This window comes from Carcharodon carcharias, chromosome 2 (assembly GCF_017639515.1).
Source record: "Carcharodon carcharias isolate sCarCar2 chromosome 2, sCarCar2.pri, whole genome shotgun sequence".
In the NCBI taxonomy this organism is placed as follows: Eukaryota; Metazoa; Chordata; class Chondrichthyes; order Lamniformes; family Lamnidae; genus Carcharodon; species Carcharodon carcharias.
Genome location: NC_054468.1, coordinates 4,158,743 through 4,230,444, shown reverse-complemented (window position 1 = coordinate 4,230,444; position 71,702 = coordinate 4,158,743). Strand labels below are relative to the sequence as shown.

The 71,702-nt window shown below is 50.4% G+C and overlaps 1 protein-coding gene across 4 annotated transcripts; it reads right to left on the bottom strand.

Moving 5' to 3' along the window:
- Positions 1 to 43,061: 43,061 nt before the first annotated feature.
- Positions 43,062 to 71,013, bottom strand: bcl6aa (BCL6A transcription repressor a). Of its 4 annotated transcripts, none has more exons than XM_041182794.1 (10): positions 70,755 to 70,988; positions 61,749 to 61,794; positions 61,100 to 61,268; positions 58,149 to 58,370; positions 55,985 to 56,986; positions 55,457 to 55,638; positions 52,127 to 52,294; positions 51,894 to 52,024; positions 45,227 to 45,364; positions 43,062 to 44,041 (listed from the first exon to the last, which is right to left on the bottom strand). In XM_041182794.1, the coding sequence occupies exons 3-10, from the start codon at positions 61,261 to 61,263 to the stop codon at positions 43,901 to 43,903; spliced, it is 2,148 nt and encodes a 715-aa protein (XP_041038728.1). In that variant the 5' UTR covers positions 61,264 to 61,268; positions 61,749 to 61,794; positions 70,755 to 70,988; the 3' UTR covers positions 43,062 to 43,900. The 4 variants fall into 4 exon arrangements, 3 of the variants coding, with proteins under 3 accessions (XP_041038728.1, XP_041038729.1, XP_041038730.1); XM_041182795.1 differs by lacking the exon at positions 70,755 to 70,988 and adding an exon at positions 66,779 to 66,803; XR_005942383.1 differs by having other exon boundaries at positions 43,902 to 44,041; positions 45,227 to 45,360; positions 70,755 to 71,013.
- Positions 71,014 to 71,702: the final 689 nt, after the last annotated feature.

Below are 71,702 nucleotides of genomic sequence, written 5' to 3'. Positions count from 1 at the left end.
AACATTGGGCCGCTGGAAAATGACGCTGGAGAAGTAGTAGTGGGGAACAAAGAAATGACAAAGGAACTGAATAGGTACTTTGCATCAGTCTTCACGGTGGAAGACACGAGTGACATCCCCAAAGTTCAAGAGAGTCAGGGGTCAGAGGTGAATATGGTGGCCATTACCAAGGAGAAGGTGTTAGGAAAACTGAAAGGTCTGAAGGTGGATAAATCACCTGGACCAGATGGATTACACTCCAGAGTTCTGAAGGAGATAGCTGAAGAGATAGTGGAGGCGTTAATGGTGATCTTTCAGGAATCACTGGAGTCAGGGAGGGTCTCAGAGGACTGGAAAATCGCTAATGTAACCCCCCCCTGTTTAAAAAGGGAGTGAGGCAAAAGAGGGAAATTACAGGCCGATTAGCCTGACCTCGGTCGTTGGTAAGATTTTAGAGTCCATTATTAAGGATGAGATTTCAGAATACTTGGAAGTGCATGGTAAAATCAGGCAAAGTCAGCATGGTTTCATCAAGGGCAGGTCATGCCTGACAATTCTGTTAGAATTCTTTGAGGAGGTAACGAGTAGTTTAGACAAAGGAGAACCAATGGATGTTATCTACTTGGACTTCCAGAAGGCCTTTGACAAGGTGCCGCACAGGAGGCTGCTCAGTAAGATAAGAGCCCATGGTGTTAGAGGCAAGGTACTAGCATGGATGGAAGATTGGCTGTCTGGCAGGAGGCAGAGAGTGGGGATAAGGGGATCATTCTCAGGATGGCAGCCGGTGACTAGTGGAGTTCCGCAAGGGTCAGTGTTGGGACCACAACTTTTCACTTTGTACATTAATGATCTAGATGAAGGAACTGAGGGCATCCTGGCTAAGTTTGCAGATGATACACAGATAGTTGGAGGGACAGGTAGTATTGAGGAGGCGGGGAGGCTGCAGAAGGATTTGGACAGATTAGGAGAATGGGCAAAGAAGTGGCAGATGGAATACAACGTGGGGAAGTGTGAGGTCATGCACTTTGGTAGGAAGAATAAAGGCATAGGCTATTTTCTAAATGGGGAGAGAATTCAGAAATCTGGAGTGCAAAGGGACTTGGGAGTCCTAGTCCAGGATTCTCTTAGGTTAACTTGCAGGTTGAGTCGGTATTTAGGAAGGCAAATGCAATGTTGGCATTTATTTTGAGAGGGCTAGAATATAAAAGCAGGGATGTGCTGCTGAGGCTTTATAAGGCTCTGGTCAGACCACATTTAGAATATTGTGAGCAATTTTGGGCCCCGTATCTCAGGAAGGATGTGCTGGCTCTGGAGAGGGTCCAGAAGAGGTTCATGAGAATGATCCCAGGAATGAAAGGCTTAACATATGAGGAACGTTTGAGGACTCTGGGTCTATACTCGATGGAGTTTAGAAGGATGAGGGGGGATCTGATTGAAACTTACAGAATACTGAAAGGCCTGGATAGAGTGGACATGGGAAAGATGTTTCCATTAGTAGGAGAGACTAGGACCCGAGGGCACAGCCTCAGAGTAAAGGGAAGACCTTTTAGAACAGAGATGAGGAGAAACTTCTTTATCCAGAGAGTGGTGAATCTATGAAATTCATTGCCACAGAAGGCTGTGGAGGCCAGGTCATTGAGTGTATTTAAGACCGAGATAGATAGGTTCTTGATTGGTGAGGGGATCAAAGGTTATGGGGAGAAGGTGGGAGAATGGGGTTGAGAAACTTATCAGCCATGATTGAATGGCGGAGCAGACTCGATGGGCCGAATGGCCTAATTTCTGCTCCTATGTCTTATGGTCTTATGGTCTTATGCAGCTCTGAATTCAGAAATAAAACCACCAAGCCTCCAAAGGTTTTTTATATAAAATAAATTAAACATTTATTAATTTTACAAGGTATTAAACACATACACATCTACAAATTGCTACAATAATAACTTTTAATCAAATCCCCAAATGAATCACTCCTAAAATCTTCCCCAAGGTGACAATAACCCATAGACTTAAACAGACACCAGGCAAAGCACATTTTATCTTACAAATTCAAAATGAGGTTCCTTTCAATTTAGTTCCTTGGTAGACTGTTATAGGCTTACAGGCAGCTTAGATCTCATATACCTCGGAATCTCACACTTTGAATGGTTTATTCAACAAAATGCAAATGTCTCCTTTACCTTACTGTTTAACATCTCAAAACTACTATTCACCTAAGCAAAACAAAAACAGAATTACCTGGACAAACTCAGCAGGTCTGGCAGCATCGGCGGAGAAGAAAAGAGTTGACGTTTCGAGTCCTCATGACCCTTTGACAGAACTGAGTGAATAACAAGACAAAAGAGAGATACGGAAATCTTGTCGCAAAGACGCCAAAGCACCCAGACCATCTGGCTTTAATCTAATTAAAACACACGCACACCCACACCCGCAGACACAGACCCTACTACAAGTCCAATTTAAAATAATTTCCAATAATATTATATGTATTAATATCTCTTCAAGACATCAGGTCTCAGAGATGTATCTAGTTTAAGTCTCAGCAATTTCTCTAGGACTATTCCTTCACTAATATTAATATCTTGCAGTTCCTCGTTTACTCTCGTCCCTTGATTCTCCATTATTTCTGGGCAGTTTTTAGTGTTTTCCTCCATGAAGACAGACACAAAGGCCGGAGTTTTCCGGCCCCATTGGCATTGGGCATCCTGGCAGGTTGGGGGAACAATATGGCAAGAAAGCCAAAAACCAGCTTAATGCCATCATAAAACCAGTTTGTGATTGTCCACTCCATCTGTCGATGACAATCCATTCTTTCCAACGGCCGCACATCGGTGATGTCATTTTAATATATTTGCATCTCATTATAAGCCCTGCTCATCGGAATCATCCCCCATGTCAAACGTACCCCCCACGTCGGCGTGACTTTAGAACGGCGCGATTCACGACTGCCTTTAAAAAGCGTGCACCTGGTGACCTGAACTTTGAGGGGAACTTGGAGCTGAATGCACACAGCCTAGCGCAGCGTTCCCGAGCATCGCCTGCAGGACATCAAGGAAGAGGCGCTGCACATTCGCAGGGACACAGCCAAATCGCTTTCTCCTAGCTGGCTTCCGGTGCAGTGACAGGGGCAAGGGCTCCAGCGCAGGTCAGGCTGGGGAGGGGGGAGGGAGTTGGAGGCTTTGGGGTCAAGGCTGCACAGGCTGAAAGCAACACTCAAACACATGCCAGGTGTGTGGGGGGCAAGGCAGCACAGACAGGCTGAAGGAAATATTCAAGCACATGCTTAGGGAGTGGGGGGAGGGGGGGTGGTGAAGGAAGTGGCCACACACTTGGAAAGACTTGTCAAAAGTGGGAATTCTTAGCAGCTGAGAATGTTCAGCTGAGACCATTCATCAAGACGTAGCAGCAGGGTTAGGGAGGTTAAGAGGACCTAGTTGCACAGCCTGGGCACAGGTATTAGTCACATGTACTTAACGTTCACTGTTGTCAATAAACTCCCAAGAATGTCTCCTTGCCTATGACTCCTTGTTATAAGAACATCAGTAATAGGAGCAGGAGAAGGCCATTCGGCCCCTCGAGGCTGCTCATCATTTAGCAAGACCATGGCTGATCTGTTTGTGTTTTGAATTCCACATTCCTATCTACCCCTGATAACCTTTGATTCCCTTGCCTAACAAGAATCTATCTACCTCTGCCTTAAAAATATTCAATGACCCCGCCTCCACCACCTTCTGAGGCAGAGAATTCCAAAGTTGCACAACCCTCGGAGAGAAAAAAATTCTCCTCATCTCTGTCCTAAAAGGGTGACCCCTAATTTTAAAACACTGCCCCCTAGTTCTGGACTCACCCACAAGAGGAAACATCCTTTCCACACCCACCTTGTCAAGGCTGTTCAGGATCTTGTATACGTCAATCAAATCACCCCTCACTTTTCTACAAACATACAAACACAGAGCAGGAAGAGGCCATTCAGCCCCTCGAGCCTGCTCCACCATTTAATAAGATCATGGCTGATCTGATAGTAACCTCAAGTCTGCATCCCACCCACCCCCGATAACCTATCACTCCCTTACTTACCAAGAATCTACTGACCTCTGCCTTAAAAATATTTAAAGACTCTGCTTCCAGCGCCTGTTCAGGAGGAGAGTTCCAAGGACTCACAAACCTCTGAGTGAAAAAAGTTCACCTCATCTCTGTTTTAAATGGGTGACCCCTTATTTTTAAACAGTGACCCCTAGTTCTAGAATCTCCCACAAGAGGAAACATCCTCCCCACATCCACCCTGTCAAGACCCCTCAGGATCCTATATGTTTCAATCAAGTTTCCTCTTACTCTTCTAAACTCCAGTGGATACAAGCCTAACCTGTCCAACCTTTCCTCATAAGGCAACCCACCCATTCCAGGTATTAGTCTGGTAAACCTTCTCTGAGCTGCTTCCAATGCATTTACATCCTTCCTTAAATAAGGAGACCAATACTGTACACAATACTCCAGATGTGGTCTCACCAGTGCGCTGTACAACTGAAGCATAATCTTCCTACTGTTGCATTCAATTCCCCTCACAATAAATGTTAACATTCTATTAGCTTTCCTAATTACCTGCTGTACTTGCATACTAACCTTTTGTGACTCATGCACTAGGACTCCCACAAGAGGAAACATCCTCTTCACATCCACCCTGTCAAGACCCCTCAGGATCTTATACGTTTCAATCAAGTCGCCTCTTACTCTTCAAAACTCCAGAGGATACCACCCTGATCTGTCCTACCTTTCCTCATAAGATATCCCACCCATTCCAGGTATTAATCTAGTAAACCTTCTCTGAACTGCTTCCAATGCATGTACACCCTTCCTTAAATAACGTGACCAATACTGCACACAGTTCTCCAGATGTGGTCTCACCAATGCCCTGTATAACTGAAACATAACCTCTTACTTATGTATTCGATTCCTATTGCAATAAATGAGAACATTCTAACTACTTGCTGTACCCGTGTACTAGTCTTTTGTGATTCATGCACAAGGATGCCCAGATCCCTCTGCACCTCAGAGCTCTGCAATCTCTCACCATTTAGATTACATACTTCTTTTTTATTCTTCCTGCCAAAATGGGCAATTTCACATTTTCCCATAGTATACTCCATTTGCCAGATCTTTGCACACTCACTTAACCTACCTATATCTGTTTGTAGCCTCCTTAGGTCCTCTTCACAACTTACTTTCCTATCTATCTTTCTAAACTCCAGTGGAAACAAGCCCAGTCTGTCCAACCTTTCCTCATAAGACAACCCACTCATTCCAGGTATCAATCTAGTAAACCTCCTCTGAACCGTCTCCAACACATTTACATCCTTCCTCAAATAAGGAGACCAAAACTACCCACAGTATTTGAGATGTGGTCTCACCAATGCCCTGTATAACTGAAGCATAACATCCTTACTTTTATGTTCAATTCTTCTCGCAATAAAGGATATATTCCATTAACCTTCTTAATTACTTGATGCACCTGCAAACTAACTTTTTGTGGGACTAGGTGGAATGCTCTTTGAGAGCCAGTGTTGGCTCAATGAGCCAAATGGCCTCCTTCTGCACTGTAAAGATACTGTGATACTGCGATGTACTAGAACACCCAGATCCCTCTGTACCGTGAATTCTGCAGTTGTTCTCCATTTAAGTAATACTCTGCTTTCTTGGTCTCCCTGCCAAAGTGAACAACTTCACATTTTCCCACATTAAACTTTATTTGCCAGATCTTTGTCCACTCACTCAATCTATCTATCACCATCTACAATCTCCTCATATCCTCTTCACAACATACTTTCCTACCTATCTTTGTATCATCTGCAATTTAGTTACCATGTCTTCACTCCACTCATCTAAGTCATTGATATAAATTGTAAAAAGTTGAGGCCCCTGTGGGACTCCACTCGTCACATCCTGCCAATCAGAAAAAGACCCATTTATATACTTCAATCAACTCATCCCCCATTCTTCTAAACTTCAGCAGAAACAAACCCAGTCTGTCCAACTTTTACTCATAAGACAATGAGCAATGTTCGTGTCACATTGACATGCTTGGAGTCGGAGCCTCTGAAGCTTTTCTGCCCACTCAAGCAACACAAAAGCAAGTGCCACCAAATGCTCCAGAACTTTCACCCCTTGGGCGCAGGCTGCAAATTAAGGTGAGTTTCAGGGGAAGCAAAGCAATTGGCCAACAGGGCATGTTGGACAATCCCCTTGTGAAAGGCAACCATGGCACAGTCACTGGTGGAGACGCTCACAGCCCCTTTGCAATATCTTTATTAAAGAGGTTTGGACCAGTCTCCCCCATGGTTCAAGCTAACAGCACAGCCTTGCAGTGCGGGTTAGGAGAATGCCTGGGCCTGAGCTGAGAGCACAACCTGAAGTCCAATGGGCAAAGCTGCTGCCAATCGGTCAGGTGGACTGGGGTGAATGTGGGTGGGGTTTCGGGTAGCCAATGAGCACACTACATACTGACCATCCAAATGGTGGCCAGCACTCTCGCGCATGCATGAAGAGGCCTTCAGACTTAACCAAGAGAGGTTCTTAATACACCTATACTAACCCAAGCATCTCTCTCTTCAATCCTGCAGGAGGAGAACATCAGAATTATGGAGCCTGGTGATTTAGTGGATGCTTCATGGTTTACAGGCAGCAGAGAAGAAGAAGGAGAGAATGGCAGAGACACCTGGCTCAGCAAAGGGAGGAGTATTTCCCTCCAGATGAAGGGGCAGCAGGGTCTGCTGCACACGTTACTGAAGACCCACAAGGAGCCATCGCTCGTACGTACCTCGCTTAACCCAGGATCTATAGATGGCGCTTGTCAATCCTGCAGATGACTGAGAACCAGCGTTGCCAAAGACTGCATATGTCTAGGAAACTGGCTGGTCACATCCCCGTGGGATTTGGTGCCACGGGGACATGGAGGGCATCCACTGCCAGTGGCTGTGAAAGTGACTGAGGTGCTCAATTCTTACAACAGTGACTCCTTCCAGGACTCCACAGGTGACCTGTGCAGGATTTCACAAGCTCCAGGCACAAGTGTATCCAGGAGGTCATGGCTGCCATCTGTGTGAATACACAGAACTTTGTACGTTTCACTGGGGATCTGGCCAGGAAGCGGGAGCACTGGGATTTGTGCAGAATCTCTGGTTTTCCACAGGTGCAGGGTGCAATCAACTTGTACTCACCTTGCACTTGGATCCCAACAAGCAGTCAAACACCAAGAACCACAAGGGCTTCCACTCACTGAATGTGCAGCTGGTGTGCAACCAACACAAACACATCCTGTAGGTCTGCAAACGAGTCCCAGGGAGCGTCCACATCTCCAACATCCTTAGCAAGTCTCAGATCCCTGACACCTTCCAGGGTCCCCAGAGGCTGCAGGATTGACTCCTCAGGGACAAGGGCCACCCACAGAGGCCGTGGCTGGCGACACCCGTGCGGTGGCCCCCAGGCTGCAGCGATGGTGGGACCGAGGCTCATGCCATGACCCAGACTTTGGTGGAGCAAACGATAGGCACATTGAACATGAAGTTCTGGTGCCTCGACAGATCTGGTGAAGCACTGCAATACAGTCCCCAGAGGGTGTCGTGCATTATCATCGCTTGCTGCTCACTTCACAACCTGGCACTGCAACAAGGGGAGGACTGACTGAGGAGGAGATGGAGGAGTTGCACGTATCCTCCAATGAGGAGGACTCCAAAGGGGATGAAGGTGATGAGGCGATCACATTGACCAGACAAGGCAGGCACGCTCGGGAGTCCCTCATAGCTGCAAAATTCATGGAGGAAGATGACAAGATGTAGTGAAGACAGTCCTGACATCCTCACCTTGCATTTGTGAATGACTCCTGTGTGGCTGATGGTAGCGCACATACTCTCAGCGCTCAGGCTCCTGTCATCGAAACACTGTGGAGGACCTAATAGTCGCTAGATTCCAGGAGGATGATGATGACATGCAGTGAGGACACTCCATAGATCTTCACATAGCCTCTGAAAATGTCTGATTCCTGCCTCACTAAGAGCATATCGCTTGCGCTCCATGATCAGGGTCATATCATGGAGACACAGCCGTGAAATTTAAGAGCACAGATGCTGAAGAGATGGGGGGTCCAGCCCCAACTTAAAGTTGCTGAGAGCACACAGAGAGAATTACAGAACTCAGTGACACCTGCCCACAACATTCTGGCAGCAAAGACAAGCACCATCGAGGTGCAGGCATCAGTAATATGTCCAGGGAGTGTGAGGCTGGACCATCACTGTGGTCTGAAGGCTGCACAGACACAGGGAAGAGGCCCTGGACTGAGACACCTGCCTTTATCTTGTGCAGGAACGAAGGTTTCACATCTGAGTGACATGAACACTGCTCATCAGAACAAGGAGCCATAGGCAGGGAGACATTCTTGAGAGTTTATTTACAATAGTGAACTTTAAGTATAAGTGATTAATACTCATGCCCAGGCTGTTGTGCAACAACATCTTCTTAAAGCAGCTGCATGTACCACCTACAAGATGCACTGCAGGAATTCACCAAGGTTCCCCCTGATTCCCACTGACTCCAGTTTTGCTGGGGCTCCTTGATGCCACACTCGGACAAATGTTGCCTTGATGTCAAGGGCAGTCACTCTCACCTCAGCTCAGGAGTTCAGCTCTTTTGTCCATGTTTGAACCAAGACTGTAATAAGGTCAGGAGCTGACTGGCCCTGGCGGAACCCAAACTGGGGCATCAGTGAGAAGGTTATTGCTAAGCAAGTTCGCTTGATAGCACTGTTGATGACCCCTTGCATTGCTTTACTGATGATCAAGAGTAGACTGATGGGGTGGTAATTGGCCGGGTTGGATTTGTCCTGCTTTTTGTGCACAGGACATACCTGGGCAATTTTCCACATAGCCGGGTAGATGATTGGATGTGGCAGGACTGCAGATCTTAGATCTGATCTGTTGGTTGTGGGATCGCTGAGCTCTGTCTATCACTTGCTGCTTATGCTGTTTGTCACACAAGTAATCCTGTGCTATAGCTTCACCAGGTTGACACCTCATTTTTAGGTATGCCTGGTGCTGCTCCTGACATGCCCTCCTGAACTCTTCATTGAACCAGGGTTAATCCCCTGGCTTGATGGTAATGGTAGAGTGGGGGATATGCTGGGCCATGAGGTTACAGATTGTGTTCGAGTACAATTCTGCTGCTGCTGATGGCCCACAGCACCTCATGGATGCCCAGTCTTGAATTGCTAGATCTGTTTGAAATCTATCCCATTTAGTACAGTGGTAGTGCCACACAACACGATGGAGGGTATCCTCAATGTGAAGGTGGGACTTCATCTCCACAATGACTGTGCGGTGGTCACTCCTACCGATACTGTCATGGACAGATGCATCTGTGGCAGGCAGGTTGGTGAGGAGATAAAGTGTGTTTTTCCCTCTTGTTGGTTCCCTCACCACCTGCTGCAGACCCAGTCTAGCAGCTATGTCATTTAGGACCCGGCCAGCTCGGTCAGTAGTGGTGCTACCGAGCCACTCTTGGTGATGGACATTGAAGTCCCCCACCCAGAGTACATTCTGTACCCTTGCCACCCTCAGTGCTTCCTCCAAGTGGTGTTCAACATGGAGGAGCACTGATTCATCAGCTGAGGGAGGGCGGTACATGGTAATCAGCAGGAGGCTCCCTTGCCCATGTTTGACCTGATACAATGAGACTTCATGGGATCCGGGGTCAATGTTGAGGATTCCCAGGGCAACTCCCGCCCGACTGTATACCACTGTGCCCCCACCTCTGCTGGGTCTGTCCTGCCAGTGGAACAGGACATACCCAGGGATGGTGATGGTGGATTCATTTAATACCTCAACTATACCTCTTGCTGCTGTGTGTAAATCCCCTTTTTGGTCCCTAATTGGCTCTGCTCCTCCTTTTACTACTGATGTGCTTGTAGAATACTTTGGGATTTCCTTTTATGTTGGCTGCCAGTTTTTTTTCATAATCTCTGTTTGCTTCTTGTATCTGCTTTTTTACTCCCCTTCTGAACCTTCTATATTCAGCTCGGTTCTCAATTGTATTTATTACCCTACACCTGTCGTAAGCATCTTTTTTCTTCTTTAACATAATTTCTATCTCCTTTGTCATCCAGGGAGCTGTGGATTTGCTTGTCCTATACTTCCCTTTTGAGGGAACATCCCTTGACTGTCCATCTCCTCTTTGAAGGTAGCCCATTGGTCAGCTAGTGTTTTTCCTGCCAAACTTTGGTCCCAGTCTATCCAGCCCAGCTCTGTTCTTGCCCCATTGAAGTCCGCTCTCTGCCAGTTGATTATTCTTACTCTGGATTGACCAATGTCATCTTCTACCGCCTTCCTAAACCTCCTGATACAATGATGACTGTTCTCTAAATGTTCCCCCGCCGTCACTTGCTCTACTTGGTCCACCTCATTCCCGAGAACCAGCTCTGGCACTGCCCCCTGTCCGCTGGATTCTAAAGCAGTTGCTATATTCATTGGCCCCGTTGGTACATTTCAACCTAAAGAAAGAATTAATTTTGACCTGTGATGTACCCCCTTATGGAGTAGGGGCAGTTTAATAACAAGACAAGTTCTTGGGGAATTGGGACATTCACATGGCTATCGTTTAGCAGTAAGCAGCTCAGTACGTGGGTATTGGCAATCAGGCTTCCCGCCCGGTGGGTAAAAGTATTTTCATAAGCAGTTAGAATCAGTGCCCACCTGTGGGTGTGTGCAGAAGCAATTGGGGCTATTGACTCATATTCCCTGAACAAGCCTAGTAGTGGCTTGTGGTCGGATACGATGGTGAAGTGATGATTGCCCACTGGATGGCTCTGAATGACCCATTGGTTATGTCTCAAGGACACTCAATGCTGCAGAGAACAAAGATACTCACAAATAGAGAAAGTGGCTTAACCATTATATTTAGCATTACGAAGTTCCACCAATACATCCATGGTCACCACTTCACCATCGTATCCAGCCACAAGCCACTACTAGGCTTGTTCAGGGAATATGAGGCAATAGCCCCAATTGCTTCTGCACACACCCACAGGTGGGCATAGATTCTTGCTGCTTATTAATATACTTTTACCCGCCGGCCGTGAAGCCTGATTGCCAATGCCCACGTACTGAGCCGATTACTGCTAAACAACAGCCATGTGAATGTCCCAATTCCCCAAGAACTTGTCTTGTTATTAAACTTTCTGGATTAATCACCAGTACATGCCAAATAAATAAGAGAGTGGGCAAACAGCGATCCAGTGTTGTCTCATCTAAGGGAACAAGTCTCGCAGGGATGGTCTAATGAGCCACAGTCTGATGAAATGAAGCCCAACATTAATAGGAGATAGACGCTCAGCTGCCAGGATGGCATCTTCCTGTGGGGAAAGAGAGGTCCCTCCGAAAAGAAGAAATCCATTACTGACCAAATTGCATAGTGCTCACCCCGGCATCTCCAGGATGAAAACGATGGCACACAGCTCTGTCTCTCTCTGTCCAATCCCGGGATGCTCTGTCTCCCTGCGTCCAATCCCGGGACGCTCTGTCTCTCTCCGTCCAATCCCGGGACCCTCTGTCTCTCTCTGTCCAATCCCAGGACGCTCTGTCACTCTCTGTCCAATCCCGGGATGCTCTATCACTCTCCGTCCAATCCCGGGACAATCTGTCTCTCTCTGTCCAATCCCGGGACGCTCTGTCTCTCTCTATCCATTCCCGGGACGCTCTGTCTCTCTCTGTCCAATCCCGGGATGCTCTGTCTCCCTGCGTCCAATCCCGGGACACTCTGTCTCTCTCTGTCCAATCCCGGGATGCTCTGTCTCCCTGCGTCCAATCCCGGGACGCTCTGTCTCTCTCCGTCCAATCCCGGGACAATCTGTCTCTCTCCGTCCAATCCCGGGACGCTCTGTCTCTTTCTGTCCAATCCCAGGACGCTCTGTCTCTCTGTGTCCAATCCCGGGACGCTCTGTCACTCTCTGTACAATCCCGGGATGCTCTATCACTCTCTGTCCAATCCCGGGACAATCTGTCTCTCTCTGTCCAATCCCGGGACGCTCTGTCTCTCTCTATCCATTCCCGGGACGCTCTGTCTCTCTCTGTCCAATCCCGGGACGCACTGTCTCTCTCTATCCATTCCCGGGACGCTCTGTCTCTCTCTGTCCAATCCCGGGACGCTCTGTCTCTCTCCGTCCAATCCCGGGACAATCTGTCTCTCTCCGTCCAATCCCGGGACAATCTGTCTCTCTCCGTCCAATCCTGGGACACTCTGTCTCTCTCTGTCCAATCCCGGGACGCTATATCTCTCTCTGTCCAATCCCAGGATTCTCTGTCTCTCACTATCCAATCCCGGGACGCTCTGTCTCTCTCTGTCCAATCCCGGGACGCTCTGTCTTTCTCTGTCCAATCCCGGGACGCTCTGTCTCTCTCCGTCCAATCCCGGGACCCTCTGTCTCTCTCTGTCCAATCCCGGGACGCTCTGTCTCTCTCTATCCATTCCCGGATGCTCTGTCTCTCTCTGACCAATCCCGGGACGCTCTGTCTCTCTCTGTCCAATCCCGGGACACTCTGTCTCTCTCTGTCCAATCCCGGGACAATCTGTCTCTCTCCGTCCAATCCCGGGACGCTCTGTCTCTCTCCGTCCAATCCCGGGACGCTCTGTCTCTCTCTGTCCAATCCCAGGATGCTCTGTCTCTCTCTGTCCAATAGCGGGACACTCTGTCTCTCTCTCTCTGTCGAATCCCGGGACGCTCTGTCTCTCTCTGTCCAATCCCGGGACGCTCTGTCTCTCTCTGTCCAATCCCAGGACGCTCTGTCTCTCTCTCTCTGTCGAATCCTGGGACGCTCTGTCTCTCTCTGTCCAATCCCAGGACGCTCTCTCTCTCTCTCTCTGTCGAATCCCGGGACGCTCTGTCTCTCTCTGTCCAATCCCGGGACGCTCTGTCTCTCTCTGTCCAATTCCAGGACCCTCTGTCTCTCTCTGTCCAATCCCGGGACAATCAGTCTCTCTCCGTCCAATCCCGGGACAATCTGTCTCTCTCCGTCCAATCCCGGGACGCTCTGTCTCTTTCTGTCCAATCCCAGGACGCTCTGTCTCTCTCTGTCCAATCCCGGGACACTCTGTCACTCTCTGTCCAATCCCGGGATGCTCTGTCTCTCTCTGTCCAATCCCGGGACACTCTGTCTCTCTCTGTCCAATCCCGAGATGCTCTGTCCCTCTCTGTCCAATCCCGGGACGCTCTGTCTCTCTCTGTCCAATCCCGGGACGCTCTGTATCTCTCCGTCCAATTCTAGGACGCTCTGTCTCTCTCTGTCCAATCCCGGGACGCTCTGTCTCTCTCCGTCCAATCCTAGGATGCTCTGTCTCTCTCTGTCCAATCCCGGGACGCTCTGTCTCTCTCTGTCCAATCCCGGGACGCTCTGTCTCTCTCCGTCCAATCCCGGGACACTCTATCTCTCTCCGTCCAATCCCGGGACCCTCTGTCTCTCTCCGTCCAATCCCGGGACCCTCTGTCTCTCTCTGTCCAATCCCGGGACCCTCTGTCTCTCTCTGTCCAATCCTGGGACGCTCTGTCTCTCTCTATCCAATCCCGGGACGCTCTGTCTCTCCGTCCAATCCCGGGATGCTCTGTCACTCTCCGTCTCTCTCTGTCCAATCCCGGGACGCTCTGTCTCTCTCAGTCCAATCCCGGGACGCTCTGTCTCTCTCTGTCCAACCCTGGACACTATATCTCTCTCTGTCCAATCCCAGGACTCCCTGTCTCTCTCTGTCCAATCCCGGGACGCTCTGTCTCTCTCTGTCCAATAGCGGGACACTCTGTCTCTCTCTCTCTCTCTCTGTCCAATCCCGGGACGCTCTGTCTCTCTCTATCCAATCCCGGGTTGCTCTGTCTCTCGATGTACACTACAGTGTCTGTCACTAGGTGTCAGCATTTCACCGGCTGGGTTTCATGTTTCAATATTAAGCCTCCCCCTAGTGACCAGGTTTAGCTCCGACATTTACTGGGTTTTGAATCAGCAGGACTGGCTCCTCAGAGCTGTGTGGAAATATATGTCAGTTAAAGGTCGATTGTCTTTTATTTTTAGCAGGGCAGATTCTTCACTATCAAAGTAATTTATCATCTCACCAAATAAACTGTGATGAGCAACAATGTTTGGGAAGATATAATCTCACAATCTAGACAACTTGTATATATACAGTGCCTTTATATAGAGCATTTAACACATATTAAACATATTAAACATTAAAGTGTAAGAAAAAGGGAACAAAGTTTGAAACAAAAACAAAAACAGAATTACCTGGAAAAACTCAGCAGGTCTGGCAGCATCGGCGGAGAAGAAAAGAGTTGACGTTTCAAGTCCTCATGACCCTTCGACAGAACTTGAGTTCGAGTCCAAGAAAGAGTTGAAATATAAGCTGGTTTAAGGTGTGTGGGGGGGGGGCGGAGAGAGAGAGAGAGAGGTGGAGGGGGGGCTGTGGTTGTAGGGACAAACAAGCAGTGATAGAAGCAGATCATCAAAAGATGTCAACGACAATAGTACAATAGAACACATAGGTGTAAAAGTTAAAGTTGGTGATATTATCTAAACGAATGTGCTAATTAAGAATGGATGGTAGGGCACTCAAGGTATAGCTCTAGTGGGGGTGTTTTTTTTTTTAAATAATGGAAATAGGTGGGAAAAGGAAAATCTTTATAATTTATTGGAAAAAAAAGGAAGGGGGAAACAGAAAGGGGGTGGGGATGGGGGAGGGAGTTCAAGACCTCAAGTTGTTGAATTCAATATTCAGTCCAGAAGGCTGTAAAGTCCCTAGTCGGAAGATGAGGTGTTGTTCCTCCAGTTTGCGTTGGGCTTCACTGGAACAATGCAGCAAGCCAAGGACAGACATGTGGGCAAGAGAGCAGGGTGGAGTGTTAAAATGGCAAGCGACAGGGAGGTTTGGGTCATTCTTGCGGACAGACCGCAGGTGTTCTGCAAAGCGGTCGCCCAGTTTACGTTTGGTCTCTCCAATGTAGAGGAGACCTCAATGGGAGCAACGAATGCAGTAGACTAAGTTGGGGGAAATGCAAGTGAAATGCTGCTTCACTTGAAAGGAGTGTTTGGGTCCTTGGATGGTGAAACAAAATTTGACCCCATCCAATAATGAAGGTGTTAGGACAGGAGACTGGAAGATTAGGGGTGAATTTTCCCCATGTCGGGTGGTCTATGGGTGAGCGGGCACAGACAGGCACAGACCCGATCTCCACCGCTGACCAGCTCCGTGCCGCCATTTTACATGGGCGGATTAAGACCCACGCAGCGTACTCCACGACTCCTGTGCATCGTGGGAGTGGGTGAGCAGCAGTGGACACGCACCGACCATCGAGTCCAATGGCAACCCAACAGCCTGAATAACTGAAGGGCTGGCATCCTTGGAAAGGCTGTTCACAATGGCTGGGCAAAGAGCTCAACAGAGGGGCAATGGAGGTGACGCAAGGTAGGGCAGCGGGACAGGCCAGGCCGGAGGGTAGATCGGCGGGGCAGACCAGGCCGGAGGGTAATCCAGTGGGACAGGCCAGGCCGGAGGGTAATCCAGCGGGACAGGGCAGGCCGGAGGGCAGGGCAGTGGGACAGACCAGGCCGGAGGGCAGGGCAGTGGGACAGACCAGGCCGGAGGGCAGGGCAGTGGGACAGACCAGGCCGGAGGGCAGGGCAGTGGGACAGACCAGGCCGGAGGGCAGGGCAGTGGGTAGGGCAGTGGGACAGGCCAGGCCGGAGGGTAATCCAGCGGGACAGGGCAGGCCGGAGGGCAGGGCAGTGGGACAGACCAGGCCGGAGGGCAGGGCAGTAGGACAGACCAGGCCGGAGGGCAGGGCAGTGGGTAGGGCAGTGGGACAGGCCAGGCCGGAGGGTAGATCGGCGGGGCAGACCAGGCCGGAGGGTATTCCAGCGGGACAGGCCAGGCCGGAGGGTAATCCAGCGGGACAGACCAGGCCGGAGGGTAGATCGGCGGGGCAGACCAGGCCGGAGGGCAGGGCAGTGGGACAGACCAGGCCGGAGGGTAGATCGACGGGGCAGACCAGGCCGGAGGGTAATCCAGTGGGACAGGCCAGGCCGGAGGGTAATCCAGCGGGACAGACCAGGCCGGAGGGCAGGGCAGTGGGTAGGGCAGCGGGACAGGCCAGGCCGGAGGGTAGATCGGCGGGGCAGACCAGGCCGGAGGGCAGGGCAGTGGGGCAGACCAGGCCGGAGGGCAGGGCAGTGGGGCAGACCAGGCCGGAGGGTAGATCGGCGGGGCAGACCAGGCCGGAGGGTAGATCGGCGGGGCAGACCAGGCCGGAGGGCAGGGCAGTGGGACAGACAAGGCCGGAGGGTAGATCGGCGGGGCAGACCAGGCCGGAGGGTAGATCGGCGGGGCAGACCAGGCCGGAGGGTAGATCGGCGGGGCAGACCAGGCCGGAGGGTAGATCGGCGGGGCAGACCAGGCCGGAGGGTAGATCGGCGGGGCAGACCAGGCCGGAGGGTAGATCGGCGGGGCAGACCAGGCCGGAGGGTAGATCGGCGGGGCAGACCAGGCCGGAGGGTAGAATGGCGGGGCAGACCAGGCCGGAGGGTAGATCGGCGGGGCAGACCAGGCCGGAGGGTAGATCGGCGGGGCAGACCAGGCCGGAGGGCAGGGCAGTGGGACAGACTAGGCCGGAGGGTAGATCGGCGGGGCAGACCAGGCCGGAGGGTAGATCGGCGGGGCAGACCAGGCCGGAGGGTAGATCGGCGGGGCAGTCCAGGCCGGAGGGTAGATCGGCGGGGCAGACCAGGCCGGAGGGTAAATCGGCGGGGCAGACCAGGCCGGAGGGTAGATCGGCGGGGCAGAGCAGGCCGGAGGGTAGATCGGCGGGGCAGACCAGGCCGGAGGGTAGATCAGCGGGGCAGAGCAGGCCGGAGGGTAGATCGGCAGGGCAGACCAGGCCGGAGGGTAGATCGGCGGGGCAGACCAGGCCGGAGGGTAGATTGGCCGGGCAGACCAGGCCGGAGGGCAGGGCAGTGGGTAGGGCAGTGGGACAGACCAGGCCGGAGGGCAGGGCAGTGGGACAGACCAGGCCGGAGGGTAGATCGGCGGGGCAGACCAGGCCGGAGGGTAGATCGGCGGGGCAGACCAGGCCGGAGGGTAGATCGGCGGGGCAGACCAGGCCGGAGGGTAGATCGGCGGGGCAGACCAGGCCGGAGGGTAGATCGACGGGGCAGACCAGGCCGGAGGGCAGGGCAGTGGGGCAGACCAGGCCGGAGGGTAGATCGGCGGGGCAGACCAGGCCGGAGGGCAGGGCAGTGGGACAGACAAGGCCGGAGGGTAGATCGGCGGGGCAGACCAGGCCGGAGGGTAATCCAGTGGGACAGACCAGGCCGGAGGGTAGATCGGCGGGGCAGTGCGCCCCTCGTTTTTCAGGTGAGTGCCTAGCTGTCCTCCTGGAGAGGTGGCAGTGCAGCGGGAGGTCATTCTTCTGAGGGACGGGAGGCAGAGGCCCCCCCCTACCTGACCAAGTGTGTGTGGGAGGAGGTGGCCGAGAGTGTGAGCTCCCCATGTGCGATGCACATGGCTCCAGTGCTGCAAAAAGTTCAAGGATCCCCTGCGCTCGGGGAGGGTGAGCATTATGTTGCCTCAAGTCACTTAATGCAGCTGTCACCCTCTCCCCCAGCACCCCCACCAACTCTGGGCTCACTGACTTCATTGAATCCCTCACTGCGTGGATCCCTCGCTGGGTGGGCCAGCAGAGACTGCCCACGTCCAGTTCACCCTGAGAGGGTTGGGATGGGTTCTGCACCCACAGCATGTGTGACACTGATGCCCAGAGTATAGAATGGGGGTGAAAGTCAGGGGCCTGCGCCTAGGCCCAGCGCTGGGACTGGGAAGCCTGTCAAAGTCAGCGTGCTAACATGCTGGGAGGGCAGCTTCCAGTTAGCGGGGCATCAATCCATCTGCTGGTGTTGGCGCTCCACCTGCTTGTGCCCCCTTGCTTAGCAAAGTAACACCTTGTGGTGCCACATGTGAAGGAGGCAGCATTTGGGCAGTGGGGGTGGGGGTGGGGGGTCAGCCCTGGCTCGTTTGGGTGAGTGTGCGGCAGCTGTGGGGTGATGAAGAGTTGGAGTCCTGCAATGTCCCACTCTGGCTGGGGTGGCAGGGATGCGATGGGAATTCAGGTACAGGCTGGACTAGTCAATGCTCCTCTCTCCTGTTCAGGAAAAGACTGCGCACAGTGCGTCTGAACGGATGCCGACTGGTGGAGGCCAGGCCCAGTTGGCCATTCTTATAGCTTTAGAACAGCAGACCATGGATCTGGAGAGGCACCTTGTGCCCAGGTACACCGGTGGCGGGGAGGCTGGGGTGCCAGGGGGAGGTATGTTTGGTGAGCACTCAGGTCACCATGTGTGTCCCAGCCACTATGGCAGTGCTGAATGGTCAGTGACTGAAGTTTGCAACATAGGCTCCCCATTGATTATGGAAGGGTGAGCGCATAATGATCCGGGGGACAGGGATGCACATTGACATTGTCTCGATTTGAACGAATCAGCGGATCAGGGCCGGAGGGCGAGGCAGAGGACTCATCTCTCACACCTGAAGCCCCCTGAGCAAACTCACTCACCAGTGTCACACCATCTCTGCCAGGCAGGCACCAGCGCAGATACTAGCACCTCGGTAAGAATTAGATCTTCGGCTAGCGTCCCGGGGCACAGCAGTGAGGGCACTTCACACTCGCGTGAGTTGCGGGCGGAGACAGAGAGTGCCCAGTCGGAGGGCTGCTGGGGACCAGGTCCATGCTCAGTTGGTGGCTGATGATGGACCTCTGGAGTCGTCCGTGAAGCAGCAAACGCTGGAAGTGCAGCAGGGTATGTGGGAGGATCTGGCGAAGATACATGAGGCTATGTGTGGCATGGTGCCCGTGCTGGAGGAATCCACATGGAGCATCACTGATATGTTGACCCTCATGTCCGAGCCCCATGCTTCCTCCATGGAGAGAGTGGCGACTCTTGTGGAGAGGCTCCTCCAGGAGACCAATCAGGGCATCCTGAGGATGCGCTCGGACCAGCAAGCCCTCACATCGGCATTGACCTCAGCTGGTCAGTGCCAATGTGGGAGATGGTCTGGGCACCAAGTATCCCAGCTCGGTGCCCATCCATCTGCGGTGAGCAGGGAGGTCCGAAGCGACCTCATGTTGGTGCAGCAGCTGCCTGTTGTCTCTGTGGGCTCCTCTCAGGGAGCTCCAGATGAGGGTAGCAGCTCTTCTGCCAGTGACCGTGGCATCTGAGGCTGCGGAGACTGGGGAGGCACAAGATGTGGAACTGGCAGCTCCCTCCCAGGCGGGGTCAGCACAGGCTCCACGGGCCAGAGGATGTCCGCCAAGGTCATCGAGGCCCACAGGACAGCAGAGTCAGCAGCTGGCTCAGATACCTCTCCCAGTGAGGGGGCAGCACCAAGACGTAGCACCCATGAGCGTAAATTTAAGGCATCTTAGGTACACCACGGGTTTCTCACTGGTGCTTTTCTGTTGGCCCATTGTACTTTGTGGAAGACTTGATGTGATGTCCAACACCATTTTTGTTTTGCTTTATGAAGTTACATTTGTTCAGTCAATAAATTCTGACATGTTTCCATGCCTCAGGGTGATTTCTTACTTCTGCAAGTGGATGGGAAGCCATGATGTTATGAGTGAGCGTTTGACATTGAGCTTTAGTGACAAGGGCCTTAACTAATGTTCCTATCCAGGCTGATTTAGCTCTCAGGTATTGAGTGTGGAGCCTGCAGATCTGGTGTGTGTTGAAAGTCCATCTGTGGTGTGCTAGCTGAAGGTTCATTGGATTAAAGCCTCCTGGATGTCTCTGCCTCCCTGGAGTATGCCCAGGTCAGCGTCTACCCCCTCAGCATTTCCCTGTGTGTGCTCATCCTCGGACCCACTGCTGGACTCATCGTGTGCAGCCGCAACCACTGCATCTACATCTTCATCATCCACTGTGTCCCCCATTTCCAGCAAGAGATTGTGGAGAGTGCAGCATGCAACCACTATCAGCGACACACAATCTGGGGGGTACTGGAGTGCGCCCCCTGAGAGTTCCAGGCATCAGAAGCGCATCTTGAGAAGACCGATGGCTCTCTCCACCACAGCCCTTGTGGTGCCGCGGCTCCTATTGTACCGCTGCTCAGCTTCTGTTCTTGGATGGTGGAGAGGCGTCATGAGCCACCTTCTGAGGGGATAGCCCTTGTCACCCAGCAGCCATCCATCCAGCCGGGCTGGAGCACTGAACAGCCCCTGCACCTGGGAGTGTCTGAGGATGTAGGTGTGGTGGGAGCTGCCTGGGTACCTTGCACAGACTTGTAGAATCAGCATCCTGTGGTCACACACTATCTGCACTTTGCATGAGGTCAGGTTCCAATCGTTGGAGAGCAGGAGAGAATGTCACTTTCTTCCCAGACTCTTCCCTCCAATATCAATGAAGGGTATTTCCTCAAACTCTAGGATTTGCATGGGGTGTCCACCCACACAGTTCGCAGAGATCTCAGGGCCAATCATCTGACAGATATAGTTGACTGACTCCCTTGAGAGACGGAGCCTCCTTCGGCACTGCCCCTCAGACATATTGAGGTAGCTGCTTCGCCGCCTGTAAACCCTGGCAGCAGGATAGTGGCATCTTCTATGGCCCCTTCCACCTCGCTCTTCCTGTTGGCCCTGTGCCCCTTGTGCCTGCGCCTGGCCTCCCAAAGACCCCTCCCCTGGAAGCTGAATGTGGACTCCTGGGTTCCTCCCCCTTCTGGCCCTCCCTTCCTCCTCAGAGGAGGTGCCTCCAGTGGAGCACAACTCCCAGTCCCAGGACCAGGGAAGGCTTCCTGAAAGCTGCAGGCTGCAAAAATGATCTGGAATGAAAAGTCCTGATCAAAGCTTTTACTCCTGTCCTAGCAGCTGGTATAAAGTTTGAAGCTCACTCAGGCCAGGGGAAGTTACTTTCACAATTAAAAACCTCAAACATCACACTCGCAGCCCCACTCACCCCCCCTTATCCCACCCATGGGGATGAGGTTTATACAAATGTCTCCTACCCACCTGTCCGAACTTATAGCACGCCTGCCTTCCTGATAATCGTGATGGTGCACGGTGATGCTCGCCCCACGTCACCACGCGTCATTTTACAGGCAGGTCTGCGGGACCCCACCCCACACACGCCAACCAGAAAATTCTGGCCTGGTGGAAAGAGGGAGCGTGGCACTAGGTACACTGCACTTGCAGAAAACCAGCATGGACATGGCAGGCTGAATGGCCTCATTCCATTATTCGAAGACGAGCACAGAAATAAGTTAACTTTGAACTTCAACATCTATGATTGTGTCTGGTTGATTCGAAAATGTTGGATTGAAGGGAGGTCAGAGGGTCTCCTAATCAGATTGCCAGTGTATGTCGGAAAATCACTCACCACCCACCTCATTCCAATCTCACTCATAATGAGGCGGATTCTTTGAGGGCCTTCAGAGAATTATTCTCTAACTATCTTACAGAAAGATCAGTGCGAGCAGACAGCAGTTCTGATAAATCGCGTCTGCCCTCCTCCTGCACAGGTTTCACTCGGTACAAAACCAATCCTAGAGTTTGAGGAATTACCCTTCATTGATATTGGAGGGAAGAGTCTGGGAAGAAAGTGACATTCTCTCCCGCTCTCCAACCATTGGAACCTAACCTCATGCAAAGCGCTTTTCGAACATGTACAGGAACTTGTGTCTCTGTGGTTTGTGCCGCTTACAGGATGTTGTTGTTTAGATGCTGAAACACTGGTTTTCTCAGAATGGCTCTGTCATGAACTATTATGTTAAAAGGAGTTGTTGACATTTTCTTCTCTTAAAGGATTAAAGTCAGAAGTGAGGGAGAGAGCACTGAACTCTAAATGTTATGTGCTGTGATTAAATGTAAGATGCTGGGCAATGTGGGTTTTCCTGGGGTCTGGGCTGACAGAAACCTCCTAACCTCCCTGATAGCTCAGTGACTATCTCGAATCAGCAGTTGTGCCAACAGATCAGTTAAGATTCACCTTCTGTCTAGGAAACAGAAATTGGACTCAGTTGCTTCAGTTTGCTAACCAGTCTGTTCTTAATTCCCCAACCCCCATTCCTGCACCCCCCACCCCAATCACGCTGGATGCCAAATTCACCTCAAGTCTGTTACACCCTCACAGCTGCATCCCGGCATTTCCACTGGTCTTCCTGTCATAACTGTGGTGGAAGATGGCAAAACATTAGAGTAACGTAAATAGTCCAGCTCAATCCCTGTACTTCCTAAAGCCTTTCAAACACCCTCTAAACTTTGCATTTCCCTAACTCTGGCCTGTTGTGCATTTACCAGTCACTTTGCCCCATCAATGGTTACATAAGAACATAAAAAATAGGAACAAAAGTAGACCATTCGGCCCCTCGAGCCTTCTCCGTCATTCAATAAATTCATGGCTGCTCTGCTTGAGTTTCAAATTCCACATCCCCATCTAGAACCACAGAAAAGTTACAGCACAGAAGGAGGCCACTTGGCCCATTTTGTCCATGCCAACCCGAGGACACCCAGGTGCAATTTCTAATCCCACCTTCCTGCACCCGGCCCATAGCCCTGCAGCTTACAGCACTTAAGGTGCAGATCCAGGTACTTTTTAAAAGAGTTTAGAGTTTCTGCCTCTACCACCAACTTGGGCAGCGAGTTCCAGACACCCACTACCCTCTGCATAAAAAAGTTCTTCCTCATGTCCCCCTACACCTTCTACCACTCATCTTGAATCTATGACCCCTGGTTCTAGAATTCTCCACCAAGGGAAACAATGTTATCCTGTCCATTCTATCTATTCCCCTCATAATTTTGTACACCTCGATCAAGTCACCTCTCAGCCTTCTTTGTTCCAAGGAAAATAACCCCAACCTATTCAATATCTCCTCATGGCTACACTTTTCTAACCCTGGCAACATTCTTGTAAACCCTCCTCTGCACTCTCTCCAGAGCTATTACGTCCTTCCTGTAATGTGATGACCAGAACTGCACACAATACTCCAGTTGTGGCCTCACCAGTGAATTACACAATTCCAACATTATATCCTTACTTTTATATTCTATACCTCTGCCAATGAAGGCGAGCATTCCATTAGCCTTCTTTACAACCTTGTCTACTTGAACTGCTGCCTTCAGGGACCTGTGTACTTGTATGCCAAGATATCTCACTTCATCTACCCCTCTTAGTATATTCCCATTTATTGTGTAAATCCTGAAACTGTTTGACCTCCCTAAATGTATGACCTCACACTTCTCTATGTTAAAATTCTTCTGCCACTTTACCGCCCACTCCACCAACTCGTTTTGGAGATTATGACTATCCTCTACACTATCAACTACTCGGCCAATCTTTGTGTCATCTGCAAATTTTTCAATCGTGCCCCCCACGTTCACGTCCAAATCGTTAATACATAACACAAACAGCAAGGGTCCCAACACCGAGGCCTGTGGAACACCACTTGAGACAACTTTCCATTCACAAAGGCATCCATTGACCATTACCCTTTGTCTCCTGTTACAAAACTAACCTTTTATTCAGTTTGCTTTTATGGGCTTTTACTTTCCTAACCAATCTGCCATGTGGGACCTTGAAAAATGCCTTGCTCAAATCCATGTACACAACATCCACTGCACTACCTTCATCAACCCTTCTTGTCACTTCCTCAAAGAATTCAATCTAATTTGTGAGGCAAGACCTTCCTTTAACAAATCCATGCTGACCATCCCTGACTAGTCCATGCCTTTCCACATGACAGTTAATCCTATTTCTCAGGATTGATTCTACTAATTTGCTCACCACTGATGTAAGACTAACTGGCCTATAATTGTTAGGCATTTCCTTTGATCCCTTTTTAAACAATGGAACTACGTTTGAATTTCTCCAGTCCTCCGGTACCTCCCCTGTATCTAGTGAAGATTGGAAAATCATCCTCAGAGCATCTGCTATCTCCTCCCTGGCTTCCTTCAGCAGCCTCGGAAATAATCCATCTGGCCCTGGTGACTTATCAACTTTCAAGGATTTCAACCCTTCGAGTCCTTCCTCTCTCTTTATGACTATCCCGTCCAATATCTCGCAGTGTTCCTCCTGGACTATATCTACATCCTCCCTTTCCTTTGTAAACACAGAGACAAAATATTCATTTAAAACCCTTCCCACAGCCTCTGCATCTACACACAAGTTTCCATCTTCATCTCTGATAGGTCCCAATTTTTCTTAACTAACCTTTTAGAATTAATATATTGGGAAAACATCTTTGGGTTATCTTTAACTTTACTTGCTAATCTTTTTTCATGCCCTCGCTTTGATTTCCTTATTTCCTTTTTTACTTCGTCCCTGCACTTCCTATATTCGTCTAGACTATCTGCAGTGCTTAGTTCTTTGTGCCTATCGTATGCTTTCTTTTTCTGTTTGATCTTCCCCTGTATTCCTCTAGACAACACAGGGGGGTGGGGGGGTGTCTAGATTTGGCAGTACCACTCTTACTTTGGTAGGGGACATGTCTACTTTGTACAATTAGGATCTCGCTTTTTAGTGCTTCCACTGGTTTCCCACTGTTTTATCCTCCAGCAGTGCTGTCCAGTCCACCTCAGCCAAGTCCCTTCTCATTTCTGCAAAATTTGCCTTCCCCCAGTTCAAGACTTTTACTCCTGCCTTATCCCTGTCCTGTTCCATGGTAATGCTAAATCTAACTGAATTGTGATCACTGTCCTCAATATGGTCGCCAACTGTCACTTCACCCACTTGCCCTTTTTCGTTCCCCAAGACTAGGTCTCGAATTGCATCTCCTCTCGTTGGGTTTGTCACTAATTGGTTGAAAAATTTTTCCTGGAAACACTGCGTGAATTTTTCTCCCTCAGTGCCCCTTATATTGTTTGAATCCCAGTTGATATTAGGATAGTTGAAGTCTCCTACTATTATTGCCCTCTTGTTCTTACAAACAGAAATTTGCCCACATATTTGTTCTATCTCCGTTTCACTTTTTGGGGGTCTGAAGTATGCTCCCAGTAGTGTGACAGCCCCATTTTTATTTCTAAGCTTAATCCATAAAGCCTCGTTTGGTGACCCATTTAGTAGATCATCCCTTCTCACAACTGGAATTGATTCTTTAACCATTAGTGCTACCCCCTTCCTTTTTTATCTCCTACTCTATTGTGTTTGAAGACTCTATAACCAGGGATATTAAGCTGCCAGTTTTGTCCCTCCTTTAGCCAGGTCTCCATTATAGCAATGACATCCTACTGCCATGTGTCTACCTGTGCCCTTAACTCATCTACCTTGTTTGTAATACTCCTTACATTGAAGTATGAACAGTTTAACCCCATCAATTTCCCTTGCTGGACACTTTGTAAACTTTGCTTCTCCTGTAACTCCATGTCTATCACAATGTCACTAGCTAATGTTCTACCTCCATTTTTCTGACCTGAATCTGACCTATCTGATCCTACTCCTGGGATCCCATCCCCCTGCCACACTAGTTTAAATACCCCCCAACAGAACCAGCAAAAGCCCCTGCAAGGACACTGGTCCCAGCTCTGCCTGGGTGCAGCCCATCTGGTTTGTACAGGTCCCACCTTCCCGAGAACCGGTCCCAGTGCCTCAAGAATCTGAACTCCTCCCGGCTACACCATCTCTCCAGCCACATGTTCATCTGCTCTATCCGCTTATTCCTGCTCTCGCTAGCACGTGGAACTGGGAGTAATCCTGAGATTACTACATTTGAGGTCCTGCATTTTAATTTACCTCCTAACTCCCTGTACTGAGCTTGCAGGTCCTCATCCCTTAGTTTACCTATGTCGTTGGGACCAATGTGTACCACGGCCACTGGCTGCTTACCTTCCCTCCCCAGAATGTCCTGCAGACGCTCCGTGACATCCTGGACCCTGGCACCAGGGAGGCAACATACCATCCTTAATTCACGTTTGCGGCCACAGAAGCGTCTGTCTGTGCCCCTAACTATTGAACCCGCTATCACTATAGCCCTGCCACTTGTTTTCCTCCCGCCCCTCTGAGCAGCAGAGCCACCCACGGTGCCGTGAACTTGGCTGTTGCTGCTTTCCCCTGAGAGGCCATCCCCCCCCAACAGTATCCAAAGCGGTACATCTGTTAGAGAGGGGGGATGACCACAGGGGACTCCTGCACTACCTTCCTGAGTCTTTTACTGTTCCTGATGGTCACCCATTCCCTTTCTGCCTGTGTAATCTTCACCTGTGGTGTGACCACCTCACTGAACGTGCTATCCACAACTTGCTCAGCATCACGGATGCTCCACAATGAGTCCACTCGCAGCTCCAGCTCTGAAATCCAGTTAGCTAGAAGCTGCATTTGGACAGACCTTCCGCATACATGGTCACCAGGGACACTGTAAGCATCCCTCATTTCCCACATCCTGCAGGAGGAGCATATCATGGGTCTAAGTTCTTCTGCCATGTCATCCCTCTCGATTAAGCTAGTTAAAAAATATGCTAGCTCGGGGGCTTATTTATGTTAGCTAGGAACCTTGTTTCTTGACTAATTATACTTGTACAGTACTACTCTATACTTTTTTTAATCTCCTACCTCAGTATTAAGCAATGAATTACTTTAAAAAAAAACTCACCAGGATTTACTCACCAACCAGCTGCTTTTTTTAAAAAATCCACTTTCAGAAGAGTGTCCCTCACAGGTCTGGTTCCCTCCTGGAAGCATTGCCTCTCCCTCTCTCTCATTTCTTTTTTGGTTTGAGGGGGAGGGAGAGATGGAAACAATACAGCAATGTAATGTTTGAGTCTATTCCATTCTTAGACAGTGGGTCCTCCTCGATCCCCTTCTAAGTTGCGGTGACTGCACTGACTTCTCCCAGAATGCTTCTCAGTCACTTCTCTCTATCGCCCTCTGTTGGATGCTCTTCCTCTTGTTGAGGGCAAGGGTCCTTCTCTTCAATCCGTTTCTAACCCCAATAACCTTTGATTCCCTTGTCTAACAAGAATCTATCTACCTCTGTCTTAAAAATATTCATTGACTCCGCCTCCACCACTTTCTGAGGCAGAGAGTTCCAAAGTCGGACAGCCCTCGGAGAGAAAATTTCTCCTCATCTCTGTCCTAAAAGGGTGACCCTTAATTTTAAAACAGTTCCCCCTAGTTCTGGACTCACCCACAAGAGGAAACATCCTTTCCACATCCACCTTGACAAGGCTGTTCAGGATCTTGTATACTTCAATCAAATCACCCCCTCACTCTTCTAAACTCCAGTGGAAACAAGCCCAGTCTGTCCAACCTTTCCTCATAAGACAACCCACTCATTCCAGGTATCAATCTAGTAAACCTCCTCTGAACCGTCTCCAACACATTTACATCCTTCCTTAAATAAGGAGACCAAAACTGCTCACAGTGTTCGAGGTGCAGTCTCACCAATGTCCGGGGTAACTGAAGCATAACATCTTTATTTTTATGTTCAATTCCTCTCAGGATCACAGAATCACACAGTGCAGAAGAGGCCTTTCGGCCCATCGAGTCTGCACCAACATGTGAGAAACACCTGACCTACCTACCTAATCCCATTTACCAGCACTTGGCCCATAGCCTTGAATGTTATGATGTGCCAAGTGCTCATCCAGGTACTTTTTAAAGGATGTGAGGCAACCCACCTCCACCACCCTCCCAGGCAGCACATTCCAGACCGTCACCACCCTCTGGGTAAAAACGTTTTTCCTCACATCCCCCCCTTAACCTCCTGCCCCTCACCTTGAACTAATGTCCCCTTATGACTGACCCTTCAACTAAGGGGAACAGCTGCTCCCTATCCACCCTGTCCATGACCCTCATAATCTTGTACACCTCGATCAGGTCACCCCTCAGTCTTCTCTGCTCCAACAAAAACAACCCAAGTCTATCTAACCTCTCTTCATAACTTAAATGTTTCATCCCAGGCAACATCCTGGTGAATCTCCTCTGCACCCCCTCTAGTGCAATCACATCCTTCCTATAATGTGGTGACCAGAACTGCACACAGTACTCCAGCTGTGGCCTCACCAAGGTTCTATACAACTCCAACATGACCTCCCTACTTTTGTAATCTATGCCTCGATTGATAAAGGCAAGTGTCCCATATGCCTTTTTCACCACCCCACTAACATGCCCCTCTGCCTTCAGAGATCTATGGACACACACGCCAAGGTCCCTTTGTTCCTCAGAACTTCCTAGTGTCATGCCGTTCATTGAATACTTCCTTGTCAAATTAGTCCTTCCAAAGTGTATCACCTCACACTTTTCAGGGTTAAATTCCATCTGCCATTTATCTGCCCATTTGACCATCCCGTCTATATCTTCCTGTAGCCCAAGACACTCAACCACACTGTTAACCACCCGACCAATCTTTGTGTCATCTGCAAACTTACTAATCCTACCCACCCCCCACCCCCACCACACCCCCCCCCCCGCCCCCACCGCACACACACACCCCCTCCCCCCCCACCATCACCACCACCACATAGTCATCTATGTTGTTTATATAAATGACAAATAATAGGGGACCCAGCACAGATCCCTGTGGTACACCACTGGACACTGGCTTCCAGTCACTAAAGCATCCTTCTGTCAGCACTCTCTGTCTCCTACAACTAAGCCAATTTTGAATCCACCTTATCAAATTACCCTGTATCCCATGTGCATTTGCCTTCTTTATAAGCCTCCCATGTGGGACCTTGTCAAAGGCTTTGCTGAAATCCATATAAACTACATCAACTGCACTACCCTCATCTACACATCTGGTCACCTCCTCAAAACATTCAATCACATTTGTTAGGCATGACCTCCCTCTGACAAAGCCATGCTGACTATCCCTGATCAAACCTTGCCTCTCCAAGTGGAGATAGATTCTCTCCTTCAGAATTTTCTCCAATAGTTTCCCTACCAATGACGTGAGACTCACTGGCCTGTAGTTCCCTGGCTTATCTCTACAACCCTTCTTAAATAGCGGAACCACATTAGCTGTTCTCCAGTCCTCTGGCACCTCCCCCGTGGCCAGAGAGGAATTAAAAATTTGGGTCAGAGCCCCTGTGATCTCCTCCCTTGCCTCCCTCAGCAGTCTGGGACACAAATCATCCGGACCTGGAGATTTTTCCACTTTTAAGCCTGCCAACTCCTCCAATACCTTGTCACTCCCTATATCAATTTGCTTAAGAACCTCGCAGTCTCTCTCCCTGAGTTCGATACCTTCATCCTCATTCTCTTGGGTGAAGACAGATTTGAAGTATTCGTTCAATGCTCTACTGATGTCCTCTGGCTCCACCCATAGATTTCCCCCTTGCTCACTAATGAGCCCTACTCTTTCCCTGGTTATCCTCTTCCCATTGATATACTTATAGAATATCTTGATTTTTTCTACTTTTACCAGCCAGAGCTTTCTCACATCTCCTCTTTGCTCTCCTAATTGCTTTCTTAAGCTCCACCCAGCACTTTCTGTACTCCACTAATACCTCTGCAATTTGCTTCCATTGTACCTGCTAAAAGCCTCTCTTTTCTTTTCATGTCATAATAAAGAACAGCATTCCATTAGCCTTCTTAATTACTTTCTGTACCTGCATAGGAACATTATGTAACTCATACTAGAACACCTAGATCTCCCTGCACCTCCGAATTATTCAGTCATTCTCCATTTAAGTAATACTCTGCTTTTTTGTTCTTCCTGCCAAAGTGAACAGCTTCACATTTTCCCACATTAAACTCCATTTACCAGATCTTTACCCACTCACTCAACCTATCTATATCCATCTGCAATCTCCTCATGTCCTCTTCTCAACATACTTTCTTAGCTATTTTTGTGTTATCTGCAAATTTAGCTACCATGCCTTCACTCCCCTCATCTAAGGCATTGATGTAAATTGTAAAAAGGTGAGGCCACAGCACAGACCCCCACAGGTCTCCACTAGTCACATCCTGCCAATCAGACAAAGACCCATTTATGCATGCTCTCTGTTTTCTGCCAGCCAGCCATTCCTCTATCCATGCTAATATGTTACCCACTACACCATGCGCTTTTATTTTCCATAATAATCTTTGATGTGACACCTTATCAAATGCTTTCTGGTAATCTAAGTACTGCATGCCCACAGGCTCCCCTTTAACCACTGCGCATGTTACTCCTTCAAAAAAACTCCAATAAATTGGTGAAACATGATTTTCCTTTCACAAAACCATGCTGAATCTTCTCGATTGCCTTGAGCTCTTCTAAGTGCCCAGCTATAACCTCCTTAATGATTGATTCTAATAACTTCCCCATGACAGACATCAAGCTAACTGACCTATAGTTTCCTATAGGTCCCTTCCCTTCCTTCCTTCTTGAATAGAGGGGTTATATTTGTTACTCTCCAAACTGATGGAACCTTTCCAGAGTCTAGTCATTTTTGAAAAATTAACACCAATGCATCAACTACCTCATTAGCCACCTCTTTTAAGACCTTAGGATGTAGTCCATTGGGACCTGGAGACTTGCCAGGCTGCAGCTCCATCAGTCTGCTCAGTACTATTTCCCTAGTGATTTCAATTTCACCAAGTTCCTTTCTCCATTTCACCTCCTGATTTGAAGCTATTACCCGGGATGTTTTTTCTATCCTCTATAGTGAACACAGAAGCAAAATATTTGTTATTTGCTTCCACCATTTCCTTATTATCTACTATTAACACCCCATTGTCACCCTCTAGAGGACCAACCCTACTTTACTTACCCTTTTCTTTTTTAAATACCTGTAGAAATTCTTGCGATCCGTTTTTACATTTCTAGTGAGCTTCCTCTTGTGTTCTAATTTCTTTCTTCTGGTTGTCTATGCCTCACACCCTGGAACTCCTTCCGAACCCCCGCCGCCTCTCCCCACATAAAACCTTCCTGGAAATTCACTTCTTTATTTTGGATATCGCACCCCACCCAATTTCTCCATCTCTACTCTGGTTCTCTTTAATTTTTGGTTATGCATTCGTAAAATGCAATGGGATATTTTTCGATGTTGGATTGATGAGAAGGGGAACTCTGTATGAGCCTCTTCTCTGTGCTTCAATGTAGTGAGTGTCTGCTTTGTGAAATCTCCTGACTACAACAGGATTCATTGTCAGGTGCCAGGGAAGAGTCCAAAAGACCTTTAATTACCCTTTGCTATGAAATGTTTCTGTAGTTCTGCAACATTCTTTTGTTTGATTAAATTAGTTCAGTTCATCGCTCCGCTGGAATGGGAGCCTCTGTGGATCCTGATGCCACAAATCATTGCTTTGAAATCTAACACAGGTGGGCAATTTAATCAGTAGATTGCACTGAGGCACAAGCTGCGTTAATTCCAAGGCTAGAACTCAGCAACAAAAACAAAAATAGCTGGAAAAACATCTGCAGAGAGGGACACAGTTAACGTTTCGTGTCCATATGACTCTTCATCAGAGCTAAAGAAAAGGAGAAATGAGGTGAAATATAAGCTGGTTGAGGGGGTGGGACAGGTACAGCTGGATAGAGGGCCAGTGATAGGTGGAGACAAAGAAGAGATTGCCAAAGATGTCATGGACAAAAAGACAAAGGGGTGTTGACAGTGATGATATTAGCTGTGGAATGTGCTAATGGTGACATTAAGGGTAGAAAGCAGGACGAGCAAGGTACAGATAGTCCTAGTGGGAGTGGAGTATTGGGAAGGGATCGAAATAGGCTAAAAGGTGAGGATAAAACAATGGATGGAAATATATGTAAAAATAATAATAGAAATATGTGGGAAGAGAAAAATATATTAAAAGAATACATAAATTGTTAGAAAAAAGGGGGATGGGAAAGGGGGTGGGGATGGAGGAGAGAGTTCATGATCTAAAGTTGTTGAATTCAATATTAAGTCTGGAAGGTTTTAAAGTATTTAATCGGAAGATGAGGTGCTGTTCCTCCAGTTAGCGATGAGCTTCACTGGAACAATGCAGCAGGCCAAGTACGGACATGTGGGCATGAGAGCAGGGTGGAGTGTTGAAACGGCAAGTGACAGGGAGGTCTGGGTCATGCTTGCGGACAGACCGAAGGTGTTCTGCAAAGTGGTAACCCAGTCTGGGTTTGGTCTCTCCAATGTAGAGGAAACCGCATTGGGAGCAGCGAATACAGAGATTAAATTGAAGGAGGTGCAAGTGAAATGCTGCTTCACTTGAAAGGAGTGTTTGGGCCCTTGGACGGTGAGGAGAGGGGAAGTAAAGGAGCAGGTGTTGCACCTTCTGTGGTTGCATGGGAAGGTGCCATGGGAGGGGGTTGAGGTGTAGGGGGTGATGGAGGAGTGGACCAGGGTATCCTGGAGGGAATGATCCCTATGGAATGCCTATCATGTTTCTGGGAGGGAGAGGAAGGTGTGAGGGCGGATGCGCGGGAGATGGGCCGGACACGGTTGAGGGCCCTGTCAACGACCGTGGGTGGAAAACTTCGGTTAAGGAACAAGGAGGACATGTCAGAGGAACTGTTTTTGAACAGATGCGACGGAGGTGAAGGAACTGAGAGAATGGGATGGAGTCTTTACAGGAAGCGGGGTGTGAGGAGCTGTAGTCGAGGTAGCTGTGGGAGTCGGTAGGCTTATAATGGATATTGGTGGACAGTCTATCACCAGAAATTGAGACAGAGACGTCAAGGAAGGGAAGGGAAGTGTCTGAGATGAGCCATGTGAAAATGATGGAGGGATGGAAATTGGAAGCAAAATTGATTAATTTTTCCAGCTCCAGACAACAGCATGAAGCAGCACCAAAGTACATCATCGATGTAACGGAGAAAGGGTTATGGGAGAGGGCCGGAGTAGGACTGGAACAAGGAATGTTCCACATACTCCATAAAGAGACAGGCATAGCTGGGGCCCATGCGGGTACCCATAGCCACATCTTTTATTTGGTGGAAGTGAGAGGAGTTAAAGGAGAAATTGTTCAGTGTGAGAACAAGTTCAGCCAGACGAAAGAGAGTAGTGGTGGATGGGGATTGTTTGGGCCTCTGCTTGAGGAAGAAGCTAAGGGCCCTCAGACCATCCTGGTGGGGGATGGAGGTGTAGAGGGATTGGACGTCCATGGTGAAGAGGAAGCGGTTGGGGCCAGGGAACTGGAAATTGTTGATATGATGTAGGGCATCAAAGAAATTGCGGATGTAGGTGAGAAGAGGCTGGACAAGGGAAGAGACAATGGAGTCAAGATAGCAAGAAATGAGTTCTGTGGGGCAGGAACAGGCTGACATGATCGGTCTGCCGGGACAGTCCTGTTTGTGGATTTTGGGTAGGAGGTAGAAGCGGGCTGTCCAAGGTTGGGAGACTATCAGGTTGGAAGCTGTGGGAGGAAGCTCTCCAGAGGAGATGAGGTCAGTGACAAACCTGGAAACAATGACTTGATGTTCAGTGGTGGGGTCATGGTCCAAGGGAAGGTAGGAGGAAGTGTCTGTGAGTTGGTACTCAGCCTCTTCGAGGTAGAAGTCAGTGCGCCAGACAACAACAGCACCACCCTTGTCAGCGGGTTTGATGACAATGTCAGGGTTGGACCTGAGAGAACGGAGTGCAGCAGGTTCAGAGAGAGACAAGTTAGAGTGGGTGAGAGGAGCAGAGAAATTGAGATGACTGATGTCACGCCGACAGTTCTCAATGAAAAGATCAAGAGAAGGTAAGAATCCAGAGGGAGGGGTCCAGGTGGAGGGAGAATCTTGGAGGTGGATAAAAGGATCCATTGAATGGGGAGAGGACTCCTGCCCAAAGAAGTGAGCCCGGAGACGAAGACGGTGGAAGAAGAGTTCAGCATCGTGCTGAGCCCGAAATTCATTGAGGTGAGGGCGTAAGGGTATGAAACTGAGTCCTTTGCTGAGCACTGAACGTTCAGCATCGGAGAGGGGAAGGTCAGGGGGTATAGTGAATACACGGCTGGGGCTGGGATTGGAAGACGGGGTGGGGACAGAGGGACGGGCAGGGGTGGAGGGCCCTGGATAGGCTTTGGCGTTGATGAGTTGTTGGAGCTTGCTCAGCGTATCTGTCCCACATTCACTGCTATTTGCTGGAGGCAGGAGCCAGTGTTGTTTACCGACTCTGAGCCCTGTTACAATCCCCAGAGAGAATGATAAGGTTTTTAGAAGAAAGGAATTCCCATGATGCCAACAGAAAAAAAACTGCTGGACTTTTTAAAGCTTTTACTGTAGCAAACCAATGAAAATTAACATAATTCAAAGATTAATTAATAGGAGGAGGATTTCAAATAAAACGGTAAATTTTGCTTTAAATAGTCATTACAACAAAGATACGACTCATATAGTTACAAGCACTCCCATAACTTCCTCCACAAATGTGGGACCACATGCAATCTCACAGTCTTTCCAACTCAGCCTCCGCTATGTAGGATTTCTCACTTCCCACTCAATTGTTTCAGCCTTTGAGTCACATTTACCAACAGCCATATTCCTGCTAAAGTCCCTGGACAGTTACCACCGACGAAGTCCATGTCAACAAAATCTCTCTCACTCAGGTCATGACAGTCCTGATGGCACGGAATTCCCAGAGACTCCCTCCTTCAATCCCTTTAAATGGTCCGGTGCACTCTCGCACCATCTCAATAGGAGAAATGGATACCTTTCAATCCACAATCCCTTGCCCATCCTGTGTTCAGTGTTCTGTCTTTTTCAACTGTATAACCCACCATCTCTTCTGTATTCCCAGAAAATCTGCTTCAGCATCAGGATCTGTTCTAAAATTACCGAACAGATATCTGTTCCATTCTGAGAGAGCCTGAACTGTCTTTTCTTTGCATGAACCCTGTGTTCTCAACTGCCAAACAGAAAAAAATGGGTGAAACCGAACCCTGCAGCAATTAGCCTTCTATATACCCTTTGCTTCTTAGCTGTTCATGCCCATGGCAACCCCATGTTATGTGGGAGTTTCTTGGAACATAATGAAATCATAATCAGGAAACCAATTACTCCCCAGTCCATCTTACTGTTAAAAGGGCATCACACAAAAGACAATACAGGCTTTTCCTAGTACATAGGTCCTCACAGACCCTTCCATTTCCCGATTGTCATGGATGTGCAAACTGAACAGGTTAGATGAAAAAAGCCATGGTAAATGATGTTTGCAGGTGCCATTGAGCCATGTGGTGGGGATGGTGAGAACATGACTAAGTATCTGGTGAACTGGAGAAAAGCATGGGAAGGCAGGGGTATGAAAACCAGTGGATCAAAGATCCAATTTATGGACAATCAGCTTAAGAACTGGGGAGAGGATAAGAGTGAAGATGTAAAGATTATGAGAGAATGTTTGGAGAAAGTGAATAGTTACTTGGGGTCAACGGTGGCAGAAGATGGAAGTATTGAAATGGAACTTAATCAATGGATTAGCAATAGTTGCAGTAATTTGAAGAGGTGCGGTAGAGTGTTACGTGATAGAAAAATTTCACTGAAATGAAAAGGAAGAATCTACAAGACATGTGAGACCAGCCATGTTGTATGGTGCAGAAACCTGGGCAACATCAAGGAGAGAGCAATAACAACTGGGTACTAATGAGATGCAGATGCTGAGATGGATGTGTGGAGTAATGAGAAAGGACAAAATCATTGACCAGCACATCATGAGGGTCAGTGAATATTATGAGAGCATCGAAGAACTGTCTAAATTCTAAATTTACTGTCTAAACTCTGTTTCCCAGCCGTAAGCAGGGTTTCAGAGCTCTACTTCTTGAGCAACTGAAGTTAGTTAATTTAGGAAAAGCAGCTTAAACCAGCTTTTCTGTAACTGGGGCCAGCTAGCTCCTTAGCTTGATAAGGATATAGAAACCAGCACTGAGTTAGCACAGAGTGCAACTTTGACCAGAGTGCTGGGAGTTGGGTGATTAGCGAGTCAGGTGAGGAGGGGAAGCAGGTGCTCCTTTGCTTTTGACTTTTGTATCTTATTCACCCTTGGTACTTTCTTGACCACAGGGCTAGAAGCTAACTGTTTGGTGTGTATCTGGTAAATAGGTAAGGTCTATTCCTAAGGTTTAAAAAGAGTACAAACTGGTGGAAAGGCTAATAAAATATATAAAAAAAAGGAAATTAATTGAATAAAATAATTTAAGAAGTTAATAAAGACACATTAAGGATGGCAGGACAGGTGATGTGTCAAGGCTGCAGCACGTAGGAGCTCCTGGATAACATTGTGATCCAGGGAAAACGTGTCTGCAGTAAGTGTTTGCGGCTCGAGGAACTTCGACTTAGAGTCATTGAGCTGGAGGCTGAGCTGCAGACACTGCGACACATCAGGGAGGGGGAAAGTTACCTGGATACTTTGTACTGGGAGCATCTCTTAGGACAGCGTCTCCTGATTTGGTCAGTGGTCAGGGACAGGAGGGTATGACTATTAGTGAGGCAGGTGAGGGATCCTGCAGAGCAGCAGCCTCAGCCCTTGCTTTTGTCCAACAGGTTTAAGGTTCTCTCAGCTTGTCTGGATGAGCATGGGGGCTGCAGGGTGGATGAGCAAACTGACCATGGCACCATCATTCAAGTGGCGGGGTTGGGGGGGGGGCGCAAAAAGGAATGTATTGGTAGTAGGGGACAGTATAGTGAGGGCGATTGACACTGCTCTCTGTAGCAAAGAGTGAGAGTCCAGACAGCTGTGTTGCCTGCCTGGTGCCAGGGTTTGGGATATTTGCTCAAGACTGGAGAGGAACTTCCAGTGCAATGGGGAGGATCCAGTGCAAGGGGGAGGATCCAGTGCAAGGAGGAGGATCCAGTGGAAGGGGATGGATCCAGCTGTTGTGGTCCATGTACGTACCAAACAAGGAAAGAGGTTCTGCAAAGTCAGTATGACAAGCTAGGCACCAAATTAAGAAGCAGAACCTCAAGGGTAATAAGCTCTGGATTGTTACTTGAGCTACATGCAAATTGGCATAGGGCAAATCAGATTAGAGAGATGACTGTGTGACTCAAAGACTGGTTTGGGAGAAGTGGGTTCTGGTTTGTGGGGCACTGGCATCAGTAGTGGGGAAAGTGGGGGTTGTACTTGACCCGCGTTGGGGCTGGTGTTCTAGTGAACTGCACAACGAGGGAAGTAGAGAGGATTTTAAACTAAATATTGGGGGCAAGGGATCAACTTTGGGAAGATGTGGTAAATCAAACAGTAGACACAAGACAAAAGAGAAAGGTATTAATATGGGAAATGGTAAACAGATTGTGACAGGAAGGGTTAGAGAGTACAAAGCTAGGATCACATCAGCAGGTAAGTCTGGAAGTTACAAAAAAAGGGACAAAAACTAAAGGCTCTGATTCTGAATGCACATAGCATTTGTAACAAAAATGATAAACTTGGAGCATAAAAAGAAATAAACACAATCTGCTAATTATTACACCGACACAGCTGCAGGATAACATAAACTGGGACCTGAATTTTGAAGCGTACATGACATTTAGGAAGGACAGGAAGATAGGAAAAGGTGGAGGGGTGGCCCTGTTAATTACTGATGGGTATTAACACAATAGAGAGGGAAGACCTAAGTTCAGGAAACCAAGATGTAGAAAAGTTTTGGGTAGAGATGAGAAATAATAAAGGCAAGAAGCTGTGAGATTGGTATACAGGCTCCGTAACAGTACTCACGTGGTAGGGCAGAATATAAAGGAAGAAATAATGGGAGCTTGTCAGAAAGGTACGGTGATGATCATGGGAATTTTAATCTACATAGACTCAGAAAATCGGATGGTAACCTAGATGAGGAGTTCAAAGGATGTTTACAGGATTGTTTCTCAGAACAACACATTCTGGAGCCAACCAGAGAGCAGGCTATACTAGACCTGGTTTTGTGCAATGAGATAGAGTTAATTAATGACCTCATAGTGAAGGTGCCCCTAGGAGCAGGGATCATGGTATGATTGAATTTTATACTCAGTTTGAGGAAGTGAAGAGAGGTTCCAAGACTAGTATATTAAACTTAAATAAAGGCAATTATGAGGGCATGAAAGCAGAGCTGACGAAAGTGAGCTGGCAAATAAGGGATAGGTCAATAGAGGTGTAGTGGCACACATTTAAAGGGATATTTCAGAATACTTAGTAAAGCTACATTCCAACGAGAAAGGAAAATTCCAAAGGGAGGATCCACCAGTGGTGGTTAACCAAAGGACGTTAAAGACAGTATCAAACTTAAAGAAAAAGCATATAATTGTGCAAGGATGGGTGGCAGGTCAGAAGACTGGACAGAATATGAAGAACAGCAAAGGAAGACTAAAAAATTAATAAGGAGGGAAAAATTAGAGTATGAGAGAAAGCTAGCTAGAAACATAAAAGATAGTAAGAATTTCTATACATATTTAAATGAGAGTTAACAAAGTGAGTGTTGGTCCTGTAGAAACTAAGTCTGGAAGTTAATAATGGAAAATAAGGAAATGGCAGATGAATTGAAGCAGGTATTTTGCATTGGTCTTCACTGTAGAGGCTGAGTAACACCTCAGAAATAACTGTAAATCAGGGATTGAAAGGGAGGGAGGAACTCAGGAAAATTACAATCACTAGGAAAGTGGCACTGAGCAAATTGTTGGGGCTGTGGGCTGACAAATCCTTGGGTCCTGATGGACTTCATCCCAGGGCCTAAAAAAAAGTGACTAGTGAGATAGCTGATGCTAAGATAAAAGCAAAATACTGCGGATGCTGGAAATCTGAAACAAAAATAGAAATTGCTGGAAAAACTCAACAGGTCTGACACCATCTGTGGAGAGAAAGACAGAGTTAATGTTTCAAGTCCGTATGACTCTTCTACCTTGACTACATCTCCTCACACCCTGCTTTCTGTAAGGACTCCATCCCATTCTCTCAGTTCCTTCGCCTCCATCGCATCCGTTCTGATGATGCCACTTTCCAAAACAGCACTTCTGACATGTCTTCTTTCTTCCTTAGCTGAGGTTTCCCACCCAAGGTGGTTGACAGGGCCCTCAACTGTGCCCAACCTATTCCCGCACCTCTGTCCTCACACCTTCTTCTCCCTCCCAGAAACATGATAGGGTCTCCCTCATCCTCACTTTTCACCCCACCAGCCTCCGCATTCAAAGGATCATCCTCTGCCATTTCTGCCAACTCCAGCATGATGCCACCACCAAACACATCTTCCCCTTCACCCCCCTGTTGGCATTCTGTAGGGACCGTTACCTCTGGAACACACTGGTCCACTCCTCCATCACTCCCTAAACCTCAACCCCCTCCCACGGCACCTTCCCATGCAATCACAGAAGGTGCAAACCTGCCCCTTTACTTCCCCTCTCCTCACCGTCCAAGGGCCCAAACACTCCTTTCAAGTGAAGCAGCATTTCACTTGCACTTCCCTCAATTTAGTCTACTGCATTTACTGCTCCCAATGCGGTCGCCTCTGCATTGGAGAGACCAAACGCAGACAGGGTGACCGCTTTGCAAAACACCTTCAGTCTGTCTGCAAGCATTACCCTCCCTGTCGCTTGCCATTTCAACACTCCACCCTGCTCTCATGCCCACATGTCTGTCCTTGGCTTGCTGCATTGTTCCAGTGAAGCTCAACGCAAACTGGAGGAACAGCACCTCATCTTCCGACTAGGCACTTTACAGCCTTCCGGACTGAATATTGAGTTCAACAACTTCAGATCATGAACTCTCTCCTCTATCCTCACCCCTTTTTGAACCCCCTTTTTCCGTATTTTTTAATTTTCATACATATATTTTTTTCCCACCTATTTCTATTATTATTTTTAAAATTTATTTCCATTCATTGTTTCAGCTCCACCTTTTAGCCTATTTCAATCTTTTCTCCCAAACGGTCCCCTCCCCCGAATCCATCCCGACTAGCACCATCTATCACTGTCTCATCCTGCTTTCTACTCTCAATGTCAGCATTAGCACCTCCTTCAGCCAGTATCACCACCATCAACAGCCCTTCCACCTTTTGTTTCTGACATCTTTGTCAATCTCTCCTTTGCTTCCACCTATCACTGGCATCCTATCCAGCTTCACCTGTCCCACCCCCTTTAAACAGTATATATTTCACCACATTTCTACTTCTCTTTAGTTCTGAGAAGAGTCATCCGGGCTCAAAACGTTAACTCTGTCTTTCTCTCCACAGATGCTGTTAGACCTGCTGAGCTTTTCCAGCGATTTTTGAGATAGTTGATGCACTGGTTTTAATTTTCCAAAATTCACTAGATTCGGTGAAGGTTCCATTAGATTGGAAAATAGCGAGTAACTTCTTTATTCAAACAGGGAGGGAGACAGAAAGCAGGAAACTACAGGTCAGTTAGCTTAACATCTGTCATAGGGAAAATGTTAGAAGTTATTATTAAAGACGTTATAACAGGGCACTTAGAAATATTCAAGGCAATTGGAGAGAGTCAATATGGCTTTGTGAAAGGGAAATCATGTTTAGCCAATTTTTTGGAGTTTTTAAGAAGTAACATGTATTGTGGATAAAGGGGAACCAGTGGATGTACTGTACTTATATTCCCAGAAGGCATTTGATAAGGTGCCACATTAAAAGTTATTCTGGAAAATAAAAGCTCATGTTGGAGGGGGTAACATTGGCATGGATAGAAGATTAGCTAGCTAACAGGAAACAGAGTAGGCATAACTGGGTCTTTTTCGGGTTGGCAAGATGTAACTAGTGGAGTGCCACAGGGATCAGTGCTGGGGCCCCAACTTTTTACAACATATATAAATGACTTGGATGAAGGGACCAAAGGAATGGTTGTGACGTTTGCTGATGACACAAGGGTGGGTAGGAAAGTAAATTGTGAAGAGGACATAAGGAGGCAACAAGGGGACATAGATAGGTTCAGTGAGTGGGCAAAGATCTGGCTAATGGAGTATAATGTGGGCAAATGTGAAACTGTTCATTTTGGCAGGAAGAATAAAAAAGCATATTATCTAAATGGTGAGAGATTGCAGAGCTCAGATTCAGAGGGATCTGGATGTCCTACTGCATGAATCACAAAATGTTTGTATATAGGTACAGCAGGTAATTAGGAAAGTTAATAGAATGTTACCATTTATTGCGAGGGGAACTGAATATAAAAGTAGGGAGGTTATGCTTCAGTTGTTAAGGACACTGGTGAGACCACATCTGGAGTATTGTGTGCAGTATTTGTCTCCTTATTTCAGGAAGGATGTAAATGCTTTGGAAGCAGTTGAAAGATTTACTAGACTAATACCTGGGATGGGTGGGTTTTCTTATGAGGAAAGGTTGGACAGGCCAGGCTTATATCCACTGGAGTTTAGAAAAGCAACAGGTGATTTGATTGAAACCTTTAAGATCTGAGCAGTCATGACAGGGTGGATGTGGAAAGGATGTTTCCTCTTGCAGGAGAATCTAGAACTAAAAATATGGGGTCACCCATTTAAAACAGATGGAGAATTTTTTCTCTCAGAGGGTAGTGAGTCTTTGGAACACTTGCTCAAAAGCCAGTGGCAGAGTCCTTAAATATTTTTAAGGCAAAGTTAGATAGATTCTTGATTAACAAGGGGCAGGGGGGGGGAGAGGGGGTGCGGGGTGTGAAAGGTTATCAGGGGTAGGCAGGAATGTGGTGTTGAGGTTACATTCAGATCAGCCATTATCTCATTGAATAGTAGAGCAGACTTGAGGGGCCAAGTGGCCTAATCCTGCTCCTAATGCATACGTTCGTATGGAGAAAGTAGCCAAGAGATTGAAATGGTATGGACGAGGGGAAATGTGGTGTGGCAAGTGATGAAGATGCGACTGCAGGATGAAGGAGTAGAGGAAAGACAAAGACCAGATGGAAAGATGCGACGGTGAGAGAATTGAACATGGTGGGATTGGTGAGAGGAATTTGACTGACAGGAGACAGAGAAGGGTGACCAACCAGCATTGTGGTAACCCCAAGTCAAATGGGTAAAGCTGAAAGAAGCCACCAGTGCCACTAATAAACTGATTAGGATTAGCCTATAGTGCTTCAATCTAATAAAATATTTCTAATTAAGAGCAAACACAGCCCTAGCTATAATGACAGAAAATGCTGCAAACACTCAACAGGTCAGGCTGCATTGGTGGAGAGAAACTGTTCACCTTGATTACTAAGCATTTGGGCACTGTTGCATTGGAGTAGGGACATGGGCATGCTTTGAACAAGTCCTTACTTATCCCAGCCTCACATTCCTGACATCCAGTGAGGCAGGAACCCCTACAGGTGCCATATGTCCTTCAGGTTTCTCATCCAGGAGAAACCCTGATGCAGACTCAGTATGACTAACCAGGAGAGGCAGCAGAGTTGAGCATTGCATTTTTAGTCTGATCAAGAACAAAAATGCTGGCTCTCCCCCAGTCCAGAGTAATGGCAGCTTTGTTGCCAATGTTAGTTTAATAATCTGATCAGTTTATCTAACACTGACCCGCACCCCGCCGCTACAATACTTGCCGAGCTTGTTGCCTCTGATTCCACCCTCTTGTGCATTGCAAATTTTAATCACTCCATTTGGTGGGCATACCTTCAACTAAAGTGCCAATCTCAAAAACCTCTAGTTTTGCTTTCTTCCTTTAAGACTCTCCTTAAACCTATCTCTTTGCCCAAGATTTCCAACAACTGCCCGAACATCCTTGTGTGATGACTCAGTCAACACGCTTGTGTTATATAAACCCAAGCTGTTGTTGGGCTGAGACGTCTTGGCTTAAGATTTTCACATTTAAAGTTGTAGAGTCCAGTTCCTGGGATGTGGAAACTGCATTTGATCTTTTTCCAGCGAAGACTTTTTCTGTCCAATCCTTCAGGTTGGGAACAAGTCAACAATCCAATCAGCCTCTCCCTGGAGGCTATTCTCAGCTATACTGAACTGTGCAGTGATAGGACACAAAGTCCAGCCCAAGGCTTGTGCCGATCTTGGGATCTTGAGTTTCATATACAGAGGCATGGAGTACAAAAACAAGCAAGTTTTGCTTAACCTTTATAAAGCTCTGGAGTATTGCATTAGGTTCTGGTGGGGGACTGGAATCACATAAGCCCAGACTGGGTAAGAATGGCAAGTTTCCTTCCCTAAAGGGCATTTACCAATCATAGCTTCAGTCATTTTTCCTGAGGGGGAAAGGATGTGCACTAGTACAGAAAGAGACAGACAACGAGCCTGGAACAGTGCGATATATTTTTATTACGTCCTTACAGATATATTGTACAGTATGTGATAAAAATTCTCAAATCATTGCCCAGTTTTAAACCAACATTGTGTTGGAAGCTCACAGTGGAGCGCTCAGTGACCCAGGGCACAAAAGGGGTTCCAGGGTCACAGGGAGGTGGAGAGGGGAGTATAGGGGCAAGGGGCTGGGGAGGGGGCTAAAGAGAGAGTGTCAGGGAGAATCAGAACCTTTGGGACATCCAGCTTTAGCACGTAGAAGGCACCAATGGAAACTGCTCTGGTCAACAAGACGGGAACAACATGAACAAGAAATGAATACAGCATTTGGACAAAATGTAAACCTTACTTTTCAAAAACAACTGTAAAGAATACTTCAAAAAGCACATATATAATTTTCACAATAGACAAAATATCTTAAGTGCTTTAAGCAATAGAGATGTTCAGACTGTGCTCTGCCTGCAGACAATCTGCCTGAAGCATCATTCATTAACTGCCATAGCTAGAACTTTGGTTAAAAATATCATTGACCCTTCCCATTTTATATAATAGTACAACTCTGATCTGTGCTTTGCACAGGAAAAATATATATATATATTTTCATACATTCCTTTATATTATGGGCAGAGAGGCATCTTTTAAAAGCTTAAACACTCCAAACGTCTATTAACAGAAAAATTGCAAGCACTTTTCACAAGAAACCCGTTAGAGTTTGATCTGATGATACCTGTCATAAAGTTTACCACATGGGGGAACTCTGAATGAAAACCCTTAACAATTCAAAGAAATTCCACCACCTCAAAAAAGTTCAACGTGTGTGCAAAGCTAAGCGAGTGGTCAGCGAGCTGGGCAGACGTCTGACTGTGGCTCTGCAGGCACTCTGTACTGTGCCTTGGTATTGGTGATGGCTCCATGTTTCTGTCTCAGGTGAAGTCTCAACTGGCTCTTGTGGCGAAAGTGCAGGTTACATTTCTCACACTAGAGAGAGAGAAAGAGAAACAATTTAGTGGTAGAAAGATACTAAAAGTTTAATATAGGACTCATTGAATACTAATCTCAAAGTGTCGACAAGCAAGACCTGGTAGTGGGGAAAACACAGCTCAGACTGTGGACTCATGTCCCAGGCCAGACAGTTGAGCTGATAATCAAGGCTGCTAATCCAGATCAGCACTGCGGGGGCACATGAAGGAAACACCGTCATGTCAGAGGGGCACCTTTTGGATGAAATGTTAAACCAAGGCCCACTCGTTTTTTCTCAGATAGATGCAGAAGATCCCTCCCTGGCACTGGATCAATACCAATCCCTCCACCAACATCACTGTTATCTGGTCATTTTCATCATCACTGTTTGAGAGCCCTTGCTGTGCATTAATTGGCCATTGCATTTTCTACACAATAACAAAGACTGTAGTTCAACTGGACAATTTTCACCCTCTCCACTGCCCACCACAAAAATACTGAAGCTCAGTGTAACTTAAGGAACGAATGACTCAAAATCCAAGCATCGAGTTTTCATCAACTTTCAAACTAAAGAGTGATGTCAGGTTGGTCACATGAGCCAAGAGGTTGAGCACCAACTCCATCTTACAGGCCCCATGTGCATCAAATGGCAGCAGCTTCAGGGACTGTTTCTGACACTAACCCCTGCCCCTCATTCCTCAGTCTGGCAACAGTCTGCTGGCTGACAAACAAGTCAAATTGCCTTACATGTCACCAGGGAAATGACGGCTTCCCATTCCCCCCAACGACACCCAGAGGACAACAATCCCACATGCCTCTGGGATTCCAGCATTGAGCACAATTGGAGGAATGCTCTCAGCTCGATGGATGGGGGTGTCTGTGGCTGATGGATTTATTGCCCACCCCTCATTTCCCCAAGTGATGATGGCTCAGCACCACAGGTTATACTGCCAAGGTGCTTGCTGAGATCAGGCATGGAAACTGGTGTAGAGACTCTTTTCAGTGAGTGAGAGATCCTCGTTATGGCCACTTTACCCAGTGTTAGTCCACAAATTCAGAGTTTGGTTTGATCACTTGCGCAGGTGGAACTTGAACCCAGGACCTCTGGGCTGCCATCCAGCATTACCAGTGACCAACATCACCACCTCTCCTGCCACCCCTTCACTTACTGCACCATCCTTGCCACCCCCCTTGTTTACTCACATGGTAAGGCTTCTCCCCTGTGTGGATCCGAAGGTGACTCTTAAGTGTCTGCAGATGTCGAAAGCGAGTCCCACAGATCTCACATGGATAGGGTTTCTCTCCGGTGTGGATCAGCACATGAGCTCGGAGGTGAGCTACCTTTGGAGAGAGATGGTTAGAATGAGATGAGTAGAGCATAGACCTCCCTGCAACTAATCTGTCACAACTGTCTGTCCAGGAACCAGAGATTACTCAAAATTGGTGTTCTTTGGTTATCGACAGGTCTGCCACTGGAAACTGTTTCTCTCTATTTACTCCATTAAAACCAATTCAAATTTGAAAACCTATTTAAATCACATCTTAGTCTTTTCCATTCTGAGGAGAATGATCCCAGCTTCTCCAATCTCTCCACACTGATTTGCTGGAATACCCAGGGCCCAAAGACCTTGACATCATTTTCAAAATACCAACTTTCATTCCTGAATAGAGCGAGGATTCAACCAGAGGGCCTGTCCCTTTCCTCGGCCTTTGAACCCAGCAACACATCGACTGGTCTCAACTTTTCCAAAACACTAAGCACAAAACTTACTTCAGCAGATGTTGTGGACGAGCACAGATAAATTATTACTGTGAAACTCAAAAGCTTTGTTACCGATAACTTCAAATACACTCTACAGAGCCAGCCAGCACCAGTTATCTGATCATATGGAAAGTTAAGAGTTTCACATGAGAAACAGAACTGCTGCAGAAAATGGAACTTATCGATTTAACTTTTCAGCTGGTTTCTATTGCAAAGGGGCAGATTTAATATGGAAAAAACGATTCTCAGCCTCAGACAGAATCAAGTAAACAGTTTTATTTTTACAATTTAATCTTTTGGTCATGACAGGAAAATATTTCATCTCAATTTGTCAACCTAAAGGCCATCTGTTCCGTAAACTAACAAGTCTAATCATCAGCTCAGGAACTGACTCACCTCAAATATTCGAAGGGAACGAATTTGCAGGATTATGGGGAATGAGACTAATCAAACCAAGAACCAGCGCAGGCATAATGGGTCGAATAGCTTCCTTCTGTGCTGCATGATTCAACAAAGCTCCTACTGCAGCACTCAGGATTCTGTTTCAGACCCAAAACCAGAGCAGAGTTGCAGCTTATTTATAGGATTTGAATTTGACATTATCACTGGCCTTTTTACTGAAGTAAAGCAAAAATGCAAGGAGGTTCAGCTAAACATTTCTAAATCACTGGTTTGGTCTTAGCTGGAAGATTGTGTCCCATTGTGGGGAGATGGTGGTGTAATGGTAATGTCACTAGGCCAGTAATCCAGAGGCCCAGGGGAATGCTCTGGAGACATGGGTTCAAATCCCACAACAGCAACTGGTGGAATTTAAATTAAATTAACAAATCTGGAACATAAAGCTAGTCTCAGTAATGTTGACCATGAAACTATCATCAATTGTCTCTAAGACCCATCTGGTTCACTAATGCCCTTTGGGGAAGGAAATCTGCTGTCTTTACCTGGTCTGGCCTACATGTGACTCCAGACCCACAGCGATGTGGTTGACTCTTAACTGCCCTCTGAAATGGGCCAACAAGTTAAGGGCAATTAGGGATGAGGATGGGCAACAAATGCTGGCCTTGCCAGTGATGCCTGCATCGCATGTAATTAATTCTGGGCACCACGAGAAACCTTGGAGAAGGTGGAGAGGAGATGTACTGGAATGGGGCTGTAGATGAGGGAATTCAGTTAGTGGACAGAGTGGAGAAGCTGGGAAGGTGAACAATAAGGGAAGATTTAGAAGAGGTTTTCAAAATCATGAAGGCTTTTAATAATGAATCAGAAGAAACTGTTTTCTGAGGCAGAAGGAACCATAACCAGAGCTTATAGATTGAAGAGAATTGGCAAAAGAGCCAGAGAGGGAGATAGGGTTTCTTTCCTAAAACCACAGGCGGTTGTGATCTGAAATGTGCTGACTGAAAGTGCAGTGGAAGCAGATTCTCCCCTTGATATTTAATGGCATTCCCATCACTGAATCCCCATTAACAACATCCTGGGAGTTACCATGGACTAGAAACTGAACTACATATGAACATACAAATTAGGAGTAGGTCCCTCGAGCCTGCTCCATCCATTCAATAAGATCATGGCTGATCTGATTGTAACCTCTACTCTACGTTCCTGCCTACTTCAGATAACTTTTCACCCCCTTGTTTATCTAGGACCTATCAACCCTGCCTTAAAAATATTCAAAGATTCTGCTTCCACCTTTGAGGAAGAGAGTTCCAAAGACTCACGACCCTCAGAAAAAATCTCATCTGTTTAAAAATAAGGGGTCACACACTTAAGACAGTGACTCCTAGTTCTAGATTCTCAACAAGAGGAAACATCCTCTCCATATCCATCCTGTCAAGACCCCTCAGGATCTTAAGTGTTTCAATCAAGTTGCCTCTTACTCATCTAAACTCCAACCTTTCCTCAAAAGACAACCCTCCCATTCCTGGCATTAGTCCAGTAAACCTTCTCTGGACTACTTCCAATGCACTTACATCCTTCCTTAAATAAGATGACCAATACTGTACCTGGTACTCCAGCTGTGGTCTCACCAGTGCCCTGTACAACTGAAGCATAAACTCCCTACTTTCATATTCAATTCCCTTTGCAAGAAATGATAACATTCTATTAGTTTTCCTAATTACCTGCTGTACCTGCATAATAACCTTTTGTGATTCATGCACTAGGACACCCAGATCCCTCTGAATCTCAGAGCTCTGCAATCTCTCACCATTTAGATAAGCTTTTTTATTCTACATGCCAAAATGGACAATTTCACATTTGCCCACATTATATTTCATTTGCCAGATTTTTGCCCACTCATTTAACTTATCTATATCCCTTTCAGTCTCATGTCCTCTTCACAACTTACTTTCCTACCCATCTTTATGTCATCAGCAAATTTAGCAACCATACCTTCAGTCCCTTCATCCAAGTCATTTATATAAGTTGTAAAAGTTGTGGCACCAGCACTGATTCCTGTGGCACCCACCACTCGTTACATCTTGCCAAGCAGAAAAAGACCCATTTATGCCTACTCTCTGTTCCTGTTAGCTAGCCAATCTTCTATCCATGCCAAAAGTTACCCTCTGCACCATGAGCTTTAATTTTCTGCAATAATTTTTTATGTGACACTTTATCAAACTCCTTCTGGAAATCTAAGTACAGTACATCCACTGGTTCCCCTTTATCCACAGCACATGTTACTTCTTCAAAGCACTCCAATAAATTGATTAAACATGTTTCCCCTTTTATAAAACCACGTTGACTCTGCCTGATCACCTTGAAGTTTTCTAAGTGGCCTGCTGTAACAACTTTGATAATAGCTTCCAATATTTTCCCTATGACAGAGAAGCTAATTGGCCTGTAGTTTCCTGCTTTCTGTCTCCCTTTTTGAATAAAGGAGTTATATTCGCTATTTTCCAATCTAATGGAACCTTCCCTGTATCTAGTGCATTTTGAAAAATTAAAACCAACACATCAATTACCTCACTAGCCTTCTTTTAAGACCCTGGGATTAATTCCATCCGGACCTGGGGGTTTGTCAGCCCACAGCTTCAACAATTGGCTCAGTACCACTTCCCTGGTGATTATAATTTTCCTGAGTTCCTCCCTCCCTTCCATTTCCTGATTTATGGCTATTTCTGAGATGTTACTTGTATCCTCTATATGGAGGACCAATGCAAGATACCTGTTCAGCTCATCTGCCATCTCCTTATTTTCCATTATCAATTCCCCAGACTCACTTTCTTTAGGACCAATACTCACTTTGTTAACTTTTTTAAAAATATCGATAGGAACATTCTTAACTGTCTTTATATTTCTAGATATCTTTCTCTCGTCCTCTAATTTTTCCTTGCTTTTAAATCTTCTGGCCATTCTTTGCTGGTTTGTACATTCTGTCCAATCTTCTGATCTGCCACCCATCTTTGCACAATTATATACTTTCTCTAAGTCTGATACTATCTTTAACTTTTTAATTAACTGCAGATGGTGGGTCCTCTCCTTGAAATTTCCCTCTCGTTGGAATGTATCTATTCTGTGTATTCTGAAATATCCCCTTAAACATCTGCCACTGTATCTCTATTGAACCAACCCTTAACCTTATATGTCAGTTCACTTTGGCTAGCTCTGCTTTCATGCCCACATTCAAGTTTACAATACTAGTTTTAGCCTCATTCTTCTCTTCCTCAAACTGAATGTAAAATTCAATCCTATTATAATCGCTGCTACCTTGGGGTGCCTTCACCATGACAACATTAATCAATCCCACCTCATTGCACAATACCAGATCTAGTAACAAAAACAGAAAATGCTGGAAAATCTCAGCAGTTCTAACAGCATCTGTGGAGAGAAAAACATTTTGAGTCCTTATGGCTCTTCTTCAGAGCTCTGAAGGGTCACACAGACTCAAAACTGTTTTATTCTCCACAGGTGCTGTTAGGCCTAAGTTTTTCCAGTATTTTCTATTTTTGTTTCAGATTTCCAGCATCCGCAATATTTTGCTTTTATCCAGGCCTAGTATAGCCTACTATGGTTGGCTCCAGAATGTGTTCTTAAACTATCACAAAAACATTCTATGAATTCCTCATACCTAGGCTACCTTTGCCCATGTGAATTTTCCAGTCTATATATGCACACCACTTCTATAAGTGACTTCTTGCCTTTATCATTCCTCATCTCAACCCAAAATGCTCCTAAATCCTGGGTGTCCTGAACTTAGGTCATTTCTCTCTATTTTGCTAATATTATCATTAATTAACGGAGCCAGCCCTCCATCCTTTCCTAGCTTCCTGTCTTTCCGAAATATCACGCACCCTTCAATATTCAGGCCCCAACCTATGACATGTCTCTGTAATGGCTATCAGATTGTACTTATTTCCATTTGTGCTATCAGTTCATCTGTTTTGTTTTAAATGCTACAGACAGATAGAGTGACTTTAGTTTTGACCTATTATTTTTGTAACCTCAACCCTAATCTGATTTACTCAGATTGGTACTCCCTATTCCTTCCTGTCACGGTCTGTTTACCATTTCCCATATTAGTACCTTTCTCTCTTACCGGTCCCAGCACAGTTCAGGTATAAACTGTTCCCAATGGTACAGCCCCCAATTTCCACAGAAATGGTGTCAGTGCCCCACAAATTGGAACCCACTTCTCCCACGCCAGTCTCAGCATTCATTTCTCTCGTCTTATTTGTCCTATGCCAATTTGAACTTTGGTCAGGTAGTAACCCAGAAAGTATTGCCTTTGAGGTTCTGCTTCTTAATTTGGTACAAAGCTCCTCAGGTCCTTGTCCTGTCAATGTCATTGGTACCTACATGGACCACGACAACTGGGTCCTCCCCCTCCCACTGTAAGTTCCTCTCTAGCAGATGTCCTGAACCCTGACACTGGGCAGGCAACACAGTCTCCTGGACTCTCGCTCTTTACTAAACAGAAGTGTCAATCCCTCTCACTATATTGTCCCCTACTACCACTACATTCCCCCTCACTTGAATGACTTTCTGTACCATGGCCAATCTGCTCATCCACACAAGTTGCAATCGCCTCAAACCAGTTTAACGACTGCAGAGTCTGAGGCTCCTCCACTACTGTCTGCTTGGTCCTTTTACCTGCCTCACTCACGGTGACACCCTCCTGTTCCTCACTGCTGAGCAAAACAGACAACCCTATTGTAATGGATGTGACCATCTTCTGGTACAAGTGTCCAGGTATCGCCTCCCCTCTCCCTGATGTTGCACAGATTCAGCTTCCAGATCAATAATCCTGATCCAGATCAATAATCCTGATCCAGAATTCCTGGTTATGCTTTCTGCAGGCAAGACTACAACTAGACTGGGCTAGTTAGCCAATTAATTAATCAGCTGCTCTCAAATGGAGAGCTGGACTAGCCATATAAATACTGTGGCTACAAGAGCAGGTCAAAGGCTAGGAATCCTCTGGCAAGTAACTCACCTCCTCACTCCCCAAACCTGTGCACCATCTACAAGGCACAAGTCAGGGTTGTGATGGAATACTCCTCACTTGCCTGGATGAGTGCAGCTCCCACAACACTCATGAAGCTTGACATTGTCCAGGACAAAGCAGCCCGCTTGATTGGCACCAGATCCACTAACATTCACTCCCTCCACCACCGGTGCACAGTAGCAGCAGTGCGTACCATCTACAAGACGCACAGCAGGAATTCACCAAGGCTCCTTCGACAGCATCTTCCAAACCCACGACCACTACCATCTAGAAGGACAAGGGCAGCAGATAGATGGGAACACCACCGCCTGGACGTTCCCCTCCAAGTCACTCACCATCCTGACTTGGAAATATATCGCCGTTCCTTCACTGTCACTGGGTCAAAATCATGGAACTCCCTCCCTAACAGCACTGTGGGTGTACCTACACCACATGGACTGCAGCGGTTCAAGAAGGCAGCTCACCACCACCTTCTCAAGGGCAATTAGGGATGGGCAATAAATGCTGGGCCCAGCCAGCGACGCCCACACCCCGTAAAATGAATTTAAAAAAGTAACTTCCAAATGAAATTGGAGAAGTACTTGCAAGTGGAAAATTTTGCAGGGTTATGGGGAAAGAGCAGGGGAGTGGGATTAACTGGATAGTTTAGTCTGGGTACAAACCTGGACAAACCGTGCTCCACAGGTCTCACATTTGTATGGCTTTTCACCAGAATGGATGCGTGTGTGAGTCTTCAGGTTTGCAGGACGATTGAACTGAGCTCCGCAGATATTGCAGCGATATGGCTTCTCCCCTGCATGGAACACAGCAGCATATTAGAGGGAGATGATGACCAAGCAACCCTCCTTCACAGGCCCTTCTCCCTCTCCAGACACCTCAGGTTCAGGGTCCCTACCTGTGTGCACAGTTTTGTGACTTGCCAGGTTCCCCTTGTAGCGGAATGCAGCTTGGCATCGGTCACATTTGTAGGGCTTGTCGCTGTGTGATTGGACCATGTGCCTCTTGAGTGTGGCATCATCGGTGAACTTACAGTCACACTCACCACAGAAGAAAGATCCATTGTCTGAGCAAAACACAAAACACTTCAGGGTTAGACCAGGAATGGTTGAAACTCAGAAAACATCATACATGGAGATACCAGACAGCAACCCCACCCCCCACCCTACCCCCTCACCCAATAGAAGAGAACAGGGCAGGTAGGAGCAGTGTCAGTTTTGGGGGTGGGGGGGGGCAAAAGGGTGAGAGCAACATGGAGATGCTCCATGCCTGGCTCATTTATTCTCAAGCAGGCACTGATTCTCACTGGGTACACACAAGCCAAGGTCAAGAGTGTGGGCAGAGGGGGATACGGCCCTGAACACAGACAAAGAATTAAAAGTGATCAAGATGAGAACCCCCTGCTTAATTTTCCCTTCAACACTCCTCCTCCTTCTGAGTCAAGAGGTCAAGAGGTCACGTGATCCCAACACACCAGCCAAGCAAACTCAGCTGAAAGCACGGATGGTGAGGGTATTCCTGATCAATGTGCCTCAGAACCACACAGCAGGAAACACACTCAGACCCAAAGAACATTAAACTAAGTCTTCCCTTTAAGGACTGCAGTTTTTTTTTTTACAAACTAATTATGAGAATTACTGTTTGTAGATAAAAATCAGTTACAGGAAAAACAGTCGTTTGGTGATACAGAACTTGGACAATTTGCTGAAAAAAAAAAGACATGTTGAATCTTTTCATCCTGCACTCATCAGGACTCTGTGCAAGGACATCAATACAAGGTGAGAACATCAATATTTCCCCCCTCATATTGGTTATTAAGGTGCCCTGATAAGTGCAAGATGAAAAGCTTTGACATGTCTCTTTTTTCAGGAAAAACAGAGTTCACGACTGCCCAAGCTCTGAAAACAAGAATTTAACAAAAGAATTTGAGATTAATCAAGTGTGGTGTCCTGTTGGCAGGGATTCGACTTTCTCCCCACAAGATCCCCTCCCAATCCCCCTCCCCACCATCCCCACGCCCCCCTCCCCAGCAAAATTCCACCCCCACCTGCCCCACAACCCCCCCCACCCCCAGCAAGACCCCACCCCAACACCCCCCCACCCCCACCCCCAGCAAGACCCCACCCCAACCCGCGCCCACCCCCCCCCACCCCCAGCAAGACCCCATCCTCATCCCCACCTGCCCCACAACCCCCCCCCACCCCCAGCAAGACCCCACCCCAACCCCCCCCCACCCCCACCCCCAGCAAGACCCCACCCCAACCCCCCCCCACCCCCACCCCCAGCAAGACCCCACCCCAACCCGCACTCACCCCCCCCACCCCCACCCCCAGCAAGACCCCACCCCAACCCGCACTCACCCCCCCCACCCCCACCCCCAGCAAGACCCCACCCCAACCCCCCCCCACCCCCACCCACCCCCACCCCCAGCAAGACCCCACCCCAACCCGCACCCACCCCCCCCACCCCCACCCCCAGCAAGACCCCACCCCAACCCCCCCCCACCCCCACCCCCAGCAAGACCCCACCCCAACCCCCCCCCACCCCCACCCACCCCCACCCCCAGCAAGACCCCACCCCAACCCCCCCCCACCCCCCCTACCCCCACCCCCAGCAAGACCCCACCCCAACCCCCCCCCACCCCCCCTACCCCCACCCCCAGCAAGACCCCACCCCAACCCGCACCCACCCCCCCCACCCCCACCCCCAGCAAGACCCCACCCCAACCCGCACCCACCCCCCCCACCCCCCACCCCCAGCAAGACCCCACCCCAACCCGCACCCACCCCCCCCACCCCCACCCCCAGCAAGACCCCACCCCAACCCCCCCCCACCCCCACCCCCAGCAAGACCCCACCCCAACCCCCCCCCACCCCCACCCACCCCCACCCCCAGCAAGACCCCACCCCAACCCCCCCCCACCCCCCCTACCCCCACCCCCAGCAAGACCCCACCCCAACCCCCCCCCACCCCCCCTACCCCCACCCCCAGCAAGACCCCACCCCAACCCGCACCCACCCCCCCCACCCCCACCCCCAGCAAGACCCCACCCCAACCCGCACCCACCCCCCCCCACCCCCACCCCCAGCAAGACCCCACCCCAACCCCCCCCCACCCCCACCCACCCCCACCCCCAGCAAGACCCCACCCCAACCCCCCCCCACCCCCACCCACCCCCACCCCCAGCAAGACCCCACCCCAACCCGCACCCACCCCCCCCACCCCCACCCCCAGCAAGACCCCACCCCAACCCCCACCCAGCCCCCCCTACCCCCACCCCCAGCAAGACCCCACCCCAACCCCCACCCACCCCCACCAAGACCCCACCCCAACCCGCACCCACCCCCCCACCCCCACCCCCAGCAAGACCCCACCCCAACCCGCACTCACCCCCCCCACCCCCACCCCCAGCAAGACCCCACTCCAACCCCCCCCCACCCCCACCCCCACCCCCAGCAAGACCCCACTCCAACCCCCCCCCACCCCCACCCACCCCCACCCCCAGCAAGACCCCACTCCAACCCCCCCCCACCCCATCAAAACTCCCCCCTCCCCCCCAGCAACAAAATCCTATCTCCACCCACCTCACCCCCAAAAACCCCCTCACTGTAAATCTCACCCAATACAGAATGGGAGCTGCAATGGAATTTTAAAGCACGTCTTTAACTAAAGGGAATAATTTTTATACGCTTCACCCACGCCATGCATGCCAATGCCCCCACCCTTCTCTTTCCCACCGCCGCCCCCACCCCCCCCACCGGCCAGCTCTTCAGTTCAACTTAACAGAAAATGAAAATCACCCAATTTCCAATCTCAGACACGCAGCCTCCACATTACAGAGGCTCCTTCACCCTGTGTCCAGTGGGAATCAAGAGCCAATCACAAAGTGAGGCTGGTTAGAATGACAGGGCTCCCTTCCCTCAAAGGGATGGCATTCAGAATGGTTTTTTTTTTACAGTTCCAATCTGATCATCTTTCCCAGTGGCAACCCCTCAAAGTTATTCAATTCCTGGCTCACCAATGGTGGGATTTGAACTTGCTCAACCTCAGGGACTAGCCCAACACCATAAACTCTCCACCACTGACATTCAATTTTCCATTTCTCATCTCTTACCTAGCCCACATATTCAATCAATCAGTACACAAATAGTCTCAGGAGCCTGTCTCAAACAATGTTGCTCAGTCTTGCAAATACAAGTTCCCAGCTGTTAAATTGTTGGCACCTCACCTGAGCTGGAGTCTGAGAGCTCAGACTGTGTCTCGGTCAGTTCCTCTCCCAGGTGAGACACAGGTGTGACACGGCACAGTTCAGTGTGTTGGTGAGCCGGTGACTCACACAAGCTACATTTGCGGGGGAAGGCATCGATCGGAGATGTTTGCTGGTTATCCAGTGAAGACTCCTCGGGTGACCTTAGTAAGAAAAGATCAGAATGAGACCCTGTGGAAATCAGGTCATTATGCAAATGAAACTGTAGTGAGAATCTTTGTTTTTAGCAATTTTCAGTCTCCAAGATGCAGTAAGAGGGGAAGGAGGAGAAACATTGAAAAAACACACTACTGTTTTCATCGTATACTGTACATTTTTGTTTATAAGAAATATAATAGTTTGGTTCTGGTGGCTGGTGGGGGTGGGGAGAGATGGTGAAGGAGGCGGAATGCGAGGCAAATTGGACAGCTCTTTCCAAAAGCCTCAAATTCACAATGGATCGAATGGCCTCCTCTGTACAAGATTCTATGATTGTAAAGTTACATGTACCTGTTGACAATGTTGTTGAGTTTGCTGGCCTGGGGAACGTGCAGATCATCCCCATCAACATCCATTTTTGCTGGTGTTTGGCTTCCCAAAGTCTCGGCATCAGTGGACTGGTGGAAAGGGGCAGGAGAAGCAGTGAAGGTTGGAGCAGAGCCATTTTCAGGCTCGAGGTGATTGTCGTTTTCAGTTTTTGAGCTCTGGTTCAAAGAGTTCAGAATAATGAATTTGTACTTTTTCCAGTTACAGGCTTTGGGGTCAATGGGGCTCTTGGCTGTGGGAGATTCTGAACACTGACTCCTGAAGGCGTTCCTGCTGCTGCTGGATTCAGTTGGGGAGTTGGGTTGACAGTCAGATTTCAGAGGACTCCGAGGTCCAATTAGAGGGCCTTTATGATTAACAGGCAGGTTACTGGATTCCAAGAATTCTCTCCGATCCGCCTTCAGGATATTGCTTTCTTCAGCCTTCCTACTATTCAGCAGTGAGGAAGAGTAATTTGCCAAGTTACTCATGGTGGACTGCGTGGCCATTTTGGAATTCGGAGTTTGATTATAGTGCAAATCCATTTTAACATCACCTTCTCTACAAATCTCTCTGGGAGAGAAAACAGTCGCATGACAAATATTGGACGAGATGTCAGTGACAGACCTGCTGTTGTACTTTGTGAAACCCGTGTCACCATTGTGCTGCACGCAGTTACCCTGGTACCTCCTGAGCTTGGGGACATCGGACAAAGGGACATGGGAGTCCCGGAATTCATTAACCAAGTAAGGGTTTGCAGAGTAACTGTGAACAGGGATGTGGCTGTACAAAGGGTAAGGGTGTGCAGAGGGAGTCATTACGTTGTAGACACTCGAGCCCAGAGGCCTCCCATCAGGGGCTGATGCATCACGAAGCAGATTTTCAGTCACTTCAGATTTTCGAAAGCTTAAGGCTTCTGGAGGTAACATTGCATTGCTGGAGAGAAACCCCTGCTGGGGTGAACTGATTGTAGAGCAGAGATCTTCACTGTTAGAAAACAAATCAAGGTTAGTAACAATTTTCAGCAAAATGGAGATTATTACAAGACAAATTGATCTGTCTGGAGGTCGTCAGTGCCACATATCCCTTCCCCCTCCCCCATCCATCCATCTCCCACAATCCCCCCCTCCTGTCCCCCACAACCACCCTTCAAGCCCTGCTCCACCATTGACTAAACACGTAGCTGATCTTCTACCTTAACTCCGCTTTCCTTCTCCATATCCTTTGATTTAATTAGTGCCCCCCCCGCCACCCCCAAAAAAAACCGATCAATCGATTTCAGTCTTGAATATACTTAATTTGAACATCTACTGCCCTCAAGGTAAAGAATTCCAAGGATTCACAATTTTGAGTGAAGAAATTTCTCAGCTCCATCTGAAACGGCCAGCCATTTACCCTGAGGATATGACCCCTAGTTTTATACTCTCCTTCTGGGGAAACATCCTCTCAATATCGATCAAACCCTCAGTCTTATGTCAGAGTCATCTCTCATTCTTCAAAACTCCAGAGAATATAAACCCAGTCTGCTCAATCTCTCCTCACAGAAGAGCACATCCCAGGAATAAGTCCGATGAACCTTCCTTGTACCTCCTCTAAGGCAATTACAAACTGTCCACAATTCCTTGCTCCATTTGGAACAGAGACTGACCTGATGGAGCTTTTCAAGCGAAGTTATGAAAGAGTAAATAAAAAGATCAATAACTATTTAATGCCACTGGCAACAAATCAAGAGGGAGGCAATCAGAACTCTCCTCGCCCTCCCCACTTGGTTATCGGGACCTGAAAAGGTGGAATGAGATTCCTGGAATAATTTTAAAAGGGATTTGGATAGATATTTAAGAATGAGAAGCTTATAGGGTCACAAACAAAAAGCAGGAATGTGGCACCATGCACATTTCCACTCCCCCCCCCACCCCCCCCAAAAAGAGCCAGCACAAGCATGACAGGCCAAATGACCTCTCTGGTGTAAAGGTCTGAGATTCTATGAATGATCAACTGCATTCTCACCAAAACCCTACATAATTGCAAGACTTCGTTACTGATAAACTGCAAAGCCTTACAAAAAGCACTTGCACACTATTTGGTTTCAGAATTGCTGCATTGGAAAAGAATTATGCACCAACCAAATGTAACAGGTCAGTTGTCTCACCTGGACTGCAGGTATCTGCGGCAGGTATCTGCCACATGGTCCATTTGCAGATATAGAGCTGTACTCATCACCACCATGATACTGCTGTCTCTCAGGGGCAGGCGAGATGTGTACATAAAATCCAGTAAAATACCAAATCCCTCTGGGTCAACTTCTGGGTCCAAACTAATCAAATTCAAGTTGAACTTCAGCTGATCAGTGAAGATAGCGTAGAAAAGGCCACTGAAAACCAAACAACAGTAACTTTGTCAGCACAGCATGGGGGGAAGGCTCCTTGTGGGTGCTTAAACATTCCACATCCCACACAGAGTCTCCATGGTTGGGGTTCCAGAGTTGCACACATCATTCGTGCTCAAATGAGCACCAGCCAATCAGATACTGGTCATCTGACCAGGCAGAAAGGAAGCTGACATTGCCATGGTTATCCATTACAATTTTTCCCCTCAGAGTGTATGAGAGTAAACTTGCAAGGAACATAAAAGCGGACTGTAAAAGCTTCTAAGTCGGCAAAAAGATTAGTGAAGACAGACGTAGGTCCCTTACAGTCCAAAATGGGAGAATTTATAATAGAGAACAAGGAAATGGCAGAGCAACTAAACAACTACTTTAGTTCTGAATCATGGAGGAAGACACAAATAACTGCCCAGAAATACGAGGGAGCCAAAGAACGGAGGAATTGAAGGGAAACAGTATTGCTAAAAAAAACAAAGTGCTGGAGAAATTAATGGGACTGAAGCCAATGAATCCCCAGGGCCCGATAATCTACATCCCAGGGTACTAAAGGAGGTGGCCATGGAAATAATGGATGCATTGGTTGACACCTTCCAAAATTCGGTAGAATCTGGAACAGTCCCGGTAGATTGGAGGGTGGCAAATGTAACCCCACTATTTAAAAAAAGAGGGAGAAAACAGCTAATTACAGACCAGCTAGCCTAACATCAGTAATAGGGAAACTGCTAGTCAATTGTAAAGGCTGTGATAACAGGACACTCAGAAAATATTAACGGGATTAAACAAAGTCAACATTGGTTTATGAAAGGGAAATCAAGTTTGACAAACCCACTGGAGTTTTTTTTGAGGATGTAACTAGTAGAATAGATAAGGGAGAACCAGTAGATGTGGTGTATTTGGATTTTCAGAAAGCTTTTGATAAAGGCCCACGTAAAAGGTTAGTGTGTAAAATTAAAGCACATGGGATTGGGGGTAATATATTGGCATGGATTGAGAATTGGTTAGAAGACAGGAAACAGAGAGCAGGAATAAATAGGTCTTTTTCGGAGTGGCAGGCGGTGACTATTGGGGTACCGCAGGGATCAGTGCTTGGGCCCCAGATATTCACAATATCTATCAATGATTTGGATGAAGGAACCAAGTGTAATATTTCCAAGTTTGTTGATGACATGAAACTTGGTGGGAATGTGAGTGATGAGGAGGATGTTAAGAGGCTTTGGGTGATCTAGACAGGTTGAGTGAGTGGGCAAATACATGGCAGATGCAGTATTAACTTAGTTAGCCACTTCAGTAGGAAAAACAGAATGGCAGAGTATTATTTAAATGGTGATAGATTGGGAAATGCTGATGTACAAAGGGACCTGGGTGTCCTTGTACACCAGTCACTGAAAGCAAGCACGCAGGTGCAGCAAGCAGTTAAGGAGGCAAATGGTATGTTGGCCTTCATTGCGAGAGGACTTGAGTACAGGAGCAAGGATGTCTTACTGCAACTGTACAGGGCCTTGGTGAGACCACACCTGGAGTATTGTGTGCAGTTTTGGTCTCCTTACCTAAGAAAGGATATACTTGCCATAGAGGGAGTGCAGAAAAGGTTCACCAGACTGATTCCTGGGATGGCAGGATTGTCGTATGGGGAGAGATTGGGCTAACTAGGCCTGAATTCACTGGAGTTTAGAAGAATGAGAGGGGATCTCATTGAAACATATAAAATTCTGACAGGGCTGGACAGACTGGGTGCAGGGATGATGTTTCCTCTAGCTGGAGGATCTAGAACAAGGGGTCACAGTCTCAGGATATGAGGTAGACCATTTAGGACTGAGATGAGGAGAATTCTCATCTGTGGAATTCTCCACCACAGAGACTGTGGAGGCCAAGTCACTGAAAATATTTGAGGAGAATAGATAGATTTCTAGACACTAAAGGTGCCAAGGGATATGAGGAGACAGCAGGAGTATGTCGTTGAGATAGAGAATCAGCCATGATCATACTGAATGGTGGAGCAGGCTTGAAGGGCCGAATGGCCTCCTATTCTCCATGTTTCTACTTTCGACAGTTAAAGGCAATTTAATGACTTGTAAATGGTCCTTAGGAAGAAGTCATAAAGGTAACCACAAAAATACAGGCCTGCTTCTTAGCAAAGTCTTGATGATGTGAGGAGGATTGTAGTGCATTGGATGAGATAGGGAGGGGAGGGGAGGTGGGAGGAGGCAAGAGGAGAAGATTGCAACAAGGTGTGTAAATCAGCTGTAATTCACTCAGTGCCCTTTAACCAGAGAGACCTGGATTGGGAACCTCAGGCTATAGGAGAACGACGTGAAGTGGGACTGAACACCAAGCCCACTGTTGACTGGGAAATGTATTACCATCAGAAACTGAAAAGCCCAGTGTGGCAATCAAATGCAAGTGATTCCATGGAGAAGGTACATGGATATTACTGAAGCTGTTTAAGAAAGAACACTGCATTTCTATGGCACCTTTCACAATCTTAGGACAGTACTGCGGCCAGCAGCAGTAGCCTAGATTCCACGCTCAAGTCTCTGTCGTGGGGTTTGCACCCACAACATGCTGACTCAGAGGTAACAATGTTACCCACTGAGCCCTGGCTACTTAACCCCAAATGAAGTAAATGGGACACTGACTCCACAGTCCAAGAGGAGGCCCTTTCCTTCACCTTGTTTGTACTTTACGGGTCTGATTTAATGAATCTTCACTGGTCCCACCTGCACGCCATGAGCACAGTCTTGTGGGCTCGGAAACGCTGACGATCCACTAGGATAGTAACATCAGTCAGAATGTCCCGGGACCGCAGTCGGTTCAGGTTAAACAGCACGTCACTCGCATGTCTGGTGAACTGGATGCAGCTGTCTGCTGCTGCCGAGGCCATTGCACCTGAAACACAAAGACAGAGTTTTACAGTCAACACCAACACAATCCAGAGAAACACCTGTCTCATGGAATGCCATCCTCATATCCTACTTTCATCCCATTGAATTGGAGATTATCCCAACTTGACCTGAGATTTCTACTTTAACTGGCAAATTGTGAAAGGCTTTTTCACATCGAGACAAGCCACAGATTTAAAACGAGATTCTATTCAGTACCATTTCAATTCCTGCACAGCTTTATCTAGCAAAAAAATATATAAAAGCTTTATGCAATTATCTAACCTGCATCAACTTAGCGTGTCCTGTTTAGAGTGCACCTCACACAAATTAAGAGCAAGTACAATTAGCAGTTGCTTTGAGAGTTACTTCAGACTTTAATCAACACAAGAAATAGTAACTCCAGCAAAATTTACAAACATGTTCAAGGTTCTAATTGTTTTCAGAAATGCAAACTCAAAAACAAACTCGAACCCAGTGAACTTACCCTTGCTGGTGGCCCTGGTGCACAAGAGTTCAGCTCAGTGACAAGTCTGAAAACAGGAGAGAAAAGTGCAAAGATGAGTCACTAGTGGTTTCAGTCACATCATTAAAAGCCAGTGAGATGTCCCTCTGTGGGATGTCCTTCGAGAGTTAAAGGCCAAGAAATAACAAATTAAAACTTTCTTTCTCAGAAGGTTCATTGTTTCTGCATAGGAAGAATCAGTTACTGACAGACCAACTCCGAAAAACTGATCCAGCCTAAACAAGATCACTTCTACCATAGCACAGTTTGGAGTGCCTGGATTAAAATGCTCCAAAGAGATAGTGAACAATGGAGTAGTGACAGACACTGTCAGGGCCAACATTATCCCATTCCTCAGTGCCTGCAGCCAAAGGACAGGTCAAGAAACTCGGTTTTCTGGTCCACACGATAACTGTCTGACTTCCAGCTTCATTAAGTGACAGGGACTCTGAACATAGGACCAGTAACATCCCTTAGCGAGACTACCAAACTGACTGGTTTCCACCCAGCTGTAATGGGAGATGTGATATTAAAGAACCACCAATCCACACTGCACAGTTCCCCAAAGTGCCACCTCTCAGAAATAGAATACACCATTTTCTTCTACACACTTAAAAAGGCCGGAATCCACTCTGGACACACCCTGACCTCCAGCCTGTAGACCTCTGTCAGAATGAATGGCAGCTGATTGATTGTCCCAACTCCAGACATTCTCATCATCAAGACCCCATCTTCTGCCCCCACCACCGCACCCTCCCCCCACCCCCCCATGCCTGGTTTGCTGCAGATATTAAACCCACAGAAAACCTTCCAAACCAACTCATGTGAACCTGCAGCACAGCAAAGGTTTTACACCTACAGTTTCTGGAATTTAGAGAGTGACTCTGATTCCATCTTTCCACTTTGCATGCTTCTCTCTCTCTCTCAGAAAAGGCAGTCACAGTTACTTCAGCAAAATCACTATCAGATCGTGCAGGTTTCGCGATTCTGAAGAAAATTTTCCAGATGGGTTTGAACTAAACTCAAAGTTGGTTTTATTTAATCTGACCTCCCACCCGCAGCCTCAGACAGCACAACACAGGAAACACTCCAAATGAGACATCAGGAGCAAGAGGGGCAGATTCCCTTTAAATTATTTTCATTGATGTGGGCCTTACTGGGTGGGCCAGCTATTTATTGACCATCCCTAATTACCCTTGTGTAGATGGTGGCGAGTTGCCTTCTTGAACTGGGCTGTGGGCAGCTGGTTATCACAGAAGAGAAGGGGACCCAGTGCCAGCTTTGGGTGGTTGGACATGGTGGTGAGAGGGGTACAGGAGGGTGTAAAGTTGGGGTTAGAGAAGGTAGACAGGAGGTTGAGGGGACCTTCAGCTGCTGTAGATATCAGTGACCAACAAGAATCTATTGCTCTTAGTGTTGGAAGTTCCAATTGATCCCCAGTCTCAGCAGCTTTGATTCTTTTCGGATGGGGAAGAAATGAAAGACAACAGACGGCAAAGGGGGGCGCTCCCGCAGTCCCCGGCGGCGCCCGCAGTACCGGCAGCGCCCGGCAGGGGGGGGCGCTCCCGCAGTCCCCGGCGGCGCCCGCAGTACCGGCAGCACCCAGCAGAGGGGGTGGGGGGGCGCTCCCGCAGTCCCCGGCGGCGCCCGCAGTACCGGCAGCGCCCGGCAGAGGGGGGGGGGGGCCCTCCCGCAGTCCCCGGCGGCGCCCGCAGTACCGGCAGCGCCCGGCAGAGGGGGGGGGGGGGGCCCTCCCGCAGTCCCCGGCGGCGCCCGCAGTACCGGCAGCGCCCGGCAGAGGGGGGGGGGGGGGGGGGGGGGGGGGGGGGGCGCTCCCGCAGTCCCCGGCGGCGCCCGCAGTACCGGCAGCGCCCGGCAGAGGGGGGGGGGGGGGGGGCGCTCCCGCAGTCCCCGGCGGCGCCCGCAGTACCGGCAGCGCCCGGCAGAGGGGTGGGGGGGGGGGGGGGGGGGGCGCTCCCGCAGTCCCCGGCGGCGCCCGCAGTACCGGCAGCGCCCGGCAGAGGGGGGGGGGGGGGGGGGGGGGGCGCTCCCGCAGTCCCCGCGGCGCCCGCAGTACCGGCAGCGCCCGGCAGAGGGGGGGGGGGGGGGGGGGGGGGCGCGCTCCCGCAGTCCCCGGCGGCGCCCGCAGTACCGGCAGCACCCAGCAGAGGGGGTGGGGGGGGGGGGGGGTGGGGGGGCGCTCCCGCAGTCCCCGGCGGCGCCCGCAGTACCGGCAGCGCCCAGCAGAGGGGGTGGGGGGGGGGGGGGGGGGGGGGGCGCTCCCGCAGTCCCCGGCGGCGCCCGCAGTACCGGCAGCGCCCGGCAGAGGGGGGGGGGGGGGGGGGGGGGGGGGGGGGCGCTCCCGCAGTCCCCGGCGGCGCCCGCAGTACCGGCAGCGCCCGGCAGAGGGGGCGCCCTTATTCCAATGACTGGGAATCGGCCGCAGTTTCCGAAATAATCGCCAAATAAACGGGAAAATCCGGCGCCGCCGCCGCCGCCGCCGCCGCCGCCGCCCGGTTATTTCAGCCAGAGACGGGGCACAGAGAAGGGCTGAACAAACCAAGAGGCGAAGAGAGGAGCAAAGAAATTGCGGGGAACCTTTGTAAAGCATCAATTCACCGGAATGTGTCCAGTTGTTGGGGGGGGGGGGGGGGGGGGGGGAGCAGAGATTCCCCCAATTATTCCGGGGGTGGGGGGCGGGGGGGGGGGGGGGGGAAGCTCAGTTTGGGTTGGGGACGTTGGAAACTCCTCCCCTCGGAGCAGGGCACCGGCGCGGGCAGATTGAATGAGGTGTTGATGGTTTCCAGTGGCAGCAGAGGTTTGAAGACATTAGGAAAACAATGGGTGAGGAGGGAAGTGAGAGAGAGAGAGAGAGCAGAGATTCTGTAATGTGCTGCCTGAAGTGGGGGGTGTGTGTGTGGGGGGGGGGGGGGTTAAATTTTTAAACGTTACTGGGTTAAAGAGAGCAGCTGGGGCGGGCTGGAAATCGGCAGCAGATTTCTCGGGGAGGGAGGTGGATGGAGTTAAAATCCAGCTCAGGGTTACTTCTGGAAACAGACCAGACGGGCTGAATGGCCCATGTGCCTAAGGATTAAATTTACAGGGGGCCAGGCAGCTCCTTCTGAGCTAGCACGGGTTAGATGGGCTGAATGACCTCCTCGGGTGCTGGTCACGATACGAACGATTCTGCCCGCGGACTTCACCCATTTCCCTGTACAAACTGGAATCAGTCAAACTGGCCCACGTTCTTCACTCGCCCCCCCCCCCCCCCCCCCACCAACCCCCACACCAACCCCCCCCCCCCCCCACCAACCCCCACACCAACCCCCCCACCCCCCCCCACCAAAACCCCACCCCCACACCAAACCCCCCCCCACCACCCCCCACCCCCACACCAAACCCCACCCTCCCCACCCCCACCAAAACCCCCCACACCAAACCCCCACCCCCCCAACCCCCCCACGCCCCCAAACCCCACCCCCACCAACCCCCACCAAAACCCCACCCCACCAACCCCCACACCAAACCCCCCCCACCAACCCCCACACCAACCCCCCCACCCCCCCACCAAAACCCCACCCTCCCCACCCCCACCAAAACCCCCCCACACCAAACCCCCACCCCCCCAACCCCCCCCACGCCCCCACCAAAACCCCACCCCCCCACCCCCACCAAAACCCCACCCCCCCACACCCCACCGCACACACCCCCCCCCCCCCCAACCCCCACACCAAACCCCCACCCCCCCCAACCCCCCCACCCCCACACCAAAACCCCACCCCCACACCCCCACCCCCCCACCAAAACCCCACCCCCACACCAAACCCCAACCCCCCCCCACCCCCCCACCAAAACCCCAACCCCCCCCCCCAAAACCCCACCCCCACCAAAACCCCAACCCCCCCACCAAAACCCCACCCCCACCCCCCCACCCCCACACCAAACCCCAACCCCCCCACCAACCCCCACACCAACCCCCCCACCCCCCCACCAAACCCCCCCCCCACCAACCCCCACACCAAACCCCCCCCCACCAACCCCCACACCAACCCCCCCACCCCCCCACCAAAACCCCACCCCCCACCCCCACCAAAACCCCACCCCCCCCACCCCACCACCAAACACCCCCCCCCACCAACCCCCACACCAAAACCCCACCCTCCCCACCCCCACCAAAACCCCCCCCCACCAAAACCCCACCCCCCCACCCCCACCAAAACCCCACCCCCCCCAAAACCCCACCCCCCCCAAAACCCCAACCCCCCCACCAAAACCCCACCCCCACCCCCCCACCCCCACACCAAACCCCAACCCCCCCACCAAAACCCCAACCCCAACCCCCCCCACCAAACCCCAACCCCCCACCCCCACCAAACCCCAACCCCCCCCACCAAACCCCAACCCCCCCCACCAAACCCCAACCCCCCACCCCCACCAAACCCCAACCCCCCCCACCAAACCCCAACCCCCCCACCCCCACCAAACCCCAACCCCCCCACCCCCACCCCCCCACCAAAACCCCAACCCCCCACCCCCACCAAACCCCAACCCCACCCCCACACCAAACCCCAACCCCCCCCCACCAAAACCCCACCCCCCCACCAAACCCCAACACCCCCACCCCCACCCCCCCCACCAAAACCCCACCCCCCCACCAAAACCCCACCCCCCCCCCACCAAAACCCCACCCCCCCCACCAAAACCCCACCCCCCCCCACCAAAACCCCAACCCCCCCACCAAAACCCCAACCCCCCCCACCAAAACCCCAACCCCCCCCACCAAAACCCCACCCCCCCCACCAAAACCCCACCCCCACCCCCCCACCAAAACCCCACCCCCACCCCCCCACCAAAACCCCACCCCCACCCCCCCACCAAAACCCCACCCCCCCCCCCCGGCCAGTTGCCCCTCAGTTGGGTTGAGGGTGACGGGGATGAGCGGCTCCTGTAAACAATGTCTCAGTGACCGGGGGCGGATTCAGACTCAGTCCCGGGACACGGAGCTCACTCACCGGCCAGTGGATCAACATCACCCCCCCACCTCCACCCCCACCTCCAGTCCAGTCCCGGGGGGTGGGGGCCGGGCCGGCTCAGGTGCGGTTACAATCCGGGCTGGTCAGGCTGACCGGCACCGGGACATCCCCCACCCCGGGCACACACTGTCCCGGCCCCTCCCGGAGCTGGAACCCCAACACACTCCAGGGTCCAGACCAAGAGCTGCCGAGGCTCAGACAGGGGAAGCGCTCAAAACAAACAGGCTCATCCCTGAGTGACAGCGGGGGGGGAGACAGACAGAGACCTGGGGGGGGTGTGACAGACAGGGGTTGGTGAGAGAGGGAGACAGACTGGGGGGTTGGGGGGGAGAGTGGGAGACAGACTGGGGGGTTGGGGGGGGGGAGAGTGGGAGACAGACTGGGGAGTTGGGGGGGAGAGTGGGAGACAGACTGGGGGGTTGGGGGGGAAGTGGGAGACAGACTGGGGGGTTGGGGGGGAGAGTGGGAGACAGACTGGGGGGTTGGGGGGGAGAGTGGGAGACAGACTGGGGAGTTGGGGGGGAGAGTGGGAGACAGACTGGGGAGTTGGGGGGGAGAGTGGGAGACAGACTGGGGGGTTGGGGGGGAAGTGGGAGACAGACTGGGGGGTTGTGGGGGGAGAGTGGGAGACAGACTGGGGGGTTGGGGGGGGAGAGTGGGAGACAGACTGGGGGGTTGGGGGGGAGAGTGGGAGACAGACTGGGGGGTTGGGGGGGAGAGTGGGAGACAGACTGGGGGGTTGGGGGGGAGAGTGGGAGACAGACTGGGGGGTTGGGGGGGAGAGTGGGAGACAGACTGGGGGGTTGGGGGGGAGAGTGGGAGACAGACTGGGGGGTTGGGGGGGAGAGTGGGAGACAGACTGGGGGGTTGGGGGGGAGAGTGGGAGACAGACTGGGGGGTTGGGGGGGAGAGTGGGAGACAGACTGGGGGGTTGTGGGGGGAGAGTGGGAGACAGACTAGGGGGGGGTTGGGTGGGGGGGGGAGAGTGGGAGACAGACTGGGGGGGGGTTGAGGGGGGGGAGAGTGGGAGACAGACGGGGGGGGAGAGTGGGAGACAGACTGGGTGGGGGGGGAGAGTGGGAGACAGACTGGGGGGTTGGGGGGGAGAGTGGGAGACAGACTGGGGGGTTGGGGGGGGGGAGAGTGGGAGACAGACTGGGGGGTTGGGGGGGGGGGAGAGTGGGAGACAGACTGGGGGGTTGGGGGGGAGAGTGGGAGACAGACTGGGGGGTTGGGGGGGGAGAGTGGGAGACAGACTGGGGGGTTGGGGGGGGAGACAGACTGGGGGGTTGGGGGGAGGGGAGTGGGAGACAGACTGCGGGGTTGGGGGAGGGGAGTGGGAGACAGACTGCAGGGTTGGGGGGGAGAGTGGGAGACAGACTGGGGGGGTGGGGGGGGGAGAGAGTGGGAGACAGACTGGGGGGTTGGGGGGGAGAGTGGGAGACAGACTGGGGGGTTGGGGGGGAGAGTGGGAGACAGACTGGGGGGTTGGGGGGGGAGAGATTGGGAGACAGACTGGGGGGTTGGGGGGGGGGGAGAGATTGGGAGACAGACTGGGGGTAGATGGGGGGGGAGATTGGGAGACAGACTGGGGGTAGATGGGGGGGGAGATTGGGAGACAGACTGGGGGGTTGGGGGGGAGAGATTGGGAGACAGACTGGGGGGTTGGGGGGGGGGAGAGATTGGGAGACAGACTGGGGGGTTGGGGGGGAGAGATTGGAAGACAGACTGGGGGTAGATGGGGGGGGAGATTGGGAGACAGACTGGGGGGTTGGGGGGGAGAGAGTGGAAGACAGACTGGGGGTAGATGGGGGGGGAGATTGGGAGACAGACTGGGGGGTTGGGGGGGGGACAGTGGGAGACAGACTGGGGGTAGATGGGGGGGGAGATTGGGAGACAGACGGGGTAGGTGGGGGGGGAGATTGGGAGACAGACTGGGGGGTTGGGGGGGAGAGATTGGGAGACAGACTGGGGGGTTGGGGGGGGGGGGGAAGAGAGTGAGAGTCAGTGACTCCCGGGCGGACAGGGATTTGGGGGGGGGGGGGGTCAGTGACTCCCGGGTGGACAGGGATTTGGGGGGGGGGGTCAGTGACTCCCGGGCGGACAGGGATTTGGGGGGGGTGGGGGGGGGGGTCAGTGACTCCCGGGCGGACAGGATTGTTGGGGGGGGGGGGGGGGGTCAGTGACTCCCGGGTGGACAGGGTTGTTGGGGGGGGGTCAGTGACTCCCGGGTGGACAGGGATTTGGGGGGGGGTCAGTGACTCCCGGGCGGACAGGGATTTGGGGGGGGGGGGTCAGTGACTCCCGGGTGGACAGGGTTGTTGGGGGGGGTCAGTGACTCCCGGGTGGACAGGGATTTGGGGGGGGGTCAGTGACTCCCGGGCGGACAGGGATTTGGGGGGGGGGGGTCAGTGACTCCCGGGTGGACAGGGATTTGGGGGGGGGGTCAGTGACTCCCGGGTGGACAGGGATTTGGGGGGGGGTCAGTGACTCCCGGGTGGACAGGGTTGTTGGGGGGGGGGGGGGTCAGTGACTCCCGGGTGGACAGGGTTGTTGGGGGGGGGTCAGTGACTCCCGGGTGGACAGGGATTTGGGGGGGGGGGGTCAGTGACTCCCGGGTGGACAGGGATTTGGGGGGGGGTCAGTGACTCCCGGGCGGACAGGGATTTGGGGGGGGGGGGTCAGTGACTCCCGGGTGGACAGGGATTTGGGGGGGGGTCAGTGACTCCCGGGTGGACAGGGATTTGGGGGGGGTCAGTGACTCCCGGGTGGACAGGGATTTGGGGGGGGGTCAGTGACTCCCGGGTGGACAGGGTTGTTGGGGGGGGGGGGTCAGTGACTCCCGGGTGGACACAGGGTTGTGTGTGTGTGGGGGGGGGGGGGGGGGGGTCAGTGACTCCCGGGCGGACACAGGGTTGTTGGGGGGGGGGGGGGGGGGTCAGTGACTCTCGGGTGGACAGGGATTTGGGGGGGGGGGTCAGTGACTCCCGGGTGGACAGGGATTTGGGGGGGGGGGGTCAGTGACTCCCGGGTGGACAGGGATTTGGGGGGGGGGGGGGGGTCAGTGACTCCCGGGTGGACACAGGGTTGTTGGGGGGGGGGGGGGGGGGTCAGTGACTCTCGGGTGGACAGGGATTTGGGGGGGGGGGTCAGTGACTCCCGGGTGGACAGGGATTTGGGGGGGGGGGGGGGGGGTCAGTGACTCCCGGGTGGACACAGGGTTGTTGGGGGGGGGGGGGGTGGCCGGGTGGACAGGGTTGTTGGGGGGGGGGGGGGTCAGTGACTCCCGGGTGGACACAGGGTTGTTGGGGGGGGGGGGGGGTGGCCGGGTGGACAGGGTTGTTGGGGGGGGGGGGGGGTCAGTGACTCCCGGGTGGACAGGGATGTTGGGGGGGGGGGGGTCAGTGACTCCCGGGTGGACAGGGTTGTTGGGGGGGGGGGGGGGTCAGTGACTCCCGGGTGGACAGGGTTGTTGGGGGGGGGGGGGGGTCAGTGACTCCCGGGTGGACAGGGTTGTTGGGGGGGGGGCGGGTCAGTGACTCCCGGGTGGACAGGGATTTGGGGGGGGGGGGGGGGTCAGTGACTCCCGGGTGGACACAGGGTTGGGGGGGTGGGGGTGAGAGAGGCTGGGGCTGGGAGTCCGGGATAAACAGGGGAAAGTGACAGATTGACAATAAAGAGCTCTCGGCCCCGGGAGGAGCAGCTCTCGGCCCCGGGCTCTCCTCCCCCGGACACCTGCCCCTGGAGAGCCGGGAGTGGGGGAGCGGCAGCGGCTCCAGACCGAGCCCCGAGCCCCGAGCCCCGGTCCCCGAGCCCCGGCTCCAGCCCCATCGCGACCCGGCCCCGGCCCCAGCTCCAGCTCCAGCACAGACCCCGACCCCGACCCCAGCCCCAGCCCCAGCCCCAGCCCCGCGCTGCGCTTCGCGGCGCTGCCTCCCCGCCCCGGTCCGGTCACCTGTTCCTGGAAACCCCGGCCCCGCTCCTTCCAGGAACCGCTGTCGCTTCTTAGAATCGGCGCCCGGTAATTCCGCGAATTTGAGCTGGAGACGGGACCATTCTGAGAGGAGGAGGGGGGCGGCCTGACAGCGGGGACCTGCCGAGGCTTCATGAGGCCGGGACAAGGCCCTTATCGCCACCGCTCAGGAACCTGCTGTCTCCGGACAGCCGCGGCCAGAGCCCGCTGCCGGTCTGGGGGCTCGCTGTCCATTCCCGGGGTTCACCACGACATAGTGCCCCCCCCCCCAGGGACCCCGTCGGATGGTTTAGACCATCACGTGGTTGCCACCGGGATGACGTATCGGCTGAAATGGATACATTGCCTTCGAATTCTGAGAATTAGAGGGCGTGGACTGTTCGTCAAAGGGCGGAGACAGACCGCTGATTGACAGCCCATGGAGGGGCGGGACTATGTGCTCATTCAAGCCCCCCGCCCCCCCCCCCCCCCCCCCCCCCCCCCCCCCCCCCCCCCCCCCCCCCCCACCGGGGATGGTGCCAGGAGTTGATTGACAGTGCAGAGAGGGGCGGCTCCAGGCCCTGATTGACAAACATGAAGGGGCGGAACTAGGCGGTGATTGACTCCCTGGGAGGGGCGTGTCCAGGCCCTGATTGACATCCAGGGAGGGGCGGGGATCGACCCCGAATGAAAGCTGGGGAGGGCGGGGCCAGGCCCTGATTGACAGACAGCGAGGAGCGGGGCCAGCCGGTGACTGACAACCCAGGAGGGGCGGGGATAGACCCTTGAATGAAAGCCGGGGAGGGGCGGGGCCAGGCCCTGGTTGACAGCCCGGGTGGGGCCGGGGCCAGGAGCTGATTGACATCCAAGGAGGGGCGGGGCCAGGCGCTGATTGACAGCCGGGGAGCACACGGCCGCCTGTGGTCCCTGTCCCGCTCTGAGTCCGACTGT

What these genes read in the sequence shown, in the direction of transcription:
- bcl6aa (XM_041182794.1), bottom strand. Translation starts at nt 61,263, where the DNA reads ATGGCCTCGGCAGCAGCAGACAGCTGCATCCAGTTCACCAGACATGCG. An exon ending in CTCAACAACATTGTCAACAG is followed by an intron (nt 55,639 to 55,984) that starts GTACATGTAACT and finishes TTTCTTACTAAG; the next exon opens with GTCACCCGAGGAGTCTTCAC. An exon ending in TCACAAAACTGTGCACACAG is followed by an intron (nt 52,025 to 52,126) that starts GTAGGGACCCTG and finishes TGTTCCATGCAG; the next exon opens with GGGAGAAGCCATATCGCTGC.